Source organism: Eucyclogobius newberryi, unplaced genomic scaffold, assembly GCF_026437365.1.
Source record: "Eucyclogobius newberryi isolate DKJ021-1_F unplaced genomic scaffold, fEucNew1.0.hap1 SCAF_21, whole genome shotgun sequence".
Taxonomy (NCBI): domain Eukaryota; kingdom Metazoa; phylum Chordata; class Actinopteri; order Gobiiformes; family Gobiidae; genus Eucyclogobius; species Eucyclogobius newberryi.
In genome coordinates this window covers 17,226,968-17,299,056 of record NW_027315846.1, presented here as the reverse complement: position 1 = coordinate 17,299,056, position 72,089 = coordinate 17,226,968, and the positions used below count along the sequence as shown (strand labels likewise).

General features: G+C 39.3%; 3 protein-coding genes across 11 annotated transcripts; 2 read left to right on the top strand and 1 right to left on the bottom strand.

Annotated features, from left to right (window-relative positions):
* Nucleotides 1-10,527: 10,527 nt before the first annotated feature.
* pax1a (paired box 1a) lies at nt 10,528-13,685 on the bottom strand. 2 transcript variants are annotated; one of them, XM_072457750.1, is made up of 5 exons: nt 13,556-13,685; nt 12,537-13,166; nt 11,853-11,977; nt 11,234-11,447; nt 10,528-11,009 (listed from the first exon to the last, which is right to left on the bottom strand). In XM_072457750.1, the coding sequence occupies exons 1-5, from the start codon at nt 13,563-13,565 to the stop codon at nt 10,930-10,932; spliced, it is 1,059 nt and encodes a 352-aa protein (XP_072313851.1). In that variant the 5' UTR covers nt 13,566-13,685; the 3' UTR covers nt 10,528-10,929. The 2 variants fall into 2 exon arrangements, with proteins under 2 accessions (XP_072313851.1, XP_072313852.1); XM_072457751.1 differs by lacking the exon at nt 10,528-11,009 and adding an exon at nt 11,055-11,089.
* Nucleotides 13,686-21,344: 7,659 nt separating this feature from the next.
* Nucleotides 21,345-42,364, top strand: nkx2.2a (NK2 homeobox 2a). Of its 7 annotated transcripts, XM_072457744.1 has the most exons (4): nt 21,345-21,476; nt 21,893-22,016; nt 40,327-40,654; nt 41,161-42,364. In XM_072457744.1, the coding sequence occupies exons 3-4, from the start codon at nt 40,390-40,392 to the stop codon at nt 41,736-41,738; spliced, it is 843 nt and encodes a 280-aa protein (XP_072313845.1). In that variant the 5' UTR covers nt 21,345-21,476; nt 21,893-22,016; nt 40,327-40,389; the 3' UTR covers nt 41,739-42,364. The 7 variants fall into 7 exon arrangements, with proteins under 7 accessions (XP_072313845.1, XP_072313850.1, XP_072313849.1 ...); XM_072457749.1 differs by lacking the exons at nt 21,345-21,476; nt 21,893-22,016 and adding an exon at nt 28,739-28,863; XM_072457748.1 differs by lacking the exons at nt 21,345-21,476; nt 21,893-22,016 and adding an exon at nt 36,100-36,288.
* A 16,694-nt stretch (nt 42,365-59,058) lies between these two features.
* On the top strand, nt 59,059-61,309 carry nkx2.4a (NK2 homeobox 4a). 2 transcript variants are annotated; one of them, XM_072458124.1, is made up of 2 exons: nt 59,059-59,561; nt 60,072-61,309. In XM_072458124.1, the coding sequence occupies exons 1-2, from the start codon at nt 59,192-59,194 to the stop codon at nt 60,716-60,718; spliced, it is 1,017 nt and encodes a 338-aa protein (XP_072314225.1). In that variant the 5' UTR covers nt 59,059-59,191; the 3' UTR covers nt 60,719-61,309. The 2 variants fall into 2 exon arrangements, with proteins under 2 accessions (XP_072314225.1, XP_072314223.1); XM_072458122.1 differs by having other exon boundaries at nt 60,045-61,309.
* Nucleotides 61,310-72,089: the final 10,780 nt, after the last annotated feature.

The window sequence follows — 72,089 nt, the reverse complement described above, 5'->3', positions numbered from 1 at the left end:
AAGTAATTTCGTGTTGAACCATTACATCATTTGGGTTTGCTTTAGAATTAGCGCGTACGGCTGTGGGTGTTACAAAACATGTTATTACAGCCGACAGCTTGTCACAGTGAGTCTTGACTAATAACCCTTGTCATCTGGCCTTGGGGTAAAAAAGCCGGTTGTAGACTGCTCTTGTTGTTCAACTTAATACATGGCATGATACGATAAACCCAGACTGACTGCAGTCGACAACACCGAAGAATTCCAGGATATTTTGCAGTAGAAAATGTCCCTGCCACTGGCTATCAAAGAGCTGCATTATACGGCTTAAGCGGCCTCAACAGCTATTAAAGCTCATTTTCAGTATCAGCATAGTGTTTTGCAAATTATACACAGTCTGCTCTGGATCGTAGGAGTCGATAAAGTCCGTCCCCGGAGACTGGGGAAAATAGCTCAATTTGTGTTTTTTCTGAGGCACTCACAAGGGTTATAGAAGAAAAAAAAAGCCGTTCCTTTTCTACAACCCACTATCTGTACCTGTGATCAGCTCGCATTCACATTAGCAATGACTCTGGATGTGTTGTGACCTATTCAAACTACCTCTATCACTGCCAAGTTTTATTTTGGTGTAGGTCAATTTTTTCTCCGTCTCAAACTGTGTGGTATTATGGAAGACGTCCAAAACGATGGAATTCCCTGATTGTTGCAGAGACCCCGCCGTTTACAAACCGCCTCAGCTCCTCCAAGCACTATTCATTAAAGATGGCTATCAGCAGGTTGGAGCAGTCAACCAGGCGCGATCGTCCGCTAACATCTAGCATCGCCACTAACGATCAATGGGTGCAATTAGAGCCCACAAGAAGCAGTTCCACGCCTCTGAAGAGAAGAGGGAGACTGATGAGCGGAGACCAAAGTGATACAGTGATAATGGCTCAGCAAATAAACAGCAATACCTCATGAAGCAAACAAAAGATCAAGGCATCGGTGCTGGGAATTGCCACGCTCCATTATACAAGCATAACTGGCTAATATCTGCATCAAAGTTATTGGTGGTTTTTGAGGTTTTAGAGTGTGTTCATGTCAAACTCAGAAAGAACTAGATTGATTACATTGTATTTTCATAATAAATTTACATGAAGAAAATCCACAATGATAAACAAATAGATTTGATGCATTGTACCAGTGGCTAATTTATATCTGCTCTTTCCTGGAAAAAGAAGGCACACACAAAGACACAGACCAGTGACAAGTAAATACCCTATTTTACACATGGACTAAATTCTACTACACCCCTCCACTCATAGGCACAGGCACGTTTATGCAGAACAAGTGTAGAAACTAGTTGCAACTCCGGGTGCTCTTAAAGTGATTTTTTTAGTTTGGTTTTAAAAGCTTTCGATTGTAACTTTATAGACGTAGGCAGTGTATTTCTCAGTGCTGTGGCCCTCACTGAGAAAGCCGATTATCCAAAAGTAGAGGTATGCTGCAGTTTGTAGCACGATAAACTACTAAATCCTTCAAATAGCTGGGAGCCAAGCCATGTAGAATGTAGAACACCAGGCGCAGAGTGGAATAAAAATAGAATACAAAAGATAAGTCTGTGCTTAACATGTAACATAACAGAAATTTACCTGCTCCAACCATTAATTTCCATTAAATATTATTATCAGCTTGTTATTTCTTCTAATGAGACAATGTAGGTGTGAAAGCTGTTAAGCTAGTTACCTAATCTTATTTACCTGAGATGCTTCGGCGGTCAATTCGAATTGAAATGACTGACAGTTTTTATTTAGGTGGCACATTGACCCAGGTTGTCTCATTCCTGTTTTTTGTCACTTTTGTAACGGTTGCATTCAAACACAACTGACAGCTTTATAATAACCAATTAATTAACCCTTTAAAAAAAAATTCTTCTCAGCTCAATCTTGTTATTCTTCCCTCTGTTTTAATTGAGTGCAGCTTTTGACAGAAAGGAGTTCCCCTGCTATTAATCTTTATGTGGCGGAGTGACAGAGCAGATTATCAAGTCAAACTTTCAGCCACTTGAGACTGCTACTGATGTTGGGCTTTCAGGAAGGAGCACGAGAAGGAGCCGGGGCGCAGGACAATGGCTGAGAGGAGACTGGTGTAACCTAAGCATTTTGGAAACCTGTGGCATTATCTGGACAAACCAATATTGACTCCAGGACAGAGCAAACATATGCATTTACTCCCAGAGATGCGATTGTTGATGGATTAAGTCTAATCATGAAATCTAAGATGACTGATCTTCACTTCTAAGAGAGCTGTACATCAATCAGGGGACAATTAGCAGCAAGTGGCAATTTAAGTCGAAAAGGCTCAGTTTCAGGTGTAGACCATTCGGGGATCCGTCTTCACTCCAAAGTCTGTTATTTACTTTGCATAGACATTTGCATACAGTAACACGTCTGCGCTGTAAAAACTGTAAAAGTACTGTCACAGAGAAATCTACTCTTGTAAGTATGCAACTCAATAGGTCATTGTCAAACTTGACTAGATAGTATCAGAATACATGAAATTTGAACTGCCGCAGCGCACAATTTGCCACCACTTCCTCAATAAACTATTGCTCCTGTACCCTATTTCTGACCATGAACCTGCTTATGATCTGGAAAACTACTCCTGACTGGAGGAGAGAAAGGTAAAGTATAATGTCCGTATTAATTATGTTTGCAATTAGCCGACTGTTGCTCTTGTCTGAGTTGTAAAACATTATTTTACAACCCAGACAAGTAACAAATGTTAAAACTACACTTTTAAGAGAACTTCAAAGTAGAAATAAAGGCTTTTTTTGAATCCGTCACCTTTTAAACAAAGCAATGCAGTGACGCTTGTATAAATTGTTGTTAGTTGCTCTTGCTTACACTGCACATAAGCATTCTATATCCCACAGAGATACAGCCTAAATCAATACCAGTGTTTCTGATGGTCTTTGTTCAGTGGGAGCACACATTTGCAGCTGTCTGAACATGAAAAAGCCAAGTAACAAGCGGGTTTGAAGTCTGACCACACTGCGGTGAATCCCATTGGAGTCAGGCCTGCTTTAAATAAAAACTGATTTGCCCACCCCTCTGCCCCCTCCAGTCCTCGTTATGCTCTGAAATTACACCGCGCTGAGAGCTTTGTTGGTATGCAGGACTTGAAGGTCTTCTCACCAGACCCGAGTATTGAGTGGACACTGTGATGGGCAGAAAAGCAAACACCTGCGCTGATGAGACAGAGATCCATCTTCCTTTATCTTGCCATCAACAGCACACACAGGAACCAGACACTCCTGCCCAACCCGTTAGAATGAGCTGCGGTGCTGTGCTGTGGGAGTGTGCACACATTCGAATATGGTTAAACAACAAATAACTTTTTTTTAAAGTAACACATTATAATGTAATTGGCTTTAGTCTGTGTCTGTGTCTAAACCTAGACTGTTTTCACTGAAGGGAAAAAACTAAATATGTTCCCCATATTCAAACAGTATAGGTTAGAAGTCTGCAAGATATTTTTTTATTTAAAGCAATGGTATGTAGAATTTGAATTTAAATTGTATAAACGTTTACATCTATCTGTGTCCCCAGAAATGAGGACTTCAAATATTGATTTTATTGAAAACATTTCAAACCTTAATTCAAACTTAGTTACAAATACATTGGACATGATGACCGCTTTGTTGGTGTTATCATTTGTTATCAGAAAGCAGAATGGGCCTCACGTAAGTCTCATTTGTGTTGTTGGTGTGTTTAAACCAATGGATCCTCTCTCTGGTGTGAATGGTCATCACCTGAAGCCCAGCCTTGAATTCTGGTGGTACTGGTACAGATACTAAGGAGAGAAACACTTGTATGTGTCCTCCTTCTGAAGGTTAAGGCAGTGTGTGTGTGTGTGTGTGTGTGTGTGTGTGTGCACCTGGACTCTGTACACACTGTATTTGGCTAGTATCTAGTAGTCATCGACAAACCCTTTTTCACTTATTAGCTCTGTGCATTAGCTTGACGTTTGTGTTTCTTGGAGAGCTTTTCAGCGCAGTAATGGATACCCCAGTATGCACAGAGGCACGTCCCATTCATACCTGTATTAGACTGAGCAGGAAGCAACAGCCGCACTTCCTCTATCACTCTGACACCTGCCTTTTGTGTCCTACGGCTTAGGACACCAGCGAAAGCTTTCAGTCAAGTTTGGGTGTTTAACAGCTTTTCTTTGCCATTTCCCATGAAGGAGCACATAAGAGTTTGTTTGATCATGTGTGCAATCCAAAGTCACTTTTACAATTGTGTCTTGAAGTAGATCTGAATTTTATTATGACTTATCATACACAGATTTTTTTTCTTTGCATTTATAAGAACTTTGACTATAAATGTTGTACTTTTCAATGATAGCTAATTTACTGACTAATTTACAATTAATATAGTGACCTTTATTCTTGTCTGTATTATGTATACAGGAAATTAAACCATGTATTATTCTAATGCCACTGAACGATAATAATATTAATACTCCACACACGATAATGGTAAGCTACTATTGTAGCAACAGCTGCCCTGGGGCAGACTGATGGACCTAAGGCTGCCAATCTGTTCCATTGGCCTATCCGGCCATCACCAATAACACCCTCACTTCATGTATGAGATGGGAGTGTCTTGGGGCACAAGGACTGCAGTACAGAACCACTGTCGCCCTGATACCTGGTGTTCCCAGCGGTCTCACATCCAAATACTAAGCAGGCCCAACCCTGATTCAGAGATAGTGAATTCTCAGGGTGGTATGGATTGTTACAGTATTATATATCCAAGTACTATGTCTAATTCCATACAATAGATTAAAGATAGTCTATAGTGCTAGAGCCAAAATACACATTGTCCTGAGCCTCAAACCTCTAAAAGAGTGGAAAAAGAAGGGTTAGTTGGTCATTAGCTTTTCTCACTCTGACAGACAGTTGGGGCTGAAAGACAGAGGGCTCACTTGACAATTGACAGCAGTTAAAGCATTTGTGTAGAGGCCTGTAGCTCTCCATTGTGGCTTGGATGAGCTGTGGGAGGCTGAGTCAGTGTGCAGTGGAGGGTGATGACGGAGAGAGCCACCACGAAGACGAGCCACCCACATCGAACACTGTCATGGTCAAAAACCAGCTCCAATTTTGGAGTTTTTTGAAAAGAATAAAAAAATCTGATAGTAATCAATGTGAATTTAAATGAGATTTATTTATTGTTTATTGACCTTTATTTATCCAGGAAAGTCCCATTGTGAGGGGAGCAGCCTATAGTACTTGTTTATGGTGGTAGGGGAAACTGGAGCACCCAGAGGAAACCTACGCAGACACGGGGAGAATTTAAAAATTAAAAATTATCAATCCAACTGATTTTCTAAACTAATAAAATCACAAACAAAAGAGAAGAGTGCAAAGAAAAAATCCCTTCAGTCATATGCGCAGCTAAACAAAACTGTTTTTAGCTTAGATTTGAACATTGTCAGAGTAGAAGCTTGTCTCACATCTTCAGGAAGACTGTTCCAGATTTTCGCTGCATAAAACTGAAACGCAGATTCCCCATGTTTTGTCCTGACTCTGGGCACCAGCAGGAGGTCGGTCCCTGAGGTCCTCAGAGTCCGAGATGGTTCATATGGCACTAACATATCCAAGATGTACTTTGGTGCTAGGCCATGGAGAGACTTGTACACAAGCAGAGCTGCTTTAAAGTCTCTTCTCTGAGCCACAGGAGCCAGTGCAGAGACCTGAGAACAGGACTAATGTGATGGTACTTCCTGGTTCTAGTCAGGACCCGAGCAGCAGCGTTCTGGATGTACTGCAGCTGTTTTACAGCTCGTTTGGAGAGACCAGTGAGCAGGCCGTTACAGTAGTCTAATCTACTGGAGACAAACGCATGGATAAGTCTCTCTAAATCTGGTTTTGACACTATATTTTTGATTTTGGCAATGTTTTTTAGATGGTAAAAAGCTGCTGATGTTATTGATTTGACGTGGCTATTAAAGTTCAAGTCTGAGTCCATTATTACCCCCAGATTTCTAATTTGGTTTGTAGGTTTTAGAGCGAGACTCTGGAAGTGACCGCTAACACTTTCTCTTTGTTTCTGTGGGCCAAAAACGATTATTTCAGTCTTGTCTGAGTTCAGCTGGAGAAAGTTGTGTTGCATCCACACACTGATCTGTTGGATGCAGTGACAGAGTGAATCTACTGGTCCATAGTCACCTGCCGATAGTGAAACATAGATCTGAGTGTCGTCTGCATAATTGTGATAGGCAGCATGTAGAGGTTGAACAGAAGGGGACCCAGGACTGACCCTTGGGGCACTCCACAGGTCAGGGTCATGTGGTCTGAGACACAGCTACCAATTTCAACAAAGTACTTCCTGTCTTCCAGATAGGACCTTAACCAGTTTAGGGCAGTGCCAGTGATGCCCACCCAGTCCTCTAGTCTCTGTAAGAGGATCCCATGATCGACAGTGTTAAGACAGCGCTCAGATCTAACAGAATTAAGACTGAGGCTTTGCCCGTGTCAGTGTTCAGGCGGATGTCATTTGTCACCTTGACAAGAGCAGTCTCAGTGCTGTGATGAGGTCTAAAACTTGCAATTAAATGTAGTGAGGTGAAGGAAAAAAATGACTCACTTTTAAACTTTTTAACTGTTACTTTCTCTATTGTAACTGATACTTCAACTGAGATTATTGTTTGCGTAGCATTTTGAATAGGTTGGATTTAATTCCAAAAAAATGTTATACATACATCTTGGTCATCTGACAAAGCACTGGCTATGTTTCAGGGTAAATGCTTCTTTCCTTTGAGTCACAAAGCCCTTATATCTCACAATAGCTGACTTTCTACATTTAGAACTCAGAACAGGGGTTTTACATATTACATTTTCTGAGCTTTCCTGCACCTTCAAAAATGTAATAACGCCCAGATATCTATAACAAGATTTCCAGGATGTGTCTGAAGTCAGTCCTGTAGATCACGTAGTCTCATGTTGATTTAGACGCAAAACTGTCTTGGTTTAGAGCCAAAAATCATCTTTAGATTGTGTCAAGTGATAGGGGCAGGTAGCAGAGCCTGGCGCCTGGGAGTGGCACCCAGGCCTGGTCCGAGCATGATTAATGACTGTGCTGTTGTGTTTTGTACGTTCGTTGCTTTATCTGTGCACATTGTCCCGTAGCAGTCGGATGCAATGTTCAACTGGTCAGACGTGCTTTAGGTGCGTGTTGGCAGCCATTTTGTACATTCTTTTGGTGTTATGTATGCATTCTTCTCATTGTACAGTATACTGGCGGATGACAATACCATAAGAGTACTTTCACTGATACTTTACACATTTCACAATTTATAACGTGTTTTCTTTTACATAATTTTGCTTCGATATGACATTTTCTTTTCTTTTTTTGCTGACCCATGCTGTTGAGCTCCTATTTTATTGTAAAGATTGTACTGTTATTCACATCAATACCTTACAATTCCAGCGGGTTTGTAAAAAAAAAATTAAAATTAAGCTCCTGGGAAGGTAAAATATAATAAGATACCTATAACCTACTTAAACAAATCAATCATCTGGGTCAGTTTGTACTTCAGACTCACAAATACATTAAAAAACACACTGTAAAAAATTTAGGGAAAATTAATTTCAATTAGCTTTGAAAAAATAGTTGTTAAAACCTGACAAATTCTCAACTGTCTGTCAGGCCAAACCTCCCAACAGCACCTTTTCTCTTTCATTTACCAAGGAACATCAAGGTGTGATTTGTAATCTGATGTTTCTCTTTGCAGAGCTTCTTTCTACTTATAATTAGAGTAAATCAAACATCAGAAGCCAAACCTACAGAGTCTCAGCTTTACAAAGAGTTCCACTGTTTGTGCTCCAAAGGGTTCAGGAACAGCTTCAGTCTGAACAGGGGGACATTTTAGTCAGGTGTTCTAGGGGAAAATCAGCTGGAATTATAAGGGGTTTATATATTAGCTGTAATGTATAAATTGTGGCCATGTTTTTTTTTTATGTAATGTTTTTATTACCTTTATACATTTATCTTACAGCCGGCAATAATTAAGGTTTTTTTCATTTTTTCTTTTTTGAAAAATGTGGGATTTATTTGAGTTTCTCACGAAAATAGCATTTGGTTACTTTCCAATATTCAGAAAAGGTTCAAGTATGATTTTCACATGCATTAAAGCTACACAGAAAAATAATTTTGAACATGTTTAGCCTTTGATGGGTTCCAACAAAACCATGCTACTGCAAACTAAAGCAGACAGTGTGGTGGTGTACCACTTGCATTTTTGGGGAGCAGTCATCATCTTATTATCACCTAATAAGAATTTGAGCCAGAAAATTAACATGAAGGCAACCCTTAAAGCCAGCACAGCTCAGCGTTCCTCTGATGGCGTCCTGCGTGTGTGGCACAGTGCATGTTTTAGCTCACTGTAAATAAGTCACAGATGGGCAGTCAGGCAGAACATTAATTCTATAGACTACACAAATTAGAGAGGATGCCCCCATGTCTCTGATCTGCACATGACAAGCTCATTTTTCAGAAAAGTTATTTTCCCCCAAAAACCCTGCATGCTCCCTTTATTTGCTCATATTTGCCTTTTTTTAAAGTCTGTTTTGTTAAGTTTGATTCATACACATATTTTTGTCCTGTGTTTATCCAATAATATATGGGTATAATTGTAAAAACTACAAATCACCATTGATCGCAGGCAGCAGTAGTAATCTAAGGAAACCAAAAACAACCACGGCAAAAGTGAAATGATACGTTTTCATCTCTATCGGGAGAAGCCAAATGCCATCATTATGAGTGTCCCTTTGCTTTCAGGAGGCCGGTTGATGTGGTGAGCTGCAGAGCAGCCGAACATGGGAGGGAGACATTTATCATCCTTGAGACTTTAAGAGCTGTAACTTGGTCTCCTCGAAAATCCTGTGGTCAGTTAGTGGAAAAAACAATCCCATAGCAATTGCACTATAAGCATGACATATACAGGCAACACGGTTGGTGGTGAATACACACATACAAACATACATGCTTACACATCTCAAACATCATAAACACTTTGATGCCAGATTTTCCTTCAATTTTATCCAGTTGTTTTCTATGACATTTTATAAGATTACCATTACATTTAACAAGCATGCTACAAATTCAGATTTCATAATTTAAAGTTTGATATTTCGGTCGATAGTTAACAACAGCAGTCTGCCCAATTGCAGCCGCTCTGAGCTTGTTCACAGTTTTTGTCACCTGTCCTCAGATGACTCTGACTCATGGCTAACCAGTATGAGGTACTTTCACTTTTAACACATCAGACAAGTTACAGAGGTCTGTACTCATTTACTAATGAGGCTAGAATGCCCTGCTGCAACATATCACTAGGCTACACTTAAATGTACTTAATGCATATGTGTATGATCAGGGATACACATGTAGGTCAAAGCCACCTGCAGCCCTCCACACACAGTCTGTGCTGCGTGCACACTGGGGGGTCACACTGCTGTCCTGATTGATGACCACAGGTCCCGCAGGAAGTCACCCCGCCACCATGAAGCAGTGTTTTCTGAACCCCGAGTGGTATCCGGCAAAACAAGAGCCGTGTGCACACATAGAGGCCAACCTAATGTTTGGATGAACCCAGTCACTGCGCATGAGCTTTATGGGGAAGTGCTCCACAAGAAACTACTAAATATGTATACTGAATCTGATATTGAAATACTCAAAAAACAAACAGATAATCTCACAGGTTTTGTATTATTTTTGTACTATATTGACTATATTGATTATGAAATCCTCTATAAAATCACAAAAAAATAAATAATATATACATATTTATAATATGTATTTTATATCTATATCTATCTCTCTCTCTCTCTCTCTATATATATATATATATATATATATGCAGAATAGGAATTATTTATATAATAATATACTTATATATAATAACACACACACACACACACACAGTGGGTCTTGCACGTCTTAAACGGTCAGTGAAAGTGATATATTCATATATGTAATTTACAAACTATGCAAAGCAAACATAACTGGAGACGACCACAAGTGAGGCTGGTCATAAAATGAGTGCTAAATAGAACAAGTGAAAATAGTTTATTGCAGCTTTGGCGCGCGGGTGAATATCAAATGTGCTGCTACGGAAATAAAACACACAGAAGCTGATCTAGATACAAATAAACGAATTAATCTGTCCTGTTTATACTCAAATACATCTAAATTTGCAAAGGCCTGCCCTGCCGTAGGTGCCCAATCAGGTTCCACCTGAACGCGCGCAACATGGCCTTCTTTTCAAGGCCCATCAAACTCAAGCTCGTACAGCCTATTCCAATATGCAAATTATTCATATCACTGGGCCTATATAGTAGACCTAATAAACGGCCTTACAAACAAATACTAATAATGGAAAATATTTCCAACATTAGTCTATTCGAAATGATCATCTGGCTTTTATCAGTTTATTATTTCTCTTGAATTTTTTATACACTTCTATACAGACTAAGATTTTATTTAAATAAAATAAACGCCACAATTTAGAATTTCACAAAACACTTTATTGATATATACAATGGAATTATAAAAATATATAATTAAACTTTTAGCAAATATCTTTTTTACCTTTACATTTTGACTTGTTTCACATCGCTGAGAGTAGCCTAGGATTGAGACAATGGCCGACATTTACGGAACTGAGAGCACGAATAACACACTGTCTGTATGGTCCATGTTGGCCTACTGTCCATGACATGCAGGCCTAATGTCCTTTAGGCCCAAAAAGAATAACGGGACATCCGTGCAGTTTACATTCAAATGGCCGTAGTGTCTCAGTGTCCACGTGCACGGGCTCGTGTGGTACAGAACAGCAAACCAATGGAGCCGAGACTTACTGTGGCGCGGCCTGAAATGGGTCAGCTGTGGAAAGGAAAAGTCCTGCTCAGGATGATGAGGTAGGGAGACTGAGTCCATGCACGTTCAGGTCCTCGTGCTGCTGTTTAGTGGGGGGCTTTCGGTCTCCTGCACAATACACAAACATGTGTCTTTATCCAAACGTGTTCCAGTAAAATACCGTCATGCTTATTTGTCCGACAAATGGCCTAAAAAGCACAAAGAACAACACAATCACAATGTTGTTATTTTCATGTTGGAGGTGCCGCAAATAGAAAAAATAGACAATACATTGTTTGCATGCCTCCGTTTTTATGCATGAAATGTGCTGTGTGTTTTCGTTCTGACTGTACCTTCGCGCGCCTGATGTTTGAAGGCCATGGACGCATGGATGTCCCCCGCGTGCATGCCCATACCACCCCCCGCGTGAGACAGAGCAGGACTTTGGGGCTGCCAGTGATGGTGTCCCGGGGCAACGTATCCTCCCGCGGGGCCACTGTACACGCCGTATTGATTGGTCGGTGAGTAGGCACAAGCAGACACGTAACTGGACAGTGTGGATGAAGGCTGCAGCAGAAAAATGCATAAACTATCAACATTGTATTTGTGTAAGAGGAAAAAAAAGGCTGAACGAGCTGACTAGTAACAGAAAAGTCTGCAATGTATTATGGTGTAATAGACAACTTTAAAGGAAGGAGTCTAAAAACAATGAACAAATGACGCTGCATGACAGATAAAATAAAGTCTTTGTTAATGGGCTGGTGTGACTGCTATATTCAGAGCAGTCTTATGGAAACATTTTACTGCTCGCTGTCCACAAGCCTTTGCCATTAGAGACACAGCTTATTAAATGCACTGGCCGTGTTCTCGGGAAGGTTTGGACTGAAACTAATGAGCCAAAATGCAAGTACCAGAATTTACAAAATTATCTGATCGTGTTGCGTGATCTGTATATAAAGGTATGTTGCCTACCTGTGGATATTTAATATCCCCCTCGATGCTGGATTTGTCGACTCCGTGCGCAGAAGGAAAGGCTGCTCTGTTTACGCTGCTCCAGTCCTCCATTTTTTGTGCATAACCCTCCGTCCCAGCAAGGGCTACAACACATAAAGGAACTCCATGTCAAGCGCGCGGAACTATTAACATGATGCAAATTCTGATCTGATATTAATGATGTTAAATTGGGCAGTCGATTATACAATCTATTAAAATTCTCAGTAACATTTAATCAAACTAAATTTGGGAAGATAAAATCATTTTCACTGTTCGACTGTTAAAAATGGCCTATAATGTGGCTAAACTGACCAAAATATATCTCTGGGATTATGTGTAATTGTGCATCGTCTTCGCACATTTTTAAAGGAATAATTTATAGAACATTGACTTCTATGGGATAATAAAAGAAGCTAACATGAGCAATGTTTGCAAATGAAAAGACCTATTGAAAGTAGCTTTAGTTTCTTTTGGCTGAACGGTGAAGCGAGGCCTGTGCACGTCCTAATGGACACCTTGTCCTGTCAGCTGCAGAACAGGTTGTGCCGCAGAGAAATTCATCAGGTCAAATAAGCCCAGAAGAAACAATTGCATGCAGTGTTGTGGCCCATTTAGTGCGGGACGTTTTATGCATCGGTGCCAGACTCAGGCCTGTCATGTTACCTGTTTGGTCCATGAAGGCGCGAATCCCCAGGATGTTGCTGACGGTGTGAGCCGAGGGCCAGGCCCTGGATAGGCTCATATGTCCTGCCGTGACTGGCACTCCCGTAGGACCTGTCATCTTTGTCCCGGTGGGTGACATGGGGTTTGGATACGAATACGGGTAGATGTGGTTGTAGGAAAGGCTGGCCTGTGCAGGCGCCTGTTTGCCACTTTCATACTGGTTCCCCTGAGACAGATTCCCGATTTTATTGCGTAAAATCCTGCTGATGGAGCTCACTGATGGGACATTGTACTTGTCACAAACTCCATCTGCTAAAAGTCTGTCCCGGATCTCCCAGGCAAAAATCCCAGGGTCGCTCTGTTTGTATTCCCTGATATTTTTAACCACGTTGGGTGTTGTGACTCGAGGTTTGCTCCCGCCAATGGCACCAGGTAAGATGGATCCCGTTTCGTTATACCTCGCCAGTATCTTGCTCACACAGCCGTGGGACACTCGTAGCTGCCGACTGATGTCACAGGGCCGTATTCCGAGCTGGGCCAGCTCCACAATCCGTAGCCGGATGGCATTAGGCAAAGGACGGCCGTTGACGAAGACGCCTCCCAATTGATTCACCTCTCCATAGGTTTGCTCTGCCACAGAAACACATGTTTTAGACTCTGCTTTATTGATGAAGTGGAATTGCTGCTGCTATCCCAATGTTGAATGATATGGATATAATCTGCTAAATTACAGGAGCCTGAAAACCCACAACTAAAAACGTATTTCCCTTTCGCTTACAGAATACCTGGCTATCAGCATAAAAATAGCTTTAGAGTTCTAAATCAATAGCATGGCACATAATACAAAAATAAAACTACAGAAAATGTTGCCATAACTTAAATTATACATGCTTTATCAGTTTGCTTGTGCTTCTCTTTATCAAGCATCTTATTATTTGTGTCGTTACGCATGCAGCCCGTGAGCCGGACACGCATCTGAGCACCCCACTGAACCATGCATATGGCATAAACTTACTCACCCATTTGCATCTCAGTTTGCAGTTGCGCTCTGTCCCGTCAAAAAGGCTGAGTGTGTCCAAGGAAGAGACGAGAACACCAAGGGAAGCAGAGAAAAGTTGAAACCACGAGAAGAGAGTCAGAGTCAGTCTCCTCGAACAACGCCGCCCCCTCTCTTCTGGACGCGAGTGTTTTCAAGGCAAAGTGGCATAAAGTGATCCTCATTCGATAAACGCAAATAGAAGTGATCCCGGGGAGTCCCGAGTTTGGTGGAATTAATTTGACGCGTCCTCTATCCACGTCAATCTTTACTACTATACGCCGAGCCCTGCTTGAATCTTATTGGCGTTCATGAAGTGGAAACACAACGAACCAATGCGATCCCCATCCGGTTTGAAGTGCACAGCCTCCTCTGATATTTTGCATAGGGGAAGTGACAGAAGGGGAAGCGTTCCATCCATCATGCAGCCTCCTGGTAAGGACTTGGCCATTACACTCATGTAATGTTATCTTTTCATGTAAAGTCAATGGAATAAAATACAAGTAAAAGTATTGCATGGAAGTGAAAGGACAGTGGTTGTATGGGGAAATATTAGGCTAATATTCAGAGACTATATGTGAATTTCTTATTTACACTGGGCATCTTAGCTCATGAATTAACTGCAGATGTTTTGCAACCAACAACCATGGATTTGCCTGGTTAGTCCATGCAGACATTTTCTATATAGTACATATTTGGCTGGGTAGGCAAATTAATTATAGCCTTTGAGTCTGAACCCCTAAATCAAGAAACAGTTTAGCTCATATAAAAAGTGCTCAAATACATTATAGCCAATAAATGGTTGAATAAATAAATGTGAAAAAACATACGGAAAATAGAAAGGTGCGTGTACATAGAGACATTTTATGAAAAGGCCCGGGCAGAAGCATCAAACTTGGAAAGGGGCTCGTGTAATCGATAGGGATGTTGATAGCTGCGCTCCCAGACGTGTGGCGTATCAAGTGGATTCCACAGAGCCGCATTATCGCAGCATGCTTTTCAATGTTTCCTGTGCCAGTTTAGAAGGTATCGTTTATGTGCTCACAAAACGTAACTTATAAAAGTTAACAATCGACCTAGAGGTACCAAGGTGCAGTGTCCTTAGAGACGCCCCTTGCCTCTCTCTTTATCTGACTCTTCGTGCCACATAGGGCCAGAGCGAGACACATGGAAAATATCAGTGTGTCGTAAAAACCCAAAGATCACATCAAAGAGGCAAAAATGTAATTTATAATGATAATGATAATGATAATGATAATGATAATGATAATGATAATGATAATGATAATGATAATGATAATGATAATGATAATGATAATAATAATAATAATAATAATAATTAATAGTAATAAAAATAATGATATTTATTGTTGCAGTTGGTATTATTATTGTTAATAATAATAACAATAATAACCCCAAAGCTTGATCTACAATGATATTTGGCATTTTTGCTGGACTCCCCTCATCTGGACAACTCAGGAACTGCAAAATTTTACTCTCGACAAAATTAACTTTGAGCTAACTACATGGACTACACAGATTTATTATAACAACCAACCATGTTATTTATTACCTCATTGAATGAAAATGTACCATCTTTAGTAACAGCTGCATACAGCCCTGTTAAACCAAGTCATATATATTGTGCTCTAACTATAAGTGTAGACATAGTTGGCTAGGGTTATTTGTCTGTTTATTGAGTATAATATTATGTTAAGTTAATTAAAATCTCTTTCATGCAGGACGACTAATTGTTTTTGACCATCTGTGGATACCTGGACCTGGTGGAGCTGTTAAGTTTGGGCTCATTATGTGTGACAAAACAATAGCAGTGAGGAACTGCTCCTGAAGACAGAGGCAGACTCCCACATAACGTAAGATACTGACATCAACGGCATTTAACACAAAACATCTATGAAAATTAAACACTTTTCAAGTTCCGTTTTTGTCTGTTCTAGTGACAAACTCCCTCTCAATTTACACAAATTTATAATAAAATTAACTTTTAATATCGAAATTGTCATTTAGTTTTTATTTTTCCATTGGCCTGTAACATACAGACAAAGTGAGCAATATCCGTAAATTCGCACATGCAAACTAAACATAACTGAACTAAACCATCCGATGTCACGCTTTTTCTATTCGATGCATTGGTTTCGTCTTTTGTATTTACTGAAGACTTGAAGGTTTAAATTCTCCTGCGCATGGCCTTAGATCCCAAACGCGTGAAGTGATCCGCGCGACACCTGACTCCCGCAAGGTGCGCGGGCCTTCGTGAGTCAATATTGGGCTAAGCTTTAGGTGTCATCAAAGCGTCCTGCAGAGACTGGACTCCGAGGCCTTTGACTTTAAAGTGACGAGACGAATGTGCAGTTTTATTGTCTTCAGGTTTAGGGGCTGTTCGAGTATCTGCTTTACTTGGATTTCCTTTTTCTTTTTTGGAAGTACTGCAACAAGCTAATTTAGCGTTAGCAATCAAACCAACATAACATATTCAACAAAAGCACCATGTTAGGTTTTCTGTGAGAGGAAATTGTTTATTTTTGACCTTTGTGCCAGATTTGATGTCAGAGTTTTATTGACAAGGCTTTGTGCTTTTGGTTTTGATTTAGTCCTTGTTCTGGGCTCAGCATGGGAATTATTAGAGTAGGTCCGGGTTGCTGCATTTGGCCAGGCCGGATCACAGTGAGGCTATATATGCCACTGTGTCACAGTTTTCCACTCCTGAGACTTTTACTGAATTCTTGTTCCTGCCGTTCAGTATATAGCTTATGAGTGTTTTGGTCGAGTCAAACACAGCCTTTGAAAAACAGTATGATGAAAACTAAAGTCCATATACTGCAGGTAAACCCCTGTTGGTCATTGAACCCTTCCACCTCATGTCTGATCATGTCGTGGTGGTGTTGGTTCTTTGTGCTCCTGCTGCTCACTTGTGCAGAGGGGAACTTTGAAAAGCAGCGAGCTCACTTCTTTTATAGCCAAGACCCACTTGGAGCAGCAGAACACGCCTAATGAGGACGTGCAGCGGTGCCATGTGAAACATGCCAGCTTTTGCAGGCACAGTAATTGCTTGGGACTTACACTAAAAACATGTCTTGTGTATCTTCATGTTCTCAGCTTTTAACGTTAATTCATTGCTACATTTAAGGGGATTCCTGAGGACAACGCAGTGTTTTGGACTTGGTATGCTGAAAAGATCAGATGAAGGAGTGAAGTCCTCAAAAGTATGTGACAAACTTGAGCAATATAAATAGTTTACTGGTGCCCACTCTTCCATTGTCCGTTGCGTGGCAGCTTTGTTGTGCATTTAGTAAAATCTGATTATAATTTTTTTACACAAATTCGAGTAAATCATATTTTCATGTCCACTTATGCCACATACTAAGATAATATAAGCTTTTAGTGTCTCACAATGGAGAAATTTGTGAGGTCAAAATTAAAATACAAAATTTCATACATAATACAATTCTCAGAACATCCACTTCTCTGACCGACACCTGCACAATCCACAGACAAAAATAGTCATTACACATAATTCACAACTACATTGGATACAAGCAATTATGCAACGCTTACATGGTCTTATAGTGCTGTTATTGCACTCTTCCTAATTGGCCTTATAAGTTGTGCCTGCAAGCCTCACTGCTGTATACTCTAAAGAGAATCCCATAGCATTTTACATCAAAATTATGTTGATCTCCCAATATTAGCAGCAGTTTCTTTGTGATTGAGCTGGTTGAGGAGATTTGTCTTATATTGTCTCACATCTTAAACCTCCTTTACAATATAACACTGATCTTAACCAATATAGCACAGTGTGTTTTCTGTCCTGTATGTGTAGTTATGCCTGACAAATAGAATCAATTATAGTATAGGTGCAGTCCAAATGTCTCTGTTAATGGATCTGAATCTGTTAATAATTAGTTATTACAGAAAAAAACATTTTCCTCCTTATAATACGTCAATTACATGTTCAATTACAAATAACAAAAAATGGAAGCTTTTCAAACACATTCCAAACTGGAGTAATGGAACCATATTTTTCTGCTTTGCACTGCTGTCTTTCTCTAATGCTGGTACTCAGACAGCTCAAACTTCCTTGTTGTTTGGCAGCAGAATTTCTCAGGGCTGGATCTGTTGTCAATTAAGAAGAGAAACCTTAATTACCTTCGCAAGCACAGTCTTCAGGTCTCTATCCACGGCTGGTGCTGAATCTTAGTATACCCTAGTTGGACATCCGCCCAGGGTATTGCAGAGAATGGTTTACTTATGCAAAATTATACTGAGCTTGTGTTGTGCTTAACACCGTTGTAAAAATAATGTGTGAAATGTATATTCATCAGACAGCCTTGAATACACGTGAACCATTTTAGACAGTGTTTGTGTTGTGATCCTCTTTCTGCTTTTCTCTAAAATGCTACGTAATGGAAAAATCTGGAAGGGATAGTCAAGGTCTCTTATTGGCATTGGTGTGATATTGTTTTTCGACAACGTTGGAATAAAGGCCCCGGCAGGCTCTTTTTAATATCAGGATAGGGGCAGTGTATGTTTCCTGACAGTCGATCCTTTTAAGATTAATGGTCTTATGAGAACCGGGTGTCTTTTCTCATGAGCCAAACCTGATATCAGTCAGTGTTACCAGTATCATTCCATTGTCCCAGCAAAGAAAAGCTCGAAGATGGATTGAATATGAAAGTCACAACATGGCGATGTGCTGTGATGTTGTAACTCAAAAATTCTGGGCAACATGTGCTGAAAAAAATAGGCTTTAGAAAAGACTCAGGTGAATATTAGTATAGTATACAGTATAACAAAGTCCTCTATATGTCTGGTAAAGTAGGCCTTCTATAGGAAAATAAATGGGCCTTTATGATCTTGTTGTTATGGATGTAGTTGTTAAAAATAACAGCAATAGACAGTAGTGTTTGTGAAAGTGTTTTGCTTTGGGTAAACTATATTCCTCTCAGTAATTAAATGTATTAAATGGAGACATGGAGATGCCATAGTGTTCTTCTATCCAATGTGGTTGCTAACAAAGTAATTACCCCTGTTGGTTCAGTAATCAGATGTATTAAATATTAATCAAATGAAGCTCGGCAGACTGGCGTATCCTTCACTCTATTAGCGCAGTGACCTCATTGAACTGCAGCCAGATGCTCATAAATACATTCCCTTATTGAAAAAGCCGAGCTGATGCCAGTTGGGCTGCAGAGTGGGTTTGTTTTGGGTGTTCTCGACTAAAGCTTTCACTTTGCTCACAAGAGAGCGTTGCCGGCTTCCTGAAATACATACGCATTCCCGCTAGTGGTCGTCGGTCATGGCGGAGGTTTGTTGAAAGGTGCAGTTCCGTGGTCCAGCCTAGGTATAATGCAGACCTGTTTGTCCCGTGTGTGGATTAATCAAATAGATGTGTCGTATTTGTAAATTGTCAAAGCAGGGTTTGAGTGGTGGAAAGCTGAAAGCAACTCCACTTTGCTGGTAAAGAGCGCAGTAAAGCCTGACTCGGCCACTGTCAGAAACAGAGCCCACATCATTGGTCACTTGCGGGTACGATGCCACTGGTATTTCAAACACGCTTTGCACCGGTGAACAATTTCAGAATCCTTTATGTATTTCATCGAGTTTCCAAATTTGGTTCGTATCAGCTCACAACGCATGCAGCATCAACAAATTAACAGTGTTGAGCACACAATTGTGGCTCACAGCGTGTAGGGCTTCTCTCCTCGGCAGTGGAATGGGGAGCCAGGCCGCACTCTTGCTGGTGCTGAAATGTCTGACATGTTTGCGTTGAGTAGGGACAGACAGGCCTGTAACCAAGCCTGGACTTGCTGGCCAAGAAAAAGCCCCTCACAACTCCTGTTTTCCCTTAGCTGTATAAGGGCACAGCTTAAGCTCAGATATGTGCTAACAAAGGCTATACAGTAGTCACGGATGCAGTGACCTGGACACACGTCACCTTCATGAATGACCTTTTATGGCTCTCTACATATTTCTAATAATGAAGACTAATGTACATGTACACACACAGACACCCACATTATTGATGAAGTACAATCTGCAATCGCTTAAGTTCATTTTGGGGCAAGTGTAAGGTCATCTGTGGCCTCTTGTCCTGTGTTGTTGTCAAATGCAAAGTTTGTTTCTAGTGATCATACAGTTTTAACTAGTCTCTAAACTGTATGCATTGTTCCCTGACCCATTATTTTTTATTTTATTTAAAAAATCGGTCGGAATGGAGAATGGAACTCACGCCCGACATGTGTGCTGCACCTTAACCACTTGACCACCGGGCAGCACACCCCCTGACCCATTCATATCCAAGCGATCTGCAGGACATTACGTGTTGATTAGAGAAATGTAGAGCAGAGCGCTTGACTGTATCTGCAGGGCGTATTGTCCCAAAACAGGTGCTCATCAGACACTATTATAAAAGAGGAGGAACTGAATTTGCATCTTTGATCTTTTTCTTATTACTACACGTATGCTTTTGACCCCGGGGTGGATCCTTGTTTATATTGTGAGGACTATGTGGTTGACAGTTTCTCTTGCCTCTTTTTGTGTTTGTAAAGACACATGATTGTGAACTACAATAATATGAGGCTGCTGTAAGAACCAATGTGTTTGTGATCAGGGCCAGATGTGTGCCGTAGGAAAATGTAAATGGACAATCCCCAGCTGCTCAGTGTCAGTGCTGATGTGACTCTATTCAGTTCATCTCCACCCCTATCATTACTCATTACAACCCAACACCCAAAGTGATCTTTACATATAAGACAGCATTTAAACACGTCAAGAGACATGTTTTTATCTGCTTATGTCAAAGTATTGGCTTTCTGCGACACCTTTGGACTTTGTCGAAGTCATTCAGCTTAAGGAATGAAGAGAGTTTGGATTGGACTATAATTGTAGGCAGCTGTTATCAGAACAGATTTATAGATGGAGAGTCTGTGTCCTGGAAAGTTGTTGTCAACAAATGTGTTGATAAATCAAAGCCCCCTATTCTAATTCATGTTACAATTATCTCAGAGAGAGGAGAGGCTCTGGGAAGGTTTTAAAGTGAGCCCATATGCTGCAGACCACAACCTGCCACCACATCTCCAAAACATCAGCAGAGATGAGTCTCCAGGCTTTAAGCTTCCCCTGTGCAGAGGCAACACAGATGTCCACACAGACATCTTCAGATAGACAATTAACATCAAATAGAAGGACCACTGTGTACTTCCAGGAGCAGAGCAGTTTTTACTTGGCTACATGCTCCATCATTCACGATCTGTACACACTATACTCATTCAGCATGATGTGTATTGCATGCTATTTTTAATGTCACAGTTTGTTTTAGTACATGCTTGTCATTTACTTCTTTGTGTCTTTGTTACTTCTCACTATAAGGGCCAAAGTGTGTGTTGTTTCAAATTATCTACACATATTGCAAAAAAGATACAAAGGCTGAAAAAGCCAACACGTAAAGACTTAAAATGGTCAAATCAGGAAGACCCAAGTCTGTTTGTTTTTGTGTTTTTTCCCCTACTTGTCCTAAGTCCATAAACATAAAAGGAGTTGCATCTGGAAGGGCCTCTGGTATAAAATAATCACATTATCAACATGGCTACAACAAAAAAGACAGTCAGTGATGTATAGAAAGACACAAGTGTACCTAAAGCATCCACATGTGAAATTGCTTATAATGTGGCTATTAATGGCAGTTGATGCACATGACTCATCCGTGTCTACCTGTGTAACAGTTTTGGTGCCTTTGTGCATGTAGGTCATATGAGTGCCAGTCCCCCCCAGTGGAGAGGCCTTTCAACGATGAGACAACCAGCTGAAAGTGATACTCCCCTTTGGAGAGTGCTCCACGCAGCCAAGCGAGACGTTATTAGCATTCTGCAGTGAAAACGTTTGAGGTAAAGCTAAAAATGGATTTGTCACTGTCTACTTGCCTTCAGAGTCATACTGAACCTTAGCCTGCTGTATTTCTGAACTGAAGCCCAGGCAAGTGCAAGCAAGCCCCGGAGGACAGGGGAGAGGGGGCACTTTTTATAGATTTACTTTGGGGGAAAAGAGAAATATTCCCCTTTAAAATCCCCTTTTTATGAAAGCTTTAAAGAGCAGTGGAGAAACGAGAGGTATACAGTTATGGAAGCTTATCTTCGCAGGGCACCTTTAAAGACACAGGGGCATAAAAGTTTTACTACGTGCCTGTCTTCTGTCGGCAGAGCAGCAGAAGTGAAACCTTTGAAACAAACTTGTATACTGCTCTTGACAAATGCACATGGACATAACCACCACTTCTCGTGCCTCTTTCCCTCCTTTTCTGCAGCACAGCTCTCCGGGTCATATCAAGTTCTCAGGTGAAATGCAGATATCAGCGATAGCATCAACAAGACAGTGCCAAGCGATGACACGTTTGCAAAATTGGCTGTTGAACCAGGCGTGGGACACGGGTGAGTGACAACACGAAGCTGCTTAGTTCTGTCGTCCATGCACTGCTGTTTGTGGCTCTTCTATACTTACTAGTAGACTGCTACTACAATAACTAATGTTGTAAATAAGCAGTTAAGTAAGTAAGTAAGTAGGTAAGTAAGTAAGTAAGTAAGTACGTAAGTAAGTAAGTAAGTAAGTAAGTTCTACCATTTCAGATACACTTACTATTTTCTTATTTTGATCTTGTTTCGTTAGTTGTTAGGGGTAATCTAGGCAAAACAAAGCGTGACAAACAGAATGTAGACCTTGGAGTGAACTCGCCTTATTTGTTTTGGTTGACATATCAACATTATTCAGTATGCTGGTAGAAATAAGGGCTTTTAACTCTAAATAAATATCTCCAGGACTCAAGTCTGAGCTTGAACTTGACCTAATATGAATATATGAGACTCCTAGAATACACCTCCAGAACAAAACGGTTTTGTGGAATTGTGTTCACACAGGGTTAGGGTGGTAGTGTTGCACCGTATCAACATGTTGTTTGATACGGTGCAGATATGCCACCACCTGGCCAAATGAAGGACTTACCCACACAGTCTTAGTGCTACATTTTACCTTACAGCCGCAATGTACACATAAAAGATATTACTTAGATCTGTTGATGTAGTAAAATGTTAATGTATTTTGTTACAAACCAGTTTACACACATCGTGCAACCTAAAACTTTACATGGAAAATTGTAATCTTTTTGATTACCATTAAAACGTTTAAATCAATGCTAAAACAGTGTGTGCTTCATCTGTGGTCTAAATTATGTTTGCTGCTGTTGGAGGAATGGACTGACAGAAAGCACATTGAGCATATGTTGGGTTTTGACAATTCCTTTAGAGCTGAAATATATAATTAAAAATTGGACTTAAGAAATTATAATAAAGTTAAAAATGAAATGCCTATTAAAAAGGCCTTTTAAAACGTGCTTAACTTAAGACTTATTTTTATTTCAGGGTTTAGAGTACAAACTGCTTTTCCCCAGAATATATATACCTTTCTCTATAATATAAGAATAATATGTTTTACATGCCCATGAGCTTTATAGTTCACTTTAATCAGATGGTTGACAAAATGGAAATAATTAAAAAAAAAAAAAAAAATAGAATGAAAAAAACCTGTAGGTACGTTGGGATTTTAAGAGGTAAATGAGTTAAGGAATGTCTTATCTTATCTTATCTTATCTTAAGGCTGAGTTATTGAAATTCTAGCTTTAACTTTTTATTGTATTATTATTTTGTCCAGGAGATGGCAGCAAATGATTATGAAAGAATTCCCTTTGGCCGGAGCTCTAGGATCTGAAACTATTTGGATGTTCAATTATTCATTAGACCAAATGTAATAATTTCTACATGTTTCCTTATTGAATTCAGTTTCACCATAAAATATACTGCTCATTTAGATTATATACAATATTTTATAAAACTGCGTCTAAAATATACAAGTCTAAAACTGGCCACATGATGGCAGTGTTTACAGATGGACCAAAATGCAGGCATTGCCCAGAGTGAATAAATACAAACAATAACAACAACAACGTTTTACGAAACGAGAATAAAACATGTTTGAACCATTTTATAGTTTACATTATTTCACTCTTATCCCATTAGCCAAGTAGCCTAAATGTTTGATGTTATTTCAAAAGTACAGATGCCTTTTCAGTTCCGATACAATCATTTTGCTTTGTCTCTGTGCCATTACCAATCTTAACAATACCAGAATAATATTTATGTACTGAAACACCAATTAACAAAACAATTATTTAGTCACTATTTATCATACAATGCATTAATTTATTAGACAAACACTAAAACTATATCCTTTAAATTTGCACTCTCAGTGCATCCTACTTGTGAGAACAATCCATGCTTACAAAGAGATAGCAGTTTGACAGAAGGAGAAAAAAAACGTGACCTTGTGTTGTCCTCATTAATCGCCCATAACTGCATTCAATAATACAAAATATGTCAGGCAGTGGACACACGAGGATCCACTGGGCCCACATTTAGCTGAGTTCAGGCAATGATATATCTCCATTACCGACGCTGGAGGAGAGAAGTTGAAAAGACGCCTCATGATTGATGTGACATTGCACAAAAAAATATTGACAGCTCAGAACACATTCCTCATTGGGTTGAGTCATGTCAGCCTCCCCTATTTTCCGCCATCCTTCATATGCTCAAACCCGCGCTCCTCCAGCGAAAGTCCCAACAAATGTGCTGACACCGATCCTGTCTCCTCCGCCAGCCTAATTTCATTCCACTGAGGTGTATATATCTAGGGGACAAAAAAACACTATATCTCGCTCGGATCTTGACATACAATTGTATTTACTATTTTCTCCTTTCACAAGCCAATAAAGAGGGAGCGGTTATTGCATCAGATTATGTGAAAAAGCGTTTTATGATTTCCAATTTATAACTGGAGACTGAATAATGATACTGTTAAGAGCTGACAGGCCATGATAAATGAAGGCTCATATAAAACATATTTGGAGTGAAGAATGGCTGAGATGAATTGCAATGCTGATACAAATTCATGATAAAGAACCCTAAGAGCCACTAGAAGACTTAATAATGTGCTATTCATTTTGAAGTGATTTTGCTGGTTAATAAAAGTGCACAAATTAAAAATATATTTATTGTAGAAAGATGTCTAGGGATATTACCCTCCTCGTATCTTCCAAGGTTGCACTCTTTCGCCCCGTGCAGGCATTCTGTATCTGAGGAGCTATTATGAAGTCATCAGTTTAGTTCTGTCATTGCTGACTCTGGGGCTTTGGGCGCGCCATGATTTAGAATGACTTTTCGCCTCAGCATAAGGACTGTCAACATTCTTCATGCAGACAATGGCCTTGAATATAAATCCCTGAACGGTCATTCTGGGATCTTTCCTTAGGCATTGTGCCGCTTTGTTTAAAAGTATGTTTTAAAGCTGTCTATCACTGCGCAAAATCAAACACAAAATGTAATGTATGGAGACAAGTTGTAGTTATCTTAAGTTTGGGAACAGGACCACACCTCAAGCGCACCACCCACTCCCGTCCTCTCCGCCTTCTCGTCTTCGTGCCCCTCCCGCCCTCGTCTCCTTTCTACTTCTCATTCCTTCTATCTTTCTGTATATGTAGGGAATACAAAGCCAGAGAGCCCCAAACCGACCTTTGATTATCACTTTGTCTATACTATTGTCTGTAATTAATATTATAGACAACTGTATTATGAGGTTGTGGTTGTTGCTAATGAAACAAGATTAGTGCATTTTACAAAAGTAAAGGCACCGTCCACACTTCAACTCAAACCCATCTTCAAGTTTAAATGCTCTTTTTATTCATCCACAACTCACAGTATCTCATGAATGTCATCGTTCCTTGTCCTCTGTTTCTCAAAAGCCGACTACGACTTGCTTAGGCTATAAAAAGGGACCAACCATTAAGGATTTTTTCATGGCTGATGCCGATACCAATATTTTAGAACGCAGAGCACCCGATGCCTGATAAACTATTGATATGTAATATCAGCGTGTAGGGCCAATCGCGACATTCTGAAAACTGTAAATGTCCGCTGATATATTCGGTCAACCAATGTCTATTTCTGGCTATAACGCGTGAAACTTAAACATAGCACTAACAGGTAAAGCGATACATTACGCCCAGACTGTAACAGATTGGATCAGAAAAAGGCAAGGCAAGTTTATTTGTAGAGCACATTTCATACACAAGGCAATTCAAAGTGCTTCACACAGCAGGAAAAATGCATTAAAATCACAAAGAAATTACAGAAACAGAAATACAATAAAATTAACTAAATAAAAAATAAAAATAAAAAACACCTCCAAATTTATCGGACCACATTGGCAGGCATTCCAGACACTCCTTCCCATATTTATTTGACATTGCAGCATGACAGGTGTCACACAAAAAAAGAAGCTGTTGTGTGTATTGGTGACCACTGATATCAAGCAGGTGGTTGCAATGCTATATCTTATTAAGACTGTATATCTAAATGTGCAATCAATGCAGTCAACATGGTTCATCTTAACCATTCAAACACGATTGCGGTGATTGAAAAGTTTATTATGGCACTATTCTCTAAACAGATTGGCAACTGTTAGTACCTTCAGTAAGTATCTATACATCACTCGATAAGAAGGTTTATTCAGTCCAGTGAATGTGAAGCAAACCCATGGTCAAGTGGAGAACTGTTTAAATTCCTGGTCAAGGACTAGACTCTACAAATGCTGGTAGTGGACTGCAGCTATGTGAAATATCTGCACACTGCTTTTCAGCACAACATAATAGGAAACTGTTAATGCACCAGATACAATGTCCAGCATGTTTTCTTCACAATGCTCGTGTCTCACCAGACCTTTTCCATACCAGGATCAACAGCTTTCTGAAAAACAGCATTGTGATTGAAAAGAAGGTTATGGGTGTGTTTATTTGAAGAATGAAGTACTATAAATGTGATATGAAAACAGAAATACACAGATTCCACATATCAAGGGCAAATAATAGGCATCCTTCAGGTGGTGCATGAGATACAGGCTCATAAAGCATAACCTGTTGTCAATTTGTTTCTCGAGGCGATGCAAAAGGCAGAGCGCCTTGCCTCGCACCCCATGTGACTGTTTGTTTTTCCAGACGACACACATTTGAATGATAAAAGTGCAGCACTAATGAGAAAATGTAAATTAGTGCAAGGAGCATTAGACCTCCATTTGATGAAGAAGAAACAGAGGTGAGATAAATTAGCCGGGATCGTGTCCACGGTGACACCTTGGGGATGCATGAAGTAGGACAGCATTGTTAGAGAATAAATGGACATGTAAAGAGGGCAGAGAATGGAGAGGGTATACATGGAGCAATAGTTGACCCGCTCCAGGATGGGCGGCAGAACAAAGGCAGGGCATATAAGACTTCTTTTTTATTTAGATGCACAGTAATAATAGTTTAGTGGCACCTTAGAATCATAAGGTGGTAATAGGCACACCTTCTATTGGTAGTCACCCGATTGTCAACCAAATTCTATTGAATTATTTTATTTTCATAGGTGGAAATAAAATCAATTTATGTTTATCAAGATTCATGTTTCTAATTTGTTAAGTTATAGTGTTGTTCCTATTGGCAGCAATAATAGTATCAATTATATAGAGCAGTAATTGAATTTGTATCCATGGTTTGAGTGATGAAAATCTAGTACCGTTGCAATTAACCAGTAATTAACCATTCAAAACATTTGAAAGGGCAAAAATACTTTCTTTAAACTCAAGACATTTTAATATGATGTCCTTTTTAAAGAATTTTGTCCCTACAATAATGGTAGTGATTTGGGAGTGACTGAGGAATGCTTGACACGACATGGCAAACAAACGGAGGCCATAATAGTAAGACAGTTAAGAAGGGTTATAAAAATTGTACTTCTTCCGCTGGATATCCCCCTCCTTCAGATGGTGATGATCTGTGTTCACCTGATGGTTCCGGAAATAGGGAGGGCTAAGCTCTTGACAACCTCTTGAAGAGAGCCTAGCAACAACCTTATCCTTGTGGACACCCACGCACTGGCACTCGCACCCAACCTCCCCCAGGCCTCCCACAGTTCAGTCCTTGGTGAAGACACCAAGCCAATAGTGAACAACAAGCTTTGAAAGGGCCCCGGACTGGCCTTTGTCTGGCCCCTACTGCACATGGCCATTGTTTACACAGTCTTTTAACGCTGTATGTTTTCTTGTCCCTTAATTGCATTGGCCTCTGCTGCCCCTTGGTCAATCAATACCCTATATCCAATCACATGGACAACTCAAGTTGTCAGCAAGGCCAGGTGATGACTAGTTCTGTACCTAGTTGTGTTTTCAGGTATAATCTATTTAGATCTATCCTGCTATCAGGCTTCCGAGCCACGCACCTTTCTGTTTAACTAGCCCATATGTCTGTGTGTATTTTGGGGAGGGTGGGCCCGTGTCAGCTGTCTGGTTTGCATTCTGTATTATGTATAATAACTTTGGCCAGCTGATTCACCAATTAGGGCCATCAAAACAGTTTTGGTGACCTGGCCTTGGAAAGGGAAAGCGAGTTGACATGCCGTGAGTATGTGAGACCAAGCACATTAATCAGATGAGGTCTAACCCTCTCCTGTGTCCAATTCAGCAGTGATTCTCTAGTGCAGTAACACGGCCATGTTTAAACGGAGCATGACTTAATTATCTTTTTGTGTACTTTAATAAGGAGACATCCGAGTGTTTGATGGCGGAATAGCATGCAGTGATATTATCCCCTTCATTTAGTGTAATTAAAACATAAATAATTAAACGCCTCAAACAAATGTAACCAGTATGCAAATGTGACGTATTAGTGTGTGGTAAAAGAGGGATTTTTTGTTTGTTCTTTTTTTGTGTTGCTAAATGGACAGCGTTTAAAGTTGACCTTTGGAAATGTTAGTTTGAATGCAATGTGATGGCGCTGTTTAATTTGAAGAGGCACTTATCTCAAAGTCAACATCTTACTTCTGTTTTCCGGACATGTACTCACTCACTGTACTGTATATTAGGCAGTAGCCTGGCAACCACAAGAGTAGGGCCATAGCAAATGGATATGTTTGCAATATGACCGTGCTCCTTACCACTGACCCTGGCTGCCATTTTGTTTCTGTCCTGCAAAAGTGTCAGTGCTAAACGGTACCTTGTCTCAGCAGGTGTGCCGGGGATGGAGGGCCACGAGGATACGGTCATCAACCCCACACTGTCCTCGCCTGAGTAATGGGCCATTAGGACGGCTGTGTGTCCTGTATGTGTCTATGAGATAAAAGATATAATTATTTTAAAGAGGTAGGCTGTGTTGGTGCACTGTTTCACAACTGGCCTCCGGAGCTCAGATAAAGTGCACTCTTCCACCATTAGGGGGCGACAGACAGTTGTTTTGTCAGCGAATGCCTTGACCCAAGTTCACACATGCTTTTCACATATTTTGTTTTCTGAAAAGTTGAAGTGCCTCAGTTGGATACTTGTTTAGAAATGAAAGGTAGTTTATTCTATTCAGTCTATTAAAGTTAATGGCTCTACATTTAAGAACATGTCTTGTCTGAACTTGCCAATGCCATTCACAACAACTATTTACAATTGCAACCATTCTAGTTACATTTAAACATTTGAATAGCAAATTAATTAAATACCTTGATGATATAGCTAATGCGCAGCTTTTCCGGACAATTCACGTTTTAGAGCATTGCATAGTATCATGGTAAACAGAGAGGAGGCAATTTAGAAACATTTGGCTTGCTAATAGATGGAGTTGTCCTTTTCAGTCATGCTTTGTGGCTTCCTTTTGCTTTTCATAATTCTAGTTCAAGAGAGACTTGCCATGCTGTCAATGGAAACGTGGCTAGCAAATTTGGAGTGTTTTTATATCAACTAAAAAAGATTGCCAATTAACGATGAGTTCATTCATTTATTCGCCCTTGGGTTTTTTATTCCTCAAATGCTATCACCTTATAAAAGCATCCTTTTAGTGGCAACAGAATAGGAGCCCATTTTTGTGACCTCCTAATGCATTTCCATCAATCTTCACTGCCTCAAAAAAGTTTGAATCTCTCCACAAAATATGTTAATTGCCATCAGAGAACCGGTATAAAGAACATATCTACACGTTAATTATCCCAGCCATCTGCAGGGAGCCATTGAAATTACTAAATTGTGTTAATGTAATTGTGTTCTCCTTTTCGTCTTTCATTTTGGACACATTGTTAATCAAAAGGCTTCAGAAATGTGCAGATGGGTAATCCTTGTGTGCGCATGGAGCAGCCTGGTTCAAGGTGAGGTGTTTCATGTCCCCAAGCCCTTCTGTTCACCCCATTGTGCCGCTAAGGTGACATATCCTGACAGGCTCAAACAAGACACACGCCCACGGCAACTCGGGCACCCCAAAATCTGCCTCTGCCCACCACCACAGCCACAGAACAGCCACGGAACAGCACAAAAGGACGGCCTTCACTGTCTCACTGCAAGTTACTTTGACACGGTCTGTAACGTAGAGCGCTCATTCTCAGACAGGTGGAGTTAGGTTACTTATGTTAGGGGAGAATGGACTGTGTAGTAGTTACGTTAGGGGAGAATGGACTGTGTAGTAGTTACGTTAGGGGAGAATGGACTGTGTAGTACTTATTTCAGGGCACAATGGACTGTGTAGTACTTACTTTAGGGGAGAATGGACTGTGTAGTACTTACTTCAGGGGAGAATGGACTGTGTAGTAGTTACGTTAGGGGAGAATGGACTGTGTAGTACTTATTTCAGGGCACAATGGACTGTGTAGTACTTACTTTAGGGGAGAATGGACTGTGTAATACTTATTTCAGGGGTGAATGGGCTGTGTAGTTCTTACTTTAGGGGAGAATGGACTGTCTAGTATTTACTTTAGGGGAGAATGGACTGTGTAGTACTTACTTTAGGGGAGAATGGACTGTGTAGTACTTACTTTAGGGGAGAATGGACTGTGTAGTACTTACTTTAGGGGAGAATGGACTGTAGTACTTACTTTAGGGGAGAATGGACTGTAGTACTTACTTTAGGGATAATGGACTGTGTAGTACTTACTTTAGAGGAGAATGGACAGTGTAGTACTTACTTTAGGGGAGAATGGACTGTGTAGTACTTACTTTAAGGGAGAATGGACTGTGTAGTACTTTCTTTAGGAAGAATGGACGGTGTAGTACTTGCTTTAGGGCAGAATGGACTGTGTAGAACTTATTTCAGGGGAGAATGGACTGTGTAGTACTTACTTTAGGGGAGATTGGACTGTGTAGTACTTACTTTAGGGGAGAATGGCCTGTGTAGTACTTACTTTAGGGAGAATGGACTGTGTAGTTCTTACTTCAGGGGAGAATGGACTGTGTAGTACTTACTTTAGGGGAGAACGGACTGTGTAGTACTTACTTTAGGGGGGAATGGACTGTGTAGTTCTTACTTTAGGGGAGAATGGACTGTGTAGTACTTACTTTAGGGGAGAATGGACTGTGTTGTACTTACTTTAAGGAAGAATGGACTGTGTAGTACTTACTTTAGAGGAGAATGGACCGTGTAGTTCTTACTTTAGGGGAGAATGGACTGTGTAGTACTTACTTTAGGGGAGAACGGACTGTGTAGTACTTACTTTAGGGGAGAACGGACTGTGTAGTACTTACTTTAGGGGAGAATGGACTACGCTCTGCTAGATTTCACCAGTAAGTTCCAAGTGGAGGAAATACTGCTTGACATTAAAAGTATTTGTCCTGAATATAACAATAGCATGTTTTATGTGAATTAAAGAACATAGGTAAATGATGTATAGTGTGAGCCAAGAGCCAAAACAGTTATGTGGGTGTGGCTCTAGAACAAAACAGTTATGTGGGTGTGGCTCTAGAACAAAACTGTTATGTGGGTGTGGCTCTAGAACAAAACAGTTATGTGGGTGTGGCTCTAGAACAAAACAGTTATGTGGGTGTGGCTCTAGAACAAAACAGTTATGTGGGTGTGGCTCTAGAACAAAACAGTTATGTGGGTGTGGCTCTAGAACAAAACAGTTATGTGGGTGTGGCTCTAGAACAAAACAGTTATGTGGGTGTGGCTCTAGAACAAAACAGTTATGTGGGTGTGGCTCTAGAACAAAACAGTTATGTGGGTGTGGCTCTAGAACAAAACAGTTATGTGGGTGTGGCTCTAGAACAAAACAGTTATGTGGGTGTGGCTCTAGAACAAAACAGTTATGTGGGTGTGGCTCTAGAACAAAACAATAACAGTTTAATAAGATAATGTACCATAGTTAAATGACTACAAACCAGACAAAATAGAGATTTATCTTAGTAAATATCATATGAATATTTTCAGTTGGCTATATTTTATATGTTGTGCAGTTGCAGTTTACCTGGCACCTCACAACATTCTATAGGACTAATATATTTAATGAAGGCAGAAATCAGTATTTTTAGAACAGGACAAATTGCAATTTGAATATTTGCAAATATAAACTTGGTTGCAATTATGTAGATTATATAATTTCCTCTGAAACAATATTATATCCTGTCATTTATGAGTAAAATGTAATGTAATGTCTTTTAGACCTTGTATCCGGAAGACGTGCATATTTCAGTCCTCTTTCACAAGTTTATCCTTCTGGACATATTTCAAATCCTAATTTCAAAACGTGAATCACAAATCAAAACACAAAACTTTTCTGTCAATATGCAGTTTGTATAATGAAGAAAGTTCACAAATAAAAGCAGCAGGTTCCACATTTGTGTTGAGAAACTGTGTCTTGGCCTGAATCTGGAACTCTTCACATCATCATATTACAGAATCTAAAAACCACCAATACAGGATTTAGTAGAAAACAGGGGATTCTTACTCTTTGGACTAATATATACAGAAGTATTCAGTATCAGACTGGGCTGTGCGTTACTGCAGATGGGGCATAAGTAGTGTAGCCGCTGGTGACATCTGAACTACAGAATCTACAAGAAAGAACCAGAACCTTTGCAGACGTATATATATCATTATGTATCGTTTAGATTGATTTTTTTCATGCTACATACCCATGTTTTCCTTTACTTTGTGCTCTTTGGAGGCCATAAATGTGCTTTATGAAGTTTATTTCCTTAGACTTTGTAACTTATTTCCATTAGTGGCACAAAACAAAATCAAATCAAATGTGACACACAGACAAAGTGAAATATCTTGCACATACTCTCGTTTGAAGACGTGTATCTAAAGGGAAATTTGTCTTTTAATAAGAACAAGTTTGTCACCAGGAGTACTAGAATCATATAACCATTAGATTGTTTTAAAATACTTCATACATTGTTATAGTAAAAGCTTGACTTTGTGATTTAATTTTAAGTTCAAGAGCAGACACCTGCACATTTCACATATGTTTTAGACAATGGATTTTTTTTTTAATAATCTGTTTTACTGTTTTGCATTGTCCGTCAAGGTTAAACGTTACGAGGTAAAATAAAGGTTTTATCAAAATGCATTCAAAGCAAACACTATGAAACCTGACACCTTTCAGTCTTCAAGCGCTGCACTGAAGAAGAGTTTTAGTGAGACAGAATAAACCACTTTCATTCATGCACTTTATTGGGTTCAAGTAGCGCCACAGCCAAGCAACACTCTCCTTCATTCTGTTCTTTTCTTTACTAACTCCGTGCAGTTTGCTGCTTGAATTGATCGCAATTTCCAAGCGAAGAAGAAGAATTACTTTTCACTTCCTGCTGAAACTGTAACCGTTCTTTCCTGAATAGGTGTGAGATAGGTGTGGCATGTTTCTGTATATATACAAGAGAAATGACCTTGAGACGCCCCTCTTCTGCTTCATGTTTTGTCCATTACATACTATTAAAATGCAAGAATTATATTCCACTTTTTCCTATTGAGACATTGCGGAAGGTAACAGTCAATAGCTCGATGAAGCTTTTGAATCTTTGCTCAAAGCTATTGTGTGCAGCTTGTGTAAAGACAAGGACAAGACGGGCCATCTGGTAATGATTTGTCCTTGACTTGTGATACATTTGATTGTTTTAAAAATGGATGGACCTCTGAACACTAAAGCAATGCATTTTTTTACCTTTGTTATATTGTTCGATATACTGAGCCTGGGATCTTTCAGTGTATTTTTATTCTCTAAAGTAGACACTGGGCAACACTTCCATAACTTAACATGGATTTAAAATGGGAAATGTGCACTTTACCACTCAGCAGCCCATAGCAGAACTAACCCAGTCAAGTGACTTGTTTCCCTTACAGTGGAAAGGAACCGTGGCCCTTTTGTACCCTGCCATTAAAAGAGAAAACAGCTTCACAGTAATGCACCTGGTCTCAGCTTTACAATTTGATCTCTGTAATTTACAGCTTTTACGTTTGAAGGATCCATCCATTATTCTTTATTCGCCGCTTTCAAATCAGTGGTTATAACATCCACATTAGATGCCCTTTCTAATGGTACCTGACTCAGCCGACATACAGTTAAGTGAAAATTTTGATTGCAACATTTGTCCATTAGTGTTCAGTGCTGACAGTTTTTACAATGTGTAACCTTGGCTGGGGCATTTGCTTTGTACCCACATGCCACAGGGCTCAAATGCTCACAAAATATGTCAGCTAAGTACAGTAGCTTTGGCCCTTAGCCTCTGTTGCAGAGTTTGCAAATAGCTACTGTATATGGCTCTCCAAGGCCAATGACTGTCCTTGCACCACATGTTCAGCACTGCAAAATAGGTATTCAAGTTATTCATGTCAAGTAATTCCAACAAAACTCTTCCATTCAGTCCATAAATCTGTTATTTTAATGGAAATACCTGACCTTTCATGAATGCTCCAAAGGAACTTAGTTATACTACTTGGTTGGCACTTTAACACAGCTCAGCACTTTGAAGTATTTGTTTCTCTTTTCCTCCTCTTCAGGAGGTAACAGAGCAGGGCATCAATGTTAACTCTGCCGCCTTATACTTCATAGCTCATCCAATTCACAATTCATTATTGTCACTGAAGTTTTTTGTTCATATCCGAAAGAGCAACTATTCGCTTAAAGCTCCTGAAGTTCGTTTGGATGTGGGAAAAAATTCAACTAAGCCTTTTCCATTGATGGGATGGCTATCATCATGTATGAATCAAGTGAGCCCTCAGCTTTAATTGAACTTTTTAAGTGTATCTACCATGAAAATCAACCCAATCTTAGTATTTATGCGTAGAGCAGATTTGCCTCTTATAGCTTCTGTCAAGTGGGCGATACATTAAAACTTGAACTGATTGATTTCAGGATGCCATGCCATCACAGTGCTTTCGCAGGCCTAACTGCAAGTGAAGTATCTTAGTCATCAGGCTTTAGGCCAGGGATTGATAATAGCTTGACCGACAAGCCTATCTTACCCATCCTTTTCAGGGGGTCTTGTATTTAACACCAGTAGCACTTGTGCTAAATCTCAAACAGCACAAGTGTATTCACTGAGCACCTAAGTGGAAGGCTTTTCTCTGCTGTGCAACTCATGAATACATTCCAACTCTAAGTAACTGCTTTGTCCTAATGTGGAATTCAAACGAGCTATGAGGCCAATTTATTTATTTGTATTCGCTGCGTCTTAGCGCTACTCTTAAAGGCGGAGAATAATCTGTCTTTCATCAGCGAAGTGGCCCCGGCACAAAACCACAACTAATGTATTCACTATTGATTGATGGTCGCTGCTCTACCAGGAAACACCTTCATTATCACTCATAGATAGCAGGCTGCCCACAATAAAATCATTGTCTTGATTTAAGTCATCCAACCGCAGGTGCCAAAGCCGCGTAACCTTTGCCTTGTCCGCGCGCTTTCTGGCAATTTGTTGCATTTTTGCGCAGATAATTATTCAATAATTATGCATTTTGTTAGATGTGTAGGTGTAAATAAGTAATCTTTCTTTTTGTTTTACATTTTATTTATTTAAAACTACAGTAATATTTCAAACACACACACACACACACACACACACTGTTACTTCATTTGGATATTTTGGAACATATAATGTCTGTGTCTAATGGTGTTAATAATGGCGTGCTGTCGTCCGTGGCCTTCGCCGCTGTCCTTCCCGTCAGCAGGACGTCAGATCCACACAATAATCATCACGTGTTGGCTGTGCGCCTCTAGGGACCTGACTGGCTCCTGAATATTGAATGAATGACAGTGACCTCGGTTATCAATCACTGTATCTTCGTATCTAATGTAAACGTAACTGTGGCGTGTATAACATGCCACATCTGCTCTCTGGGTTGTGTCGCGTCTTGGTTACCAAGCGATTTATTAGTGCACCCGGTGTGAAGATAATAGAGTGCAATATAAAGATCAAGCGGCAGCGCTTCCATAGTGTCACAATTATCTTTTAAATAGACCGATGTAACATTGCTATTCACGTAGGGAGTAGCCTACAGTTTCGAAAACAGCCCAGACTGATCCACATGAGGCTAAAGCGCGAAGAGTAGTGTTGTTTGCGCTCAAGACCAATTTATTGCCGATGAACATATGGCCAATATTTTGTCTCACGTCACAGCGAGGGGGAAAACAAACAGTGCAATGTCAGCGAGTCAGCTACAGAACGGCCACTTGGCCAGCTATGCAAACGCTCTCCGACAATATGAGAAGAGGGGCTTTCTGGGTATATAAAGCACATCAGACTTATCTGTGCGCGCACTTCTGGTCCCCATTTGGAGATATTTTATGAACAGCAGAGCGCGTGCAAACCTCCCGTCTATAGGTAAGCACCAACCTTAGTTTGATTTCTATACTTGGCCTGTATTATAGGTTGGTCTTTCTAATGTTATAAATAAATATTGTTACCATTCTATTTCTCTAAGTTTATGCCTGCGCAGTCAGGTGGAGAATTGGCTGGACTTTGGCCTGAAGCATCCACCCACTACTTACTTGCATTCTGTTAGAAACATGCCAGCCAGTCAGGCCCAACTCACTGTATGTTCAATATTCTATAGATATATGCATCAGACAACTTGCAACTCATATTGAATAACCTGGACAGATCCGAGTATAGGTTCATTTGTGATTAAGAGTCTAATTGGTGCACATCTTGTTGTTTCTTAAAGGCACCGGTAGAGACCGCTAGAGCTCTACAGATGTCAACAGCTGTTGGTGTTATGACTGCACTCAGGCACAGGCTGTCTTCTAAGAAGCACTCTGTGTCTGTACTTGTGCCATCCACACTTCTCTTTATTTGTTTATGTACTAAATATCACAGGCGGCAGTGTGTTGTTCACGCACCAAATCACGGTCACTGTTCTACACAAATGAGATGTGATTAAAAATTAATCAAGCCTCCTGCTATAGGCACTGTAGCCTACAAGATGTTATGCCACAGAATGGCATGAAATTCACCGTTACAAATAAACTGCTGGTTTAACAAATAAAAGCAACTCCTCGGGCTATGGCGCGATAATCTGCCCGTGACGTGTTTGATCATTAGCGAAATGGACATAAATAAAAGCCGTTTACCCGGAGGGAGATTGTCTGTTCAAACCCAAACGGGTTCCAAAATGATTTCTACCCGCGAGGCAATTCTCCCCAGGGCACGGCTTAGCCTCCATAAATAACGCGCTCCGGATTTACCTGAATATTCTATATAGGTTTTAATCATAGAAGGAGGAAATGGCTCTTGTCACTCTGTACATTTATCAGGAGCACCCTGGAGCAGTCGGGGTTACCTTTATCAAAGCCCAACTCTGCGCCTCCGGCATCCAAATGCACTGAGAGCCTGCGATTAAAAGAAGCCAATGATCAACATTATTACACATTCTCCCGCGGCATTCTTATTTGTGCATTCAATCGGAAGATTTATTTAATCAAGAATATAAAAATCTCTTTCTCTAGTTATTTGGGAACAATCGGGGTTTTTTTTCGTTTTTGTTTTTTTTAAGAAGGGAATCATAACTAATCAGACGGTGGAGCTTTTGGGGGGGTTCATCCGAAGAAATTAATTGTTTTTAGATGACGATATTGTGCGGTATAGTAAATCTAGGATGAAGAAAAAATGAGCCACCTAGTTCTGTTTCTTAAAATGTTTTAAATGGCAGCACTGGTGATTGTGTAATTACAACCACTATTAATCGTATTTAAAGGTTATTTTTACGCATAAATCCAAGACTGCAGCAGAGACATCCTCCAGTGTCAGCTGGACTCAACCAGGACTGGATCTGGTGGGAGAAGCAGCGCCCTGCTTTGTCCTTTAAATCCTGATGCATCTGCTGCTGGAGGCCCCGTGCGTCAAGCCACAATCACAATAAACACAACGCGTAGCCTGCTAAAACTGTCAATTGAGAATAAACGGTATAATACTGTGCAACAAGCTAAGAGCAATAATTGTAATAGGCCTAATTATTTACATTAGACTAATTAATAAGTGAAAGATATGTGGGCCTATGTAACAAAATTATTACAAATAGTTATCGCCTGCGGATACAGATGTAATAGACAATAATAATAATTATCATTATTATTATTATTATTATTATTATTATTATGATAATAATAATATGTGTCAATTATTATCAAATATATAAAACCTTTCATAAAAGCTGCAATGTGCAGGCTGGTGCAGCAGTGCGTCCACAGTCAGAGCGAAAAGGTGCGCGGCCTGTTTGAACTACCTGAGAAAGTAAACAGGTAAACACACAGTGATAGGCTCTCCACGTGAAGGATGTGCACTCCACTCCCTGCACACGTACCCACTGATCAAATAACCACCCCAATAAACTACAATCCTATACCATGTCCTAACGACGGCTTCCTGAGACAGCCCTCTACTGTAAGTCAGAGAAAGGGACGTCCCAGGCGTCTTCAGCGGCGCGTGACAACTGCAGTTTGCGTTCGGATGCGCGGGACGTCTTTCTGAGCCGTGCATTACTTGTTGTGGTTCAGGTCAGTAACCTCTCACTCGCTTTTAGGGGATCAGCCGCTGTTACTTTGGCCATATGCGTTAAGCTCAATGGACTCTTTGTGACATGTTGTGATTATTTCTTCCACGAACTCGTGAACAATGCTCCACTGTTTGTAAAGACAGAACAGAAACAAGGACAAAATTATACGTATACAAAAACAGAAATGAATGCGTAAGATTTGTATTTGCAATTGATACAGCCAATGTATTATTATTTATTTTTATTTTTATTATCATTATTATTATTATTATTATTATTATTATTATTATTATTATTGTTATTGTTATTATTAGTATTATTATTATTGTGTCTGCTGGTATTGGTAATTGCTTTCCAGTGTGTATGTGCGTGCACGCGCGTGTGAGATGAAGGACTTTCCTTAATATTGTGGAGGGATCCTGGAATTGAAAGAAGAGATAGTCCATTGAAAGCGGTTGAATGCCATGACAACTCGGAACAAGCTCAGATTTATTCCAAACAGTTAGAAAGCATTGTGCGCGGGGCGTCAATCATCTATTATTTCGGCCCTGAAATAAATGCAAAAACTGCGAATGCACAAAAGCTTCCAACAGGAGCCGGACATTTGTCTACATTTCCTCCTTTGTCTGCAGCTTAGCAATCGGTTTGTATTTGTGTTTGGCCTGGTCCGACCACCCAGGATGCGCAGGGGACTTGGTCAAAAAAGCTGGAAACATTGTCACCCACATCACATACTGGATAGGGTGCGAGAGAGGGAGGAGAATGAAGGGAGAAAAGTCTTGAAGGGAAGCGAAAATAAAGTAAGTAACAATGATACTGCTTTTTCAACAGACAGGGAGAGTGACATGCACAAGATGGAATACATTTTAGGGATTCTGCAGGGGGAACAATAACAGCTACACTGCCATGATTAAACATTTAAAATTTGAAATGGTTAAAGACAAGGTATATTGTTTATGAGTAACGTAACCTATTTGTCTCCGTGCAAAGATCCGTTATTTTCACATAATAATAATAACTATTAAAATTGTTATTATTATTAATAATTATTATCATTGTTATTTACATAATAATACATCATTTAATTATGGCGTGTCATCCCAAATTGTCATTTCATCTTAAATACAATTGCAAACAGTCCCAGCCTCTTGCTTTAAGCCACGGCCAAAATATTGACACAAAAGGTTTACATAAATTATCTGCTATATTCAGCAATACCCACTCTCACAAATGACCCAAGGTGTTTACAACATAATCATAATCATTATTATCAAATCTGGTTTATATAGCGAATATCTACACCACATCAGCACTTTCTTAAAATGGCCTTTTAAAGTATTGTGTGTCTAAAGCTACTTGGAGATTCTTTGTATGTAAATAGGGTGTAAAAAAGGCCCTCCCCGTCTTTGTAATTAATTGACACGTTATACCACTCATCATGCTCTGAAGCACCAATGGTAGAGGCTCGGATCTCCCCAAAACCCACAATTTCACATCTGCAAACACTGTCTTCATCCACTTGACTCCTAAGACCCGCCCACACGTGGCCAACCTTTCGCGTTTTTTAATGCTTTTTCACTGCAGGTTCATGTGTTGAGACCAACCTTATATGGACTGATCGGACAAGGTAATGGCTTATTTCCCTCCAGCACCCAGCAGTAGCACAGTATCCATGAGCCGCATATAGCACTTGAGCCACTTTGGCATCCTTCCTGGACTTACAGGCACTGAGACCCACTGCTCGTACTTCGCCTAGGCGATGGTTATCCTTCACAGTGGCGGCTTTCACAGTACCTCAGCGTAGAGCGAGTCTTCCTCTCTCGGTTGCTCCTGAAACATTGCCTCTTCTTCTTTTTGTCTCCAAACAGCGGATTCTCCGGAGAGCTGCAGCAGTCGCAACTTTTTCCCGCATCTTTCGCCCTCAACAGAATATGTCGTTGACCAACACAAAGACGGGCTTTTCTGTAAAGGACATTTTGGACCTTCCTGACACAAATGACGAAGAGGGATCTATCACCGGAGCGGAGGAGGACACGGAGGGCTCGGAGACCACATCCACGACAAAAACCACTGGAGTTTTGGTGCAAAGTCCTTTAGAAAACGTTCAGAACCTTCCGTTAAAAACACCATTTTACGACAGTAGTGACAATCCTTACACGCGGTGGCTTGCTACTACGGACAGCATCCAATACTCATGTAAGTGACCTCTTAATAATTTTGCATCGTTTGTGTTTAGTGCCTTTTCACCACGTTATGCTTACATAGGGGTTGCAGCCTTCAATATCCCACCCAAACGGTTCACTTGGGTGGGCATCCATCTGCATGCATCATCAAATTGTGCGGTCTTTTCCTTACGCACGTATAGTGTTAAGGCTCATGTTCACATTTGTATAGTTTAAACAAAGTGTGAGGTTTAAATGGGGTTTGCTGGTTTGTTAGCTGGAAAGTATGGGGATTGTATAGGAGCGCATTCTGTGGGGATTTAGGGGCAGACAATGCACGTGTGAATGCTTCACTGGTTCTGCCTTGAGCTGGGATTTGGTCTCCTCCACATTTTAGTGTTAAAATGAACAAAGTCTTTGAAATAAAATATAGACCGGGCTATGCAATTATTTTTAAGACAATGTGGTGTAGTTTCCGTTTTCAACAGGTCACAATAACTTTGTGTCGGTAATAACATGACCAACATAACATTTTGACAGTGCTTGTTTCCTTTCTCGGTGCAGTGCACGGCCTCTCCGCGAGTTCTCAGGACTCTGCCAAGTCTCCGGAGCCGTCTGCGGACGATGAATCCCCGGACAACGACAAGGAAACATCCAGCAGCGGCGGCAGCGATTCGGGCAAGAAACGCAAAAGGAGGGTCTTGTTTTCCAAAGCGCAGACTTACGAGCTGGAGCGCCGCTTCAGACAGCAGAGATACCTGTCCGCCCCAGAAAGGGAGCACCTTGCCAGCCTGATACGCCTCACCCCGACCCAGGTCAAGATATGGTTCCAGAATCACCGGTATAAGATGAAGAGAGCCCGGGCCGAAAAAGGTATGGAAGTGACCCATCTCCCCTCTCCCAGGCGGGTGGCTGTCCCTGTCTTAGTCAGGGATGGGAAACCGTGTCACACTCTTAAAGCTCAGGACTTGGCGGCCACTTTTCAGGCCGGGATTCCCTTCTCGGCTTATAGTGCCCAATCACTCCAGCACATGCAGTATAATGCGCAGTACGGCGCGGCCACGGCACCGTTCCCCTCAGCACATCACTTGGTGCAGACGCAACAGTGGACTTGGTGATAAATTATAGACACTTGCTTTTGACTCTTTGGAGGCGCAAAATAGGGTGTGCCACCAGAGGCAAAGATAAAGAAAACACAAAAACAAAGAGACATTACATTTTGCAGCTTGACTCATATATATACTCCCATTTTTATCGGGGCTCATGTGTGCGCCGTGTTTACATGTTTTCGTTATGAGAACTGGCTTCAAACATCTCCCTTACAGATTTTATTGAACTTGTCAATGCTCTTCTCGTGAACCTTTTTTTGTAATTGTGTGTTGGTTGTAGAGATGTTTTTATTTTTTTATTTTTCATTTTGTTTGCCCATTCTGTCCCATCGTGTTCGGCACGTACAAACCACTTTATTATTATAGATAAAATAATTTCTTTCTTCTTTTATGGACCGAAAAATATTTATGGCCATGAATAAACATTGGCAACTTTTCAGCTCTTATTCTTATTGTTTTTATTTTTTGTAAATAGGTTTTGGGAGCGCTCGGAACGTCAGGTCTGGTACTTAAAAGAGGTTCCCAGTTTTGAGAAAGATGGAGAATTCTTGTAAATAATACTGTGGTTGGGAGATGAGTTATGATTTTTTTTAAAAATACCTTTTTTAATAAAATGTGTGCTTCTGAGTATATAAGTGTCTTGAGCTGCTTTTGAAAGGCGCAGGTAAACATTGTCAAACGCGCGTTTTGCCACAAAATTGGTCTTAAATCTCTTGCGCACTTAAACCCGTTTTCAAAAAGGCTAAATTAATCCCGGGTATATATTTTGACAATCCCAACACGCCACTAATAAAGAACCCAAAGTCATTCAGCAGTGGGACTAAACCCCACTCACTTAGCAGAAGAGGGCTCCACCACATAAGAAGCCCTTTGAGTGGAAAGCTCTCCTTTTTGTCAACGTCCACGGCTCACACGGCCTTGGCACATGAGAAAATCGTTAAATGCAATAACTTGTTTTTGTTAGGCTATATACAAATGAAGAAGGAATAATCAATGACCCCCTTCGCTTCTTTGTAACGACCAGGGCGCGTGAAATACATACGCAGTCATGTAAACAGCAGTAATTGCATGGAATGGGTCCAGCATCAATAATATTACATCGGCTAAAACGCATGGCACAGAAGTTGACCACTGGACAGATTGCCCGCAGTGCACACACTCCGGACAGTATCTTGTGTAAATATGATAACAGTTGCAAAATCTATACATTTGTCCCACACACAATCTGCTGACAGATGCTAGAGTCGCCCCTATCACCGGCAAGCAAACATCTAAATTAGGCGGATTTGCTAATTATTTACAGAATTGAATCTCAAGGGGCTACTGCTTTTGTGGGCACAAAGGCTCCTGTGTTTTACCACTGGTTGAGCGTGTAGGTCACGGCAAATACTGACTCACGAAGCCAAAAATACAAGAACGTGTATGAATGACTGAGCACCAATTGCATACATTTATGGTGTTCGTTGTTTTCTCTCTTTTTTGTCACATTTTTGCCAAAGGGTTTATGTATTAAAAGTATAAATCACGTAAAAGATATTGACAGGAACGCTTCAGTAACACGTTATTGCGCGTAAAACACACTGCGGCATGTGCGTAAAAAAGTATGACTGTGCAAACTCTCACAGTCTTACTTTTTGCTGCTCAGATTAGGGAGCATGTATCCTTTGGAGTTTTGTCCCGCTTGTCACTCCGTGCCATTGTGGTATTTGCTCCACGCGTTGTGTCCCATATGGGCAGCTGGACTGTGGCTACAAAAAAAATGAGGATCTCTTACAAAACCCCAAATTGTATCGAGCTCTCAAATAAACCATTGTTGTCTCTGAAAGAAAAACGAATTAAAAATCAGTGCTATATCTACCCGCGTCTGGAAAAGAGGCCCTATTCACGGACAACAGGCAGTCCTTCTTCCTTATAGAACTATGCCAACAACAGCCTTCTCATCACTGTTTCCCCTCAGCAGTCAAAGGCCGACTTTTTCCATCTCTAAAAGTGTCTGGTCACTGCGCGAAAACTATTTTTAAAACTGGAAATCGTTCTGGACGTGTTTGCTTTGTGTCCCGTTGAATTCCACACGCGTTTTGGAATTATTTGATATAATCTGGCCCTGCACATTGAACTAAACTTTGAGGAAATTGAACTCGTACTTTTTTACAGTAAGATGAAAAGTTGCATGTGCATATTAACACACGTTCTTTGCATCTACATGGCAGGTACATGACTTAAACTTTTGATTTTGGCTACTAAACATTCCATACTTGTGTTTAATCTGATATCTACGTTGTATTCCTTTATGATAATACACAATTTATAATTATAATCGATTCAAAAATATAAAAACGTTCTTCCTTGGAAAAAAAACAACAACAAAAAACGAACACACAACTGCTTGTTTCATTCTTATGGTGAGACCAGAAAATTACACTGAACCCCTGGAACAGATTGCTTCACTGTCTTGGCTTGATGTGAAATTGACTCCGCGCTACTCGAAGGGATGAACCCCGTCACGTTAAAACGAGCGTGTCCGCGCGTGGCACAGTTTAGCGCGCGTGGATGACAATGTAACGGGGAAAGAAAAAAACAAAACAATACTGCAGGAACCCGGGACACAGCGACTCCTCCTCACAATTATCCACCACCTTGCCACGTTTGAACTTCGACATACATCATTTTTTCCTCTATCATGCACATCGCTAAATAAACGAGGATTTCAAAGCTATAATAAGCGACGAGTTTCATTTGAAAGGAGGCTATCTGGGTTTTATTGCCTTAAAGCAGATCCAGATTAGATTCGCCACGGTGCTGATATTAAACAGAGAGGCAGCGACGGAGGGAGGGTGAAGCCGGAGTGCAGCCAAGTTGTGGATGTTGCAGTTTGCGGCCACTAGATGACAGCAAAGGCCCGCGCATGGAAAGAGAAACGCCGTTATCAAGTGTTTCTCTGCTCTCCTTCACTCAAGATGCCACTGAAAACTGGATTAACTGGCGACTGCGGTGATATAATATAGGACTATACTTGTTGTGCCTACATTGTTTCTATTCAATTATGCTTTGGGTTTACTGCGTAATCTGTGCCTCATAAAAGGGTTACTATGCTGAATTTAGTCTCATTTTAATCACTAACTGAATATGAAGAAAAGTTTATCTCTACTTATCCACAGTGGGGCGCAATAGGATAAGGCACGCATTCCACGGGGCGCACTATGAGGAGATCATACAACCACACAAGGAACAAAGAGTTATCCCATAGACAAGTTTCAAATAGTCGATCACAATAAGAAAATAAAAAAAATGAAAGCTAAATCGTTCAGGCATTCTGATTTAGATAAACAAGTGAATAAATAAATGTTTTATCCAACAGTTCAGATATGTCTATGGTTATGTCTAAACTGCAATGCTTTTGTGGCTTTAAATCTTCTAAAACAAAGGAAAAATGTTCTGTCATAGATGGGGAAATTAAACTAATCAGAAAAGTGTGTCAAATGATGCCAAACTCAAAGGTGCCCCTGTCCAGGGCAGCTGCTCGCGGGAACCTCAGTTTCACCTGTAGGGGGCCTCGTTGGTTTGAAAGACGCTCCAGGAACGGGCTCCGAACAGCCGCATCTCCACGGCGAGGAAGGTCTACTCCACGGTGACTGTTGTGAGTCTGAGTGCGGTGTCTGCATGTTTTTTGTGAGACTGCGTGATGGTTGTTGTTTTGTGGGATCGATATCTATTTTAAAGAATGGAGAAGAATGCACCAGGAGACTCGGAACCACGGGCCATGGCTCTGGAAGACGACTTGTGATCACGAGGGGTCGCGACGCTGCAAGCCAACGGCTGTAGAGAAACGTGTCCTCAAAGGAAACTGGTGGAACATTTGGAGATAATCACAGAATAGACTTTAGGAACTTCTTAATACATCTTTCTTTATTAAATATTTTATTATTAAATGCAGCCTAAATGTTTCCTGATGTTTGGATTCATTGTAAAATAAGTCTTGTCTGACATTATAGGCCAACTCCAAGCCTATACCTTTTTATTTTATAATTGATTGCCAAGGCTATAGATAAGATTGCAAGGGTTATAGAAATTAAATGTCTGTGGTGGTTTGTCATAAAATATAACCATAATAGCTATTATCTATAATCGTATTTCGTATTTCTTTGTATATAACATGTTGTATGTTGATAAACTATAGGGAAACCTCACAGTAACTTTATTAGACTGTTCATCAAGTCACACATCTGCAATCCACTTTGTTTAGCCTGTTACAAAAGACAGATCTGTGAAGGAGTGAGCATCAGAAAAGAGCAGCACATAAAGATGTTACATAAATATATTATATAGACAGTGAACAGCGTAGCTCTGTGTTTTTTCTAGCTCTCCTCCATTCTTGGTGTCAATAGATCCACGGTGTCAACACATACATATATTTCTTCCACTCTGACAAGCCCAAAGACACAGGAAGTTGAGACAACTGACATCGGAGCACACATCCATCCTTCAAGCAGTGCCGCTGGGGCAACCTGTCAGGATCGTGGACCCAGCTCCAGATTTTGTGCAAAGCTTGGTCAGGACTACCGTAGCTAGAACATTTTTACCTATTGTGCATGTTTTTTTGCATCTTTAATTGTAAAGAAAGTGTAAGATAAGCTAAAATAAAATAGGATCACTCTTATTTAGCCTTTTTTTTAATTGAATGTGTTCACACAAAGACGTCGCTGGGGTTTATGGAGAATTAAGACAACATATTCAGTGAGAGCACGTCTGTGGCGAAAATGCCGTGTCAAGTCTCCAGTGCAGAATACAAGGTCTACCTCATAAGTGTTTATTTTATGCATGGACCTGAATTAATCAGTCTATTACGCTTCCTGTTAAGCATGCGACTTGCTTTTATCTCTCTTTTCATTACCAACCAATGCTTATTCAAGAAGAGAAAAGCGTCCATTAGGGGCGCCCTTGTCTTCTCCTTGGGTCATTTAACACAGCGCATTCAAGTTTACATATCCTATTTCTCTTACATTACCACTTTGTAGGAGTTGCTGCTACTTTCTTTCTGTGTCATAAACAGACAAAAGGGGGGGGGGGGGGTGCATTGCTAGACCTGAAGGAGACGCTGATCATGCATGTTTCTTATTTATTTGCTGAAGTGGTCTCAGTTTAAAGTAGCAACATCCCACGTGGAGACAACTGTCTGAAAAAAGGACAAGAGTGAATGTTGAGGTTCTTGACCAGAGATTAGCTAAAGCGCTGAGTGTGCAGAGCTTCATGGAGACTTAGCAGATGACTGAGTTTGGAATGTCCAATCAGAGCTGATATGTGCAATGTTTTCTATGAGAAGGGACATTCAGGACAATGCACATTTTTGTGTGTATCTTTCATTAGATTATGATTTGTTCTTAAACAGATATTCATTGGTGTAAGAGTCAGTAACAGAAATAAAAAACATACAGTTAAACTCGGTCTATTGAAATCTATTACCAACTAAATGTGTGTCTATCAGAAAAGTATGATTCAGGTTTGTCCTTCATTTCTGACTAAATAAAATGGGCTATACAGTGCAGGGCATCTATCCAACTGCTTTAGACAAGGTTGTAAACACAAGGCTAGAGAGGAGCCATTTACTGACCGTTAATTAGCTGGAGGTTGCACAAAAATAGAGGTTTTTATTTGAGTCTTTGAAATGTGTCCTATCACATTACTAATGCTGCCTGACATTCTGTTAAATGTTCAACAAAACAGCCTTGAAATGAATAACTTGCAATACAGCCTGGCTGTATTAATTATGCTAGAAAAAGAAGTGGAATAAAAATATCTTTTGAAAAAACGGTGACTGTCTTTGTCTCATTCAAGTAAATAAGCTCAAATCATCAAAAGGAAAATGACTTCTGTTGACCTCAACATATTTGGAAGCCAAACAACTCTTAAGGCGTCATTAACAGTGATTCAGTCCAGTGTTCAGACAGGAACCCATGGCATCTCATACTTCACACAGAGAATTTAATTAAGTCACTACTCTGGTGTTTTATCCGTTATTTTGAGGTGAGGCATGTCATTCAGTGTTGTTTTGTTTATAGTCAGCCCAGTATTTATGTTTTAAAGAAATCAAAATTGGCTTAGAAAATACAATGTGAAATCCATGTAAAGCCAAGCCCAAAATCTCAAATCTCAAAGTCTTACCCCACAATGTAAGATATGTACATAACAACCACTGTGTCGGTTCAACAGCCAGGACCAAGTCTGGGGAATTGTAACCAGAGAGGAACATACTTTTTATATGTCAATACATCACTGTTGTGTCTATGTGTTTTTATGTATGTTTTCTTTTCTTTGCAGTGTTCAAAATATAATGACCTGACATTAAAACAAGTGACATTGTATTGGCGGATGTGTTGTGTACAAATGAGTGAAGGAATCTTGCTTCCAGTCTTAGACATATATATCATAAATTATATATCCAGGGTTTGCAACATTTGGCTGAATGATTTAAGAAATGTTGTAATTGTTTATTTTCCAGCAAGAATTATGATTAAATTTAAATTTGTGATATATGTTTTAAAAGTAGAATTATGTTCAGAGAGCACAATTTAAACGTGTCCAGGAACATTTGCAAGAAGACTGAAGTGTGAACTGCAAGACTATTATATGAATCACATTCCAGAAAGTATGAGTAGAGGTCCACACTGCAGGGTCAACTGGTTTGACATAATACAAAAGGATATTTATGGCCCGGAATCAGGAATAAACATGGGGAATCAGCATTTTGGTTTTATCTACTTAAAATCTTCCTGACGATGTTTAAATCCTGGCTCAAAAGAGTTCTGCTCAGCTGTGCATATGTCTGAAAGGTTTTATCGACACTCTCTTCTTTTAAAGTACTATTTGTAAAGATTATCAATATTATTTTTGTATTACTTTATGAAACAGTTGTGCTCTACAATTAAACTTGCCTTGCTTGATTAAACCTTTTTGTATATTTAATGAAGAAAGAGGGAACAATTTAATTTAAATAATTGTTGTCTTTGCATCCTTAATATTAAACATTTTATACATAAAAGTGCCTCTATATTCATTTATTCATTCATTTGTTTCGTACTTATTCATGTTTTACAGTTATGTCACATCATCTAAGTTTAGTGTAACTATCTTTGAGATTATTCACAATTATTGACACCTTCTGGTGATGTTGAACTATAAGATAAAGACCACGATTGTGCAGTTTAACAATCTAAAAGAACTTGACAATAGAAATGACCCTAATGACTTTCTGTTCAAAAGAGTAGAACTAATGAGCTTTGAATTTTTGATTATTTTTAATACAACTGCACATGTTTGAACCCGTGACTTGGAGTCTTCATTATTTCATTATTCAAATAATCTACAGAGCAGTGGGGGGAGATTTATGAAGTCAAACATTCTTAATTAGTAAAGTCATTAACAATCAACCCGTTGAGATATATATGTATATATATGTATATATATATATATATATATATATATATATATATATATATGTATATATATATATATATATATATATATATATATATACATATATATATATATATATATATGATTTAGTGTTCTATTGTATGCAAATGACCATATGTACTTATCCTCCTCTTTGTCTTTTCTTCTCCCCCATGTCTCCTTCATGCAGGACTTGAGTTGTCTTGTATAAAAGCGTTCGGTTCCGGTGGTGGTCAGGTGGTGGGCTGTGTCTATGTGGGGGACCGAGGCAACAATCAGGGTGCCCCAGTTGAGTGTTTATGCCTTTCACATAATGGATTGTCTCACCTTGTTCAGATGATGAATAAGATGAGGTGCTTGAGATGCCAGCACTGCAAATGGATGGTGGGCCTCTGAGCGGAGCGTCATCTGCTGGAGCCATGCTTCAATCATGCACGCGTGATGGGAGACGAGACGCCAAACGTGGAGACAATGGGTTTTGCCGATTCAACTTCGGGAATAATTAGCTTCCCGTTTGAAGAGGATATAAAAAGTGTATCCAAAGTTAACATCCAAGCACTGTTTTATTTGAATATTTGGCTAAATCAAATCTCGAAATACATTATTGGATTATGTACCAGGTTGTAAGATACTAACTCTCCCCAAATGATTCATGTTCATGTTATTCGTGTCTGGCTCCATTAAGACTCACTTTCATTGACATACTGTGCCTTTCTGAGGTGTGTTGTTATTAACCTGAAATGTTCCAAACTGTTATGTGAAGGAGCTGTATATTAAAATATCAATACTTTCATTATTTGCATTGGAAAAGCATTCAACCCGATTAAGTGGTGGAAAGTTTCAAAATACAAATGTAAATGTTCTGTTTACTTCACTACATTTGAGAGCAAATAATTGTACTTGATTTTTACACTGCAAATTATGTTTTTTAATGTGTGTAACTCGGCGGTAGCACTCACAAACCCTTTGGCACATTGTTCCTCATCATGCATTCATTTTTGGGCTCGTACACTGCTTTGGGTGTAAACTGGGGTGGACCACCCAAGCACAGCCAATCACAGCTCTGCTTTCAACTCTTACTTCTCAGGTGACGAGACATAAAACACTTTATTATTAGATGCAAACAGAGCACAACGGTCTTATTTGTATCACCATATGCTGCTTTAACAAGATATTCTTAGGTGGAAAACTAATTAAAACAACAAAAAATAAGTTGATTTTGTAATGTGCTATTTTTACTTGAATGTATCTGCACTTTTACTTTAGTAACAAAATTGAGTCCTGCTTCCACCGCTGCACAGATTGTTGTTTTTTGGTATCCTGGTCATGTACTGCATCTTCACAAATGCAAACTTGCCTCAGCAGAGGCCATTGCTCACCATGTATTATGACTTTTGTAAATAATACTTTAGTCTGCCAAGGATAGAACTCAGCAGTCAATTCTTATGGATGTTCTGTAAATAAAGCAACACATAAATGTAAGTTACACTAAATTCTCAGCATATTTCCTGTGTGATATTGACATATGCTCTTGAGGAATCCAGTGGAGCATTGACTGGACAGGCTCATTCATAGCCTCTACTGAGCGCTCTATTGGAAGTGCGTGGCATTGAAGAGATAACCTGCACCTCACTTCTCCATTCTACAGCACTACAGACAGTCTGAGGCTCTTCACAGCAAACTCTGACATCAATATTCTCTCATGTTCTGTTCCAGGAGCCTTCAGAAATACTCGCACCTGTCTGCTATCTACTATTTTCTGAGTTTTATTATGCTTTGCCTATTTAATCGTATTTTAGGCTGCATGAATTGTGTGTGCATGTCAAATAAAATCAATAAACGCAATAATAACACACGTTCAAGCTGGAATGTTTTCAATTACAATATTATATTATTACTTTCAGGATGCCACAGGGTATGTATGTATGTATTGTGTTTAATGCCATAGAAATGATCACATTTCACATCGTTACATTATCAACAACACAGAACTTGACACATTGGACGGTTCAGTTCAATGGGCATTTTTTCTTTTCGCTGTAGATGCAGACTGGAACATCTAATATATTGAAAAAAACAATTAACTGGTGTTTTTATTGTTATTGTCAAGCCCTTACAATGTTTGTAACAGCAGCTGCTCTGTGTCAGCAGTTTTGTTAAGTTCAATTTTGTAAATGAGCTATGATGCCTGACTTCTCTTTCCAGCTCTTGATAAAACATTCTTTCACCTTGAGCCAGTTTCAACAACACAGAGTTTCGTAGCTACACCGCCTGCATAGACAGACAAAGATGATTGGCCAATAAAAGATTTCCTTTAACTCAACATTGGAGTGGAGATCAATCAATATGTGTTGGTTCATGGCAGGTGCCAATAATAATTTATGTTTTTATCCAAAGCAACTAATGGTCAGTACTTAAAAAGATGATCTAGAGTAAGTATTTTTAGACATCCACTGCCCTGTTTCCACAAACATGAGCGTTAATGCCCAAGTCAAAGACAGTCCTGGCCTCCACAGCGCCCCCTACGCTAGTGTGGGACAAACACATTTGAGGAAACGTGTAATGTTTTTTTCCATTGTCCCCAATGAAGCTAAACTTAATCATAGTGAGTTTGTTAGAACTTGAAATAAGAATTGTCTGTGTTGGATTTATTTGAATATCTGTGATTCTTAAAAGTTGGGACATAACAGGTTTTTAATCATTCTACATTCATAAGAGTGTATATTTGTGTAGATTAACGTCTGTATATAGAAATGCTTGCCTGGGATCCAGAATACACAGAGAAATGAAAAGGAACACTTACATTTTTTTTCAAATAGCATCTTTTTCTATGTAATTCAATTATTGTAAATTTCGTTGTACACACAAAAACTTTCCAATCCAACAAACCTTTTAAATTGTAATCCATGTTGTCATAAGGTTGTTACTATGGTGTCCAATTTATATCTGAACTGAAACTGTATTTTTTCACTTTCATGAAAACTTCCATTTTCAAAATATTTCAGTTTGAACAATATCTTTTTTTTTATATTTTGATTTTGTAAAATACCTGAAAGTAATGAGTACAAATGTGGCTTTCAAAAGAAAATGAGAAAAACACCTACCAAATGCATGGATCTGACAGAGTTGGGGGAAAATCGATCAGACAAAAATGTGTTGACACAGCTGAAACTTGAACAAATATGTTTTATTCAGATGAAAAATGTCTTACACTGACCATACTTCACAACAATGACAATTATTTCACTTCCAACCACCAATCGAGAGTCCACTCTCCCGCCTCCCGCCCCCGTCTCCTCTTCTTCCTCTGTGCTCCTCTTGTGTTTTTATCCCCTTCTTCTCCCTCCATGAGTTTAATTCTGAGATCAGTGATTTTACCTATTTTACATTACATTTGAAGCACCAGCGCCACAATGTGTCAACTCCATTAGCCTAAAATATCAGCTCTGTCACTGATTCAAATAGTTATTAATTATTATATGTATTATATATGTATGCTGTATCTTATCTTATCTTATTATATAGATTATAACAGTGAAATGTCTATTTAATCTCTCTCTCTCTCTCTCTCTCTCTCTCTGTGTCTCTCTCTCTCTCTCTCTCTCTCTCTCTCTCTCTATATATATATATATATATATATATAGATAGAATAGATAGATAGATAGCTGGATGAGTTTTGACTTACGCCAATGTTTTTTTTTAAATAAATCATAATGGACTGATGGAGTTGACATTTTCCAGGTGTGACTGCATGATTTTAAACACTGTTTGTCTTAAATTTCAAAAAGTTTTAAAGTTTCCAGATTGTGTGTGGTAGTGCTGCATTCAGCAGGTTAAATGAAAGGGTCCTCGTTGATTTAGAAAATAATATTAATGCTTGATGACGTCTTTGAAAATGTCTGTTGGAGTTGTCAAAAAGATGGACACTATCAACCAGCAGAATAAGTATATTCTAAAAAGTTTATCGACATTATTTCGAATCTTGCTAGTTAGTCTAAAGCTAATTTTATTCACATTTATGGATGAATTACATTGACTTTATATAGTCCAAACATTTACATTTACAGAAAACATGTAAAATATATTTTCAAAAGTATAACCCCATATACAGAGTTCCCATATTTCACTTTAAAAGTATGCAAATTGTAATATATTGTATATTGTAAGACCTGTTTTGTCCAAACCCTCCAATAATTACCTATTTGCATGTCAAGCAAATGCACAAATGCAGTAAAAAGCAGCCCAGTTTGTCTTGACGAAATAAACTTGGGGGGCTGAAGCGCTGCAGTGACCTCTGTGATGTCACCACCCCTTTGTAGGAGGATTTGCAGCAGACTGCATCTGTCATTCATGAGCTCTATAAAAAAGCCAGCCACTTGTGTATTATAATACGCTGAGGCGGATGCTTGGCCTGTGACAGAAGACTCCACTCACCAATGCAGATGTCCATTGCAATCCGGGACCCCTTTAAACAGTATGTGCTTTTATTGAGCTTTGTCACTGCACACAATTAAAGCCCTGACAGCATTACTTGCATTTGATAGTTCAGGAATGAAAACACATGATAAACAATCTATATTTTACACAGTCCCAGTCGGAGGCGTAGCAGAACATTCTTGGCCCTGGGTAGAGACAATCTTGGTAGACTCACACAATATCAGATCCCATTACCACAAAAAATAATTATGATTTACAAGACACGGCCAGCTTTCCAAAGAAAACAAAAACCTTTTATTTTATCAAATTGCTTATACTTAATTTAATATAATTATTAATACGAAATTAATTATAATAAGTGCTCTGGATATAGGATATAGCATTTGACTTTATTTACATTTTACTGTGTGTCTAAATATTGGCACGGCACAGTGGTGAGAACGGGACATTAAATACTACTACTAATAAAATAATGATAATAATAATAAACATTGTTGTTTTTATTATTATTATTATTATTATTATTATTATTATTATTATTATTATTATTATTATTATTATTATTATTGCAAAATAAATAAACTATTAGGGGCAGTCCAAAACACAACACCTTTCAATGGATTTAAGTCAGCCATCCAACAAGAATTGTCAACAATTTTATAAGATAACAAATGCTGTTTAGCAACCAATTTTGTTTCTGTGCTCATGATCAGGCTGAGGAAATGTTAGGTGCATGGCGAAGCCGGGTTTAGGTTTGAAGATGTCGTCAGCAGCAGCAGCAGCAGCAGAGAACAGGGCCAGAAAAGGTAAAAATGGATCCAGTCTGCAGAGGGGGACCAGGCACTTCCGTGCTCAACAACTGCTGTTACTGAATAATAGAATATTGCACAAAAGAGCTTCTGAATAAAATGTTTTTATTGCAATATAGTGTTTTGCCTGTTCTTAATCATATAAATAAATATTGGTATATTTAATTAAATTCTTAATGTATTTGTGACAATAATCAATACTACTTAACATGAATCAAACTAAATAAAACTAAAACATAACATAGGACTACATGAACAAACATCACAGAATATGGTTTAAATGCATTTGATGAAATACAGAAAATGATTAGCAAAGTAAAACATCACCAGCTTAAGACATCAAAGTTAAGGGATTGTGGTTGATATTCAAACAATAGTTTAATAAAGTCTCCAGAACTAGGTTTTTGTATCAGACATGACATGTTAAACAATACATTTTAGTTAAACAAATGTATTCCTTTGTTTTTTGAATAAAATTTAAAACGGCAATACATTATTTTCCATAAATTCATTACTTAAAGTTTGAAACTATAACAAATAAAGTGTTTTCATGGCAAATATTTAGTTATAGACAATTACTACATTCCCATCAATACAATGCCATTTATCACATCTATAAAAGGTAAGTCTGTAGTGACTTCAAAAATGTATTGGTAATTTGTCTTTTGTCTGCACAGAAGAAGTGAGAAGTATATGACTGGAGCCATACTAGTTCTTTGTGCTCCTGACTGCAGAGTAAATTCAGAATGTAAAGTACTTTTGTGGTTGACTTCATCTAAATAATGTTCTCCTGTAAAAGCGTTGTGAGCCACAGACAAACAGAGACTGTCACATTGACATGCAGAGTTGGATCACTTCTGATGATAACTTATCCCTTCATTTACAAGTCCCACTGCACTCCGGGCACCGGCAAACTTTGGATTAGCAAAACTCTCCACATAAACAAAAGTACAGATGGATTAGAGGCATGAATGGATTCAAAAAGCACCTGTGTTGTGCCCAACCAATTCTGTTGCTTTGTGACGATTCAGTTTAGCAGAAAATACAATTTATATAAGAATGTTGTTGTTTGAAAAATACAAGTGCATAATATATGTTCATTATGTCTCTGCAACACACTTTGTCCACTGCTTTGTTAGTGTAACTCATTTGTCTTATACTGTAATTTGTGAAGTTAAATTAATTCAATAATGATATTTTAAAACTTTTAAATCTCGTTAATAAAATAAATAATGATGATAATAATAATAATAATAATAATAATAATACAATCATAGAAGAAAAAAAGTATTGTTTTGGTGCTATAGCTATATGCAATTCTTGCACTGCCACATTTAGTATTTTTGAGATGACTACTTTTTATTAATCAAATTAGCCTGATGTATTTAATTTAGTATATTTACATGTAAAACAAAAACAGTGAACAAAATACCAGGCAGAAAGTGTCTCTTAGAGTTGTGGCCTTTTAGGTTAAATTGCCAAATAGAATTAAGGAGTCATATTTAAAGAATTGAACCCGGGGGCATAGTTATTAAAATATTTTGTTTGCAATATGAATAGAGATAATTTCAAAACTATATCGTGAAGATTATAATCCACGTTAAATAATATGACTGAAGTAAATAACGGATGTGTTTGATCCATCCTGAGTGCGGTGATTTGATCAAATCTGACTGGAAAAGATGTATGCTGTAGCATAAACTCACAAAATGTGTTTTTGTCCATTAGCATCATTTCGTCCATCGAGCGACATTAATTGTAAGTGAATGCAAACTCCAGCTGAAGAATACAGTGCTGAAGAGGCCTGTCACATAGTTTCTCCACTTGGGAGGACCTTTAACCTACTTAGCCAAGGGACCGCAGCGATTCAAGTAGCGCAGCTCAAAGATACGCACCTGCCCGCTTTTTACTCCTCCACTGCGCACGCAGTCGAGAGGAGACGTCGTGTCTGATCTAAACGGCACTGCGCTGACGATGATAGAAGGGAATTGTCTTCGGAGGGTTTCTACATGATATTGTATGCTCACTGATGAAAGGAAATGCACTGCTCAGTTTTACGACTGCTGACATATATGACGAAGGGACACGTGTTAAGCCTTGGATGTGTGAATCTTAAATTAAAAACACGCTTTCCATTATTTTAAATATCAAGAAATAATTAAGATTGTGAAATCTCGTTGCTGTAAGCTTGTTATTTTGTCTAAAGTTATTATTATTCTTATCCCATAGTAGATTTAAATTGTTCCTCTTTTGACTTATGCATCGTTCATTGCACCGAATCACTAAGACAAGTTCCTATGTTTGTGAATTTGTTCATTGACAGTGGCAATAAACCCTTTCTGATTCTGATTCTGAGTTAACTCATAGGAAGGATAATTAAATAGTAACTATTTCCTCTTCAATTCCACCAGTGTTTTACATGTACTACTTATACAGGCCATGCATACAACCTTTTGCATATTAATCAAAATCATTAAAGGTGGCCTAAGTTAAAATGACCAAACCAAAGTAATAATATTGTTATAATGCTTAAACTCGTGCGTAAACGTGCGCGAATTTCTTTCTAATATTCTCTCAAAATTGGGAGAACTAAATAGGCCACCTTTGTGCGTCCAGGCGACAGCTCATATAAGCACAAGCGAAGTAGAGTTAAAAGTTAACTTTTTGAATGTATTTTCTAAAATAAGTCCTCATGTTTTGAGCACTTTGAGCTCAGCAGAGTGTGGAGGAGTTGTCAGGTCAGGACCCAAGCCCTTCAGCAATCTCTCCACGTCTTTGCAGGCATTGAACCAGCAACTGCGCAATACAAGAACACACTTCAGAAAGCAGCCGCCTGCTTTAGCCTGCTCTAAATAATGCTTACAAAATGTCCTTATTAAAAAATATATCATTTCATACAAGCACATAAAGCTGAGTTACATTTCCATCTATTCTTCCCAAAAGCATTCAGATTAAGCAGAAACGAAACTACTGAGAACAAAGTGGTCGAAGATTAAAGTCGAAAATGTGAAGGACATCAATCTTTGTTGCGACAGACTCTGCAGAGCCAGTGCTCGGTTTCTGTTCCCGAGTGTCAGTCCGGACACACGCCTGTTCTATGAAATCAAAATGATAACTCTATGGAGTCGCACATAAACATATTTAACAAAATGAATGCATGCTCGTTCTCATTTCGGCACAAATCGTCGGATTTGAACAACAATCCTTCTATCTACATAAAATAACTTTTGATCAAACCTGGTCTTTCGGATCCTGCCCGCATCCCTTGATCCCTTTAGCCTCCTTATTCATGTGGACAAAATAAAAGTTAACAGTAAGTATTATCACGTTCCGCAACAGTAATAAACGTCGCCTGTCGGCTCCAGGTTTCGATGGGATCCTAATGTGGAGGGTCTGTGCACCAGGGTCCTGCTCTCTGACTCAGTAATCCACAAGGTTGAGAGCTTGGCCTCATTTACATAATATTAGAGGTCTGGGGCCGAGGCCTATACCTTTCTTTTTGGTCCTGAAAAGACAAAGCATTGTGGAACTAGTGGCGCACAAAAGTCTAGACATATACATCTTAATTTTACCAACGTATTGCAATAGTTTCACTGCTTATTAAATCACTTTTTAAATGTTGATTTACACAAACAAATGGAAAAGAATTGGTGTTCAAAAGATTATAAGACTATTTGTGACATTCATTGCAAGCTGGAGATTGCTTGCTCTCAATGTGCATTGTAATTTATTGCTGACCATGTCACATTGCTCAATTAGAATAGGCACTTGCTGCTTTGCTAAACTAAATTACATTAGTGGTTCACAAGAACGAGTATTTTTTCCAAAGAGCGAAAACTGTAACTGCAGAACATGTTCAGCAGGAAAATGGAAATGTCTTAGATGTCCTTTGTATCCATAAAAGGTGTGGGTAAATTAATGCAATATGTTTAGAAAGTAATACTATTAAGATCAAAACTACAACATAACAGGATTTCACATGGGCAATAACTTCCCTGCATGGGCCTGGACAAAGTCAAGACAGATCAATGAGGCTGGACGTCAGGCAGCAGTCTCCACATTGTACATCCAAATCCATTCCACCGAAATCAAAGAAAGTGACTTGTTTGTGATACTTTTCTTAACGTTTAACGGCACATCCTAAAGTTATTCGTGTAGGCTTGATGAGACCTTGAATCTATTTCTTTCAACTTTGTCGTATTGATATTATCTTTGGCTGCATTTCCCCTCTCAGTTTGGACAAAATGATGCTGAAGAGGCGCGCATCAGTCGGGCACATAACTTCATTGTGCCTCTTTGATGATACTTAGTGGTCCTCGTGCGTGTTCAAAGTGCACTCAAAGTTTCTAGAAAGAGTGGAATTCCCTCCTGACGCAAAATAGTCATATGTGGTAGGATCAGCTGATGAAGACTGAAGCCATGTAGGTATAATGTCAATTCCAAACAATGTTTGTTTGAGGTTATGCACATGAAAAGACATATTGATAGCGAAATATATTTTCATGAAATATTTGACAAAAATGTCAATGACTATTGTTTGCTGCTTTAGGAGTTTTGCTCCGCCCCCTGTGTTTGTCGTAAACCTGGCTCCTGGCTCCAATAAACCCGGGCTAAGAGCGCCCTGGGCTCGCCTCCTTCTCCAAGGCGATCAATAGGATCTCAGGCGCACTACAAGCACTCTCTTACGTAGACATCCACCAAGGAGAGAGCCGATACAACAACACAGTTGATCTGCTCAAACACTAAAATCTACCTGCTTTCTAAATCATGTCGTTGAGCCCAAAGCATACAACGCCTTTTTCAGTGACAGATATTTTGAGTCCTATCGAGGAGACCTACAAGAAGTTTAGTGCCATGGACGGCGCAGGAAACCTATCCTCTCCACTGGGAGCCTACCGACAGCCGCAGGTGTCTCAGACCGGGATGCAGCAGCACTCCATGGGCCACAACGCCTCGGTGGCAGCCACATACCACATGCCGCACGGCGTGTCCCAGTTCTCCCACAGCGCCATGGGGGGATATTGCAACGGGAGCATTGGAAACATGGGGGACTTGCCGTCTTACCAGGAGAGCATGCGAAATAGTGCAGCCGCAACCGGGTGGTACAGCACCAACCCGGATCCCAGATACTCCACCAGTAAGTTCAGCTTCTTTATGCACACTTTCACCTGAATTCATTTGCATCATCTACAATAAGAACTGCTATAAATCTAATCTTTAGAAGCGGACATACATCTTCTCTGGATCACAAATTATGAAAACACACCTGATAATAATATTTTATTTGTTTTAATAAAATAATAATATCATACTTAGGATTAGTTTATAGTAATTTATAACATGTGCTATTCATAATTTCAATTTGCTTGAGTTTGTGAATGTCAAGCTTTGGATTGGATATTGTTATTACATTAATAGGCCCATCATTGTTTTAATGCTATTATTATTATTTATTTATTATTATTATTGTTATTATTATTATTATTATTATTATGACTAATAATATTATTATTATTATCACCACTGATTGATTGATATAGTAATAGTCTAATGAATAAACGCCTGAGGCGACATAGTGTTCTCCTTGATTGAACGTCGTGTATGTATGTATATGTTTAAGTTTCTAGATTCATGGGACCTTCCACAGGTATGAACATGGCGGGGATGGGCACGCTCACAGGAATGGCCGACCCCACGAAATCCATGCCAGCCCTGCACGCAGCACCTAGACGGAAGCGACGCGTCCTCTTTTCCCAGGCCCAGGTCTACGAGCTGGAGAGGCGCTTCAAGCAGCAGAAGTATCTGTCCGCGCCGGAGAGGGAACACCTGGCCAGTATGATCCACCTGACGCCCACTCAGGTCAAGATCTGGTTCCAAAACCATCGCTACAAAATGAAGCGCCAGGCCAAGGACAAGGCGGCGCAACAGCAGCAGCAACAGGATGGGAACCTGTGCCAACAACAGGCGCAGTCCCCTCGGCGCGTAGCAGTACCCGTGTTGGTGAAGGACGGCAAACCGTGCCAGAACGGCTCAAACACACCGACACCAAACCAGCAACAGGTACAACAGAGCCAACAGCAGCAGCAGAACGGGGCCGGGGTCGTGCTTGCCTCCTCCGCCGGCGGCCTGGCACACCAGGGCCAAGCGCAGGTGAACGCATTAGACCTGGAGGACATGTCCCCCAGCCCCCCATCATTACACAGTCAGCTTAACATGGCTCAGCTCGATACGTCTGCTGTAGACTACACCTCTAATATGGTCAGCTCCAACCTGCTTTACGGCAGGACGTGGTAGGACTTACAGCTGTACTGGTTGGACCCACTGGATGAGCTCACACAGACACACGGGCCACATGTGGACCTTTTGGGGCACAGACTGGGCACAGTGCGTGTGGCGCTGGATGGGACACTGCGCTTCAGTCGCACCAGCTGATCAGGTCACATTTTCTTGACATCTCTGAGTGGGGAGTCTATTTTTGAACGTTACAGAAATGGCCGTCCTTGAAAGCAATTCTGTCGTTTCTGGATCTTTTGTAATTCATGTTTTGGACTTTCGATGATTGTCCTTGTTATTGAGCAAATAGGAATGCTGCTTCTCTTGAGCTCAAACTAAGGGGTTGTGGGATCAGGACTGAACCACCACTTCTCTCCAGCATTTTTATCATATTAATATTGTAAACTAATGTATTCATTTAGACTTATTAAATAAAGTAGGGACTGGCATATTTGGCTAACCCACAGAATGCGTTTACTTGTATCATATTGGTTATTATAATGTTTCTTTATTCTTTTGTAATTTAAAAAGGAACAAATGCGTGATGGCTGCTGTATATGTTTCTCAAACCAAGTGAACGTTAACAATAAATAACTTGAAGTGTGAGAGAAATTCCTATAGAAGTAATTTTTTAAGGGGGAATCTGTTTTGAAGTGCATTTTCATTATGTTGTGATTGAGACTAAATTGAGTTGGAAAGCAAGGTCGATGAGGGAGCAAGCATTGTTCAGGTGACATTTTGGAGGGCTGCCTTTCATGGAGGATGCCTGAGACTTAGAGCCCGCTGAAGCGCCCTTTACAAACCAATAACACGCCACAGCTACGGCAAGTGACACGTATATTTCATTAGCTTCATTTAAAAAGTAAGTTTAGGTTGAAATTAATTTAGTATAATAATAAAATAAATTTATTGCGAGCAGGGAAATTTCATAAACTACTAGGCCTTCGATAATAATAATACTGATAATAATGAGAATAACAATAATATAATAATAATTATAATCATAATCATAATCATAATCATAATCATAATAATAATAATACTATATTATTATTATGCTGAAGTAAATGCTGTTGTAAATGCTGCCTAGTATTAACTTACCTCTTTCTGAAATATGGTTAGAAAAGTGTTAATTGTGTATGTAAAATAACAGTTCTTTAAAGCAGAGGCTTCCGTAGCACCAAGGTTCAATATATTATTTTTTTAGATTTAGATGTAAAGCGTATTGCAACAATTCCTTTTGAATAGAAAATAAATACATTTTATATATTGGTGTTGTGTGTGTGTGTGTGTGTGTGTGTGTGTGTGTGTGTGTACGCACGCGCACACACACACACACACACACACACACACACATACGTATCTATACATATATGTATACGTGTGTGTGTATATATATTATATATATATATATATATATATATATATATATATGTGTATGTGTGCTTGTGTGTATGTGTGCTTGTGTGTATGTGTGCTTGTGTGTGTGTGTGTGTGCTTGTGTGTGTGTGTGTGTGCTTGTGTGTGTGCGCGCGTGTGCAGATTTGTCATAAACACACATTATAGAATAGAAAAAGAAACATTTCAAGAACAAGAATTTCTTCTCACAATATTCATTCAAAGTATGGGATATTTTTGGAATGAGCTATATATTACACAAAGCATTTGGTGCTCCCGCAGTCAGAGGATTTGTGCAAACAAACTCCACAGTATTTAAGGTCATCAGCATCAGTGTCTCTTTGCTTCTGTACTCCAAAACCTTTTTAGACCTGTAGCCACAGTTCATAATAGGATATAACGTTTCATTTCCTGTGGTCATTTAACACGGCTGAAAATGACTTCTCAATCCCCTTGCTGATGACACCCAGTGATGATGATGATGGCTATCAGAGTGTCTCAATAGAGACTTGGAGAGCCTCCATTTCCAGCCCCTTCACATACCTGGCAGCTGTATGTATATGTGCTATCATCTCCACACTCCAAGGAAGCATCAGAGCCAATATGCACCTGACATTTGGAATTGAGCTCAGCAACTCCATCAAGAAGGAGTTTGATAAGCGCATTAAAAAGAGAAAAGCATTCTGCAGTATACACTTTGATGCTACAAGATGTGGCTGATAGATTTTGTTTCTAAATTGAGGGCATGAATGAGCGGTCAACAGAGCTTTTGATGGTGGACCACATGGAATGAAAGTAGAGGTGAAACCATTCTTTTCTGTTTTCAATAGCCATAGTTATGGTGCACTAATAAGGCTATGCTTGGTAATCACTAGTCATTGTGCGTGTTGCATCTTGCTTTATTGAGGGGTACCTTTCTCTTTGTTGAGATATGAGACTGGTCTGGCACTGTAATTGCTGTGAGCATCACATTTTTGTTTCCAAAGTTTCAGGCCAGATGGGGCTACAGCGAAGTGTCGCTTTGATTTAGCACATGTTATATGACCAAAATAATGGCACATAACTATGTCCATATAATGCATTATGTGCGAGCAACAACAAAGCCGAAGGAGCCATAAGAAATCTATCAGGTCCTTAATGTTACATATTGTGCAACACATGGATTTTACATTTTTACATTAATTTTGTACATTTATATCCCTCATGAAAAGTATTTTATACCTTCTTCCAAGGTAATTGCTGATTGCAACGCATAATACAAATCTACAAGGAAGCCTTGCTTAGCCCCATCTCTTCTCCCCTATTATTGTACTTAATATGTCAGAAGGTCTGATCGCAGAAAAACCTTTTCAAGTCCTATTCATGTGTTCCTCAATTGACCATGGCGACCTAGCAACCAAGAGAGCACTAATTGGCAATGGCTTAACATTATTGGCTGCACAGTTTACAGAGAAACATAGGGCACATTTGTAGCCCGCAGTTTTATTTGGGCCAGCAGCGCAGGAATCAATTGGAATATATGTTTCAAATAATTACAATTATTAAGTAATTTAAATACATACATATATATATATATATATATATATATATATATATATATATATATATATATATATATATATATATGGATATATGTTCAACTATGGATATATGGATTTTACTTTTTTAGTGTTCCAGAAAACAGAAAAGTATCTTTGTCACCTGTTGCATGTTTATTGTTTTCTTCATGGTTAGGGCTAACACATGATTATTAACTTAATACTAAACACTGAAATATTAATTCATTATAATAGCAGAGGCTTTGTGTGAATACAAAAATTACAAACACACAAGTATTCCTAATTTTGTCAACAATTCCTGATTCTCTGTAAAAAAAAAATCCATAGGGGGTGGATTATTATATATATTCTATCCTATTATATCCTATTTCAGGCAACATTTGGAGCTGTTTCCACAGTGGTTTTAGGATTGAGAGAATGTTATCAGCACACACTGGGATAGAAAGTCCCTTATTACATACCCATGTCACACACTCTGTCACTGAGGCCGGTAATCCCCCTCCGAGTCTCCCCGTGCATGTTTTTCAATTCACTCATAAGTAGTTAGAGAAACAGTTTTCAGTCGCCACTAATAACTACTGACCTGTTGTGACACAGGCCAACAATGGCTTTGCTCGTTCTGAAACGCACAACCAAAGAAGCTGATTAGGAACTCAAGAGGTTTGAAGCAAGAATCAATGGCAGCTCTGTCCCGCCATGGTGCTTCCAGCATGGCGCTCCTGATTGTGGGCCTTCTATTAGTTATGCCTCATTAAGTCCAACAAACTCTGCTTTAAGAAAATGAGTTGGGCTCATTTTATATTCCCTCACACCCTTGTTCCATCTCTTTAAGGGGAGGGTGTGAAGGTGTGTGCTCAAGAGCGTTATTAAGCCTTGGAACTTTTTATTCAGGAAACTCAGCATTTTATTTGATCATTGTAAATCTAAAGGCAAGCTATTACATTCATTGTGCAAAGAACTAATTTAATACGGCATCACTTGGAAATTACTGGGTGTCAAATGAGAAAAATGAAGGTGGAAAATAAGTCAAATAATTTATCTTTTCATTTGAAGAATAAAAGCTTCAAAAAGCTATTTCTAGTGCAATAAAATGGGTGCTATTATATATATTTGAAAAAGTCTGTCTTTTTAATTTCAGGAAAAGCTTTTAAAGATATTTTCTACCTTGTGTGTCTGTGACTTAACGTTCTATCGTTGGAACAAGAAAACTGGGAGAAAACATATTCCCACCTCAAATTAATGTATTTAGTTATTAAGAAGAACTAAATTGACACATTAGAAACAAGAGTTCATTAATACCCATCATAAAAATATATATTGTTTTTCAAAATTAGAATCAGTTGCTCATGGTTGCCACGGTAATGTCTGCTGCCAGTCTGCCGATTATGGGTTAATAGGGCCAAGACTGAAAAGCAGTTCAATAAAGGTTTTGGTTTGCACACAATTCACCAAAAAATACATTCCTTCATTACAATATTGTTGTGCTCATTTCTATGGAATCTATTGTGTTCTATTTAATTTCGCTAGTAATATAAGTTCCATGTATTAGACATTCAATGGATATGGACAATACATGTCTACATTGGCGAGATTGTTTAAAAAAATTCAAGGACAAGATGATTTTTTAAAAGAAGAAATTGCATGACCTAAATAGCAGCAAACACACAAAACCATGCACACTAAATGTTAAATTAAGTCTTGAAGGACATAATCGTTTCTTCAAATATAACATGGGGTAATCTAGCCTCTCTAAAACATGCCCGGCCTCAATACAACTGTCCCAGGGGTGCACAGAGGCCAATGAGGACCACCCACTTTCTTTTCAATTATCATCTTGCAGCAACCTGTCTCCTCTTCAGGATTCGGCGGGAGACACTGACAACTCTCCAGGGGGAATTACAATTAGAGGCGCTGTTTGTCCTCCCCAATAAACTTGCAGACTGTAGCAGACAATCTCCTCTCTCCACTCTCCAAAGAGCATGTGACCCCGACGACAAACAGGATTACGCCTCAAATCCCACGTCTTTGCTTTGCTCTGGCCTGTCTCACCGGAGATGGAGTGGGCAGAGGGGCCAGGCTGGAGGCAGGCCTGGGTGACTACTTTTTATACTCATCAGCATTTTTTTAATGTTCTTGTTTAATTTAGAAAACTTGTAAGTATACAGTATACTGTTTTAGAAATAGTTTGTTCTTTATTTTGACATATAGAGTTGATGAAATTACAAAAATGTACTGCACAATGTCCATCCATATGCATTGGAAGCAATATGAGGTCTAATCCAAAGAGTAGATCAAACATTTATTATTTTACAAGAGGCTAATTGGCAGATTCTCACCCCTTACAATTATGATATGTATTTTTTTTTTTTTTTAATAGTGTTTTGAAGTGATTTTTAGTGATTTTATTGTATTGTAATTATCAGTGTTGGAATGGATACTACCCTGAAATGTATTTAGTTACAGAATTCTGAATAACTGCATTAAAGTGTATTTTGTAATGTATTCTGTTACTTGGTCTAATCAGATTACTCTTTTCTGAACACTAGAACACATTTATGTTGAGTTGCATAGTTGAAAACATGACCGAGGATTAAAACCATTTTTGTTTTTGTTTCACAACTTGTTATGCATTTGTTATGCAGATAAGAAAATCTTTATCACAAATTAGAGAAGTAAAAATCACACATGAACTGACTCTGCGTTTTCTATTTGTATCACTAATTCAATTGGAAACTAAATTTCATGATCAAATACCACAATGTATTCCCCTGATTTAAGGAAAGTAACTAGTTCTTCCCAATACTAGTACTGGTAATTATTATTTCTCTATTGTTTGCAATTGTGCATTTACTGACGATAAAATGCTTAATAGTCCCATGTTTATAAAATTTGCAAAAATATAGTGTTTTTATGCCACATTGTTTGTATTTGTAGTAGTAAGAATGTGTTTATAAAGATGAAATATCACAGAATGTGTAGTCTGAGTTGATAAAGTTAGTGCAAACAGTGGGGCTCCTGCTCATCTCCCTGGGTGGCTGATGTGAGTCCATTATTTACTGGTAACTTGTATCATTTGTTTATAGTCAGTCCATTAAAATCCTATGTGTGCTAATAACAATGGCCCTAAGAATGAGTCTGGGGAACACCAATTAGGCCACAATCCACATGGGACAAAGGCAACGTTTCAGATGCCAGCCGCAGTGGCCAGTGTGCGTGGAGTGTTTATTTGGCCTGTTGGAGCCAGCTGGTCATACCAAGGCTTAGAAAAGGCACATTGACTCCACACTGCAGGGGGTAGCAGCTCCACCAAAGAGAAACAGGACTTTTTTCCCCTCAATGCAGTGCACCAATCTGCAATGCTTTTGTGTGGGTGGTGGGTGCTGAGTGGACATAGGAGGGGTGAGTGCGCCCCCTCCTCTGCTCACTCCTCCTGTTGCTGTCTTGTTGGTGCAGCCAGCCACACTTCACTGCTAATTAGCGGTCAGATCTAGTGGCTCCTAATCAGCGGGACATGTTAAAACTGCCCTAATCAGGCCTAATCCTGGCTTTGTGTCACACACAACCTGCACCACTCTATTTATCCTTTCGGCTATATTGATTGAGGCATCATTTTAGGATTTCGTCACTACACATCAGGAAGAAAATGGAGTAAGATTATCAACAGCATCGGGGCTCTTCCTCTTTCTCTCTGTCTTTCTCTCTGTTACTTTATTTAGATGTCGACATTTGCTGCCAAACAGGTATTATGTCAATTTCAAGTTGATGTTTATTTAACATGAAATATTTACAAAAAAGTAACATACCATTTATTTCATTTATTTTTTGAGGAATGATTGTGACTAGCAGTGTTAGTTTGGTGGCATCTCAATTTGTTTTATAAATTAAAAAAAAATTCTGGCGTTATGACTCAAACTCTCATTTTGAATAGATAAATAAAGACAAAGAAAAAAAATAACAAATGCGGCAAAAAAGTTGTTCTGTAAGAACTGGAAAATCTAGTCTTGGAAGGCGTACAAAGGATTATCCAAAATTTAAGAAACGTATAACATCAAATGGAAGAAGGTTAAATGCTTTCTACGGATCGACTTGATATAAATCTCACATTTCTTCTATAAGACAGTGGTATACAAGCGATAGCTCATTTACATGACATGTTTTGGCAGTAGGACTTCCGCCTTCGTCTGATGTTGTGACGTGTGTTTTATCAGATGTTATTGGCAGGTGTGGTCAGTCTGACAGAGCGATAAGACTGACCCCACGGTCTCTGGAGAAGTGAGTGCCATGTGTGAGCCAAACTAAACGCTCCTTTGTCTCAATTGAGTGTGCCCCACTTCCTGATTTCAACAGCCTCTGGTATCCATCTGTTACTTTTTCCTTTTCTAATGTAAGATCACAGGAAAATGTGAAATCTGCTATATCTGAAAGATAAAACCATATTATGGACTGGGACAACACGAAAATAGTAGGAACAGAAGAACACAAGTACAAAAACATCTGATAAAAGACACGACACAACATCAGAAGGCGGAAGTCCTGCTGCTGAAACATGTCAGGTAAATGAGCTATCGCTTGTATACCACTGTCTTATTAGGGAAAAAGTGAGATTTAATAGAAAAAGAACATACTTAGGTCAGAATCAGACAGTGTTTATTTCCATTGCCAGTGAACGGACTTCACAAACTAGGAACGTGCTTTGGCTTTAAGGTGCAACATACCGCAATGAATAGTAGTAGTATCTAAATACATAAAATAGGGCATGCATAAAATTTGAAATTTAGAATTTAGGTATTTTCTACAGTGAATATTTCAATAGTTTTAACTTAGCTAAGTAATAATTTAATCAAGCTACTTTTACCTGTACTGGAGTAACATTTGACCAAGTTTATGAAATGCAGTACTTTGACCACCTCTGAATAGATATTATTTTTGCTACAATATACATAATATCACCTTGTTGTAAACCTTGTACTAATTGGTATTTTAATAATTAACCTGATTATCGTTTCAAAGAAGCCATAATGCATATGGTAACCTAACTATGGCTCGGGGTAATAGGATGATTTCCCAGCACAAATTATTTAAATTAAGCTATGTCTTATAAGCCATTACACCAGAGTCTAATGCAGTTGGATTTGATTCAATTAGCTTAATCTTCCGCCTCCTTTAATCAGTGCCCCCACATCCACCTATGCATAACTGATACAGGTCTACTTGAGAGTCTACTTAGGAGACAGAATGAGGTCATCAGCAGTGACCATATGTATGAATTTGAGCCGAGTGCCAAACTGGGGAGAATAGATTAGGTAATTACCATACTTTTTGGTGATATAGGCCATAAATTAAAGTCTCCAACAACTTCTCAAGTGACAGCTCATCTAATCAGGGCCACAATCACAGCACGGCCTTGCTGTTTACTGATTGCTCTAATCAAAAAGGGCTTCTTCAAACACAGCTAATTGGTCAGTTTACTCACGGTACAGAGAGGCAAATGTAGAGGGGCTACTGTCGTGATTTGAAGGACCCAAATATCTCCTATTTGCATTGAGTGCCACCAGAATACTCTTGACTCCCACAAGTTATCAGCAAACCAGACAATTATTCATCAGGCACAAATTGGTACATCAAAGTCAAATCAGAGAATTACTGCAGCACGACCCCACAGCAATGACTCAGAGGAAAGGTGGCCTTTGATTGACCGCTATGCCCTTTCCACAAGTGGAGTGGGAGAAGGAAAGGTGATTGGCTTAAGTTGGCTTAAGCATCACACAAAATCTTCGCAACTTGTTGAACTACAGAGTAAACTTGAAGCTTTTCTTATACAGACTGTCAATATGAACAATGCATATATACAGTAAGTGCCATCTCTAATCTCTGTTTATATAAATCAAATCAAATCAAATCAAATCAAATCAATTTATTTTTGTGGTGATGCTCACATTCTGAGGCATGAGTGACAACACACAATGAACAGACATAAATATAAATATGTTTGAAAAACAAGAAGAACATAAGAGCATGTGTCAAATTAATTGTCCCAGTGCTTCATCTTCCTTTACCCAATATGAACGTCTGAAAAGAGGGCTGCTGAATAGGTTTGTTTCGCGGATTACCAACCAATCATGCAGGTTTGTTCACTGAGATCAATTGCAGTTATTACTATTATTATTATTTTTTTTGTGTCAAAAGAGCACATGGACTTAACCATGTTTTTATTATGGTATCAGTCCTTTCATTCATTCATTTTCTACCGCTTGTTCTCATTAGGGGTTGTGGGTGACTGGAGCCTATCTAAGTGACTTTGGGCCTTAGGCGGGGTACACCCTGGACAGGGGCCAGCTCGTCACAGGGTTAACACAGAGATATAGACACACAGACAACCATTCACTCTCATATTAATTCATTGACTAGAGGCAATTTAGAGTTGCCAATTGACCTTATACATGTGTTTGGATTGTGGGAGGAAGCCGGAGAACCCAGAAAGAACCCACAGTAACACGCGGCCTGCAGACTGATGATCTCTCTATTGTGTACCCTTATTATCAGTCCTAATAAATAAAAAAATATAGCAAAAACATGTAAAATCAGTGCTAAAACTGTATTGAATGTGCGGAAACTTGTACTAAATAATACCATCACAGAAGGGCGGCAGTCCAGCTCTAACTGCATGAGGAAATCATGGAATGGTGAAGTAAATATGAAAAGCACTCATGTTTTGAAGCCGAGGGAGCCAAATTCATAGGGCTAATTGTCAAAATACGTCTGCACTCGAGTGCCACATGACTTGAGGGCACTTGTTTGCCTCTTGTGTTGTGATGATACAATACCTCGAAACAAGTTTATAGCCTCAGGAGTGATGTGTCTCGTATCTGTGCTGTCTTTCAGCACAGAGATTCCCAACCATTTTTGTCGCAAGTAACTTTGTCTCAAAGCAAATAAATCTGTTTACTATAATAGTATATTGTCAATTATTACTGTATTTACTTTCACTTTAAGTTTTGATTGTATTGATGCCCATGTCCACTATTCAATTTTAACTTTTCATCCAAAATCTGAAACCATTCCACATACCCCAAGTGCTCATATCCTGGTTGGGAATCACACCAAAGGGTACTAGTGCACCACTGGTCTGGTTTACGCTATTCTAATGTGAACTTTACAAGGTGGTTGATTAAATGTCATGTCTTAACCTGAATTTACCATTAATACCCCTGTGTAGACAAATTAAAGGTGTGGATGGTATTTTGGCTTAATCGACTTTGGTCACTTTAGCTAACTTCAGTGTCAATATATTTAAGACATAGAATTTAATTATCTCCCAATGACCAAGAAGGTACATGGATATGTCTATGTGTTAACATGTGCATTATCACATGGGGAAGATAGAATATGATAGATAGTAAAAAGTAAATGAGGTTCACTGCCCATCCACACCTAAAGGTCACCAGGTCCCAGCCAAGATAGAAACTGCAGATCATTTTGTGTTATTTGTGCATTGAGAGATGCAGTAAAGGAAATGTGTAAATGTGTGGCGGACAGGAGCACACACGTCTCTAGTGGTTGTGAGAGAGCACACCATGAATAAATTGACTACTGTCCCCATGCAGGAGATTGCCTTCAATCATGAGGCATAAGGTGTCAATGTGGCGCCCTGTGTGACTGGAGCACCAAATTACCTTCCTGCAGATTGCAGAGCAGGGTCTAATAAGAATGGGGAATGAGCTGAGGAGGGAAGACTACTAATTAATATGGCCAAAGTCAGCGCTTGTGTGCTGGGCCTGGTGGTCAACCTCAGGCCAGGAACTTTGGAATGAGCATCGCTCAATATGTGAGCCCAAAATGTAATGAGAGAAACAAGGAACTGTTGCAAGTCTGCAAGGCCAGGCAAATCAGGAGCTGGCAACGATATAAAGGCCTGGTAGCCAGCAACAAAGGGTCTTCTTTGATGATCGCCAGTGGTGCAGTTGCACATGTGTGGTTGCTACAAGGAGAGAGAGGGGAGAGACATTCAACAAATGCTGGGATGTATATATATATATTATATATATATATATATATATATATATATATATATATATATATATATATATATTATGACAAAATGACTCAAGCTGCACAGTTCAACCACTAAGGCATTACATTTTTCCATAACGTCATACACGACAAGCCCTCCGAACAATGATAAGCGGTGACATTTTTGTGAAATATTACTGTATCCATTTACATACAAATGTCTACATAAATAAAAGCAATACTCATCCATTTGCCCATTTACTCTAAAACCCAGTTGACGGACTAAACAAAAGCGCGGCTTGTGCATTAAGCAATTGTTTATGCCTGCATGGTGTAGTATAGATAATTCAGCGGTAAATGGTTATTAACTGATACAGAAACCATGGCTGTCCGTAATAGCTGGTAATCATCCTATCTCTGGACAT

Bases quoted from the DNA above. Each gene is read 5' to 3' on its own strand.
- pax1a (XM_072457750.1), bottom strand. The intron at 11,448-11,852 runs GTAGGCAACATA...TTTCTGCTGCAG, and splicing joins GGGATATTAAATATCCACAG to CCTTCATCCACACTGTCCAG. The intron at 11,010-11,233 runs GTACAGTCAGAA...TGTATTGTGCAG, and splicing joins CAAACATCAGGCGCGCGAAG to GAGACCGAAAGCCCCCCACT.
- nkx2.2a (XM_072457742.1), top strand. From the start codon at position 39,016: ATGCAAAAACTGCGAATGCACAAAAGCTTCCAACAGGAGCCGGACATT. The intron at 39,259-40,326 runs GTAAGTAACAAT...GTCTCCAAACAG, and splicing joins TGAAGGGAAGCGAAAATAAA to CGGATTCTCCGGAGAGCTGC. The intron at 40,655-41,160 runs GTAAGTGACCTC...ACATTTTGACAG, and splicing joins GGACAGCATCCAATACTCAT to TGCTTGTTTCCTTTCTCGGT.
- nkx2.4a (XM_072458122.1), top strand. From the start codon at position 59,192: ATGTCGTTGAGCCCAAAGCATACAACGCCTTTTTCAGTGACAGATATT. The intron at 59,562-60,044 runs GTAAGTTCAGCT...TATATGTTTAAG, and splicing joins GGATCCCAGATACTCCACCA to TTTCTAGATTCATGGGACCT.